Source organism: Pseudorasbora parva, chromosome 13 (assembly GCF_024679245.1).
Source record: "Pseudorasbora parva isolate DD20220531a chromosome 13, ASM2467924v1, whole genome shotgun sequence".
NCBI lineage: Eukaryota > Metazoa > Chordata > Actinopteri > Cypriniformes > Gobionidae > Pseudorasbora > Pseudorasbora parva.
In genome coordinates this window covers 44,448,578-44,520,666 of record NC_090184.1, presented here as the reverse complement: position 1 = coordinate 44,520,666, position 72,089 = coordinate 44,448,578, and the positions used below count along the sequence as shown (strand labels likewise).

The window sequence follows — 72,089 nt, the reverse complement described above, 5'->3', positions numbered from 1 at the left end:
AACGTTAGTTGTCAAATGTCAACAGAGCTCAACTGCACTGTGTTGCCAAGTCTGCGTTTTTTTCCGCGGGTTGTTTTCTATGTCCGCGGGTTGAAGCGACTATTATGTGATATATAGACCCATGAGTGCGAATTTTAGCAGCAACCTTGCCAAAATAACACACATTTTACCCCCAAACGCCATTTTTTCCCGGAGAACCCCCCGAGAAGCTGTTGTTTAGGGCTAGTAGTTGGCGGGTTTTGTTGTAAAATTTTGGAGACCCTGTCTGCACGCGCGCTGGAATAAACGATCTTTGCCAGTGTTGTAAAGAAATAAAAATAATTTAATGATACACAGAGTACTTACCCAACATGATCAGCATTACTGAGAGAAATAGTGAAGGTGATGCAGATACAAACAAGCTCTCCGTTTACGATTCGAACAAATATAACCCAAGCCCCTTTGATGACGTGATGATTACGTTACTGTTGATCATCTGTCCGTCATCGGCTAAAGCCCGCCCTGATGATCTCATTGGTCAGTTACTGTTGATCATCTTTCCGTCATCGGCTAAAGCCCGCCCTGATGATCTCATTGGTCAGTTTCTGTTGATCATCTGTCCGTCATCGGCTAAAGCCCGCCCTGATGATCTCATTGGTCAGTTTCTGTTGATCATCTGTCCGTCATCAGCTAAAGCCCGCCCTGATGATCTCATTGGTCAGTTTCTGTTGATCATCTGTCCGTCATCAGCTAAAGCCCGCCCTGATGATCTCATTGGTCAGTTACTGTTGATCATCTGTCCGTCATCAGCTAAAGCCCGCCCTGATGATCTCATTGGTCAGTTACTGTTGATCATCTGTCCGTCATCAGCTAAAGCCCGCCCTTATGATCTCATTGGTCAGTTTCTGTTGATTATCTGTCCCGTCATCAGCTAAAGCCCGCCCTGATGATCTCATTGGTCAGTTTCTGTTGATCATCTGTCCGTCATCGGCTAAAGCCCGCCCTGATGATCTCATTGGTCAGTTTCTGTTGATCATCTGTCCGTCATCGGCTAAAGCCCGCCCTGATGATCTCATTGGTCAGTTTCTGTTGATCATCTGTCCGTCATCGGCTAAAGCCCGCCCTGATGATCTCATTGGTCAGTTTCTGTTGATCATCTGTCCGTCATCGGCTAAAGCCCGCCCTGATGATCTCATTGGTCAGTTTCTGTTGATCATCTGTCCGTCATCGGCTAAAGCCCGCCCTGATGATCTCATTGGGGCTAAGTTCAGCTGGCATCCTGGCTAACACTTTTAGGGATTTTTATAGCAAACACAAATTAGGCCGTATTCTAGTTTTAAGTAAGTTATTTAAGTTATTCTGTAAGTGCGTTTAATTGCTCAAGTTTAATGCTATGTTTTTCATTAAAAAAAGCCATTGCTTTTGTGTCAGACAGTATGTCTCTAATAAAATTATAAAATGTTAAAAGTATTTTTTTAAATACATACCTGCTTTTTGTTAGTAATATACTGCTGTTAACTAGTTTTTTTTTGTATTGATATACTAATTATGAACAGCTTGTTACAGTTCCAGCTTTTCAAAGTAGCTGGTTGCAAGAAAACAGCTGGTGAACGATATTAAAACATGAAACCTCCAGCTTGATTTGTAATGAGCAGTGAAACAAATGAGTTTCAGGTTGGTTTCCTGAGTGTATCTGTCATATCTGTGGCTGATCTGAAGCACAGGGGTAGATAATGAAGCATGTGTGAGAAGCAGCGCTAATCATCACAGCAGATTTCGGCAGCATTCTGTTGCTCTCAGCGCGATGGTGAGGAGGAAGCTTGCAGAGCCCGGTCTGTTCACCTGGCACAATGGAGGCTGGTGGGAGATAGACTTTCTGTTGTGACGCTCAGATGTGGAAACAAGCCAACAGAATCTAAGTTTAGATTTGAAAGTTATATTCACGTGTGTTAATGTAATTTTAATTTTTTTCAGGGATATGTACTTTACTTGAGTATATTTTATTTGCATCTACTTTTACTCTTACTCCACTACAATATTAAAGGGGCGGTGAAATGCTGTTTCATGCATACTGAGCTTTACTCTGTTAAAGACTTGGATTCCCATCCTAAACATAGACAAAGTTTCAAAAACTAATGTTGGACGTTTGATGGAGTATTTCTGTGTCTTCCGGTTTCTCACTAGTTTCGGAGAGTTTTTTTCGAGTATGGGTCGGCTTGACGTTAATAGAGCGGAAGGTCCTTGTATGGGCCGTACGGGCTCTTCTCCCGGTAGGGTGCGCGCGCGTGACTAGAGCGAGAGAGGAAATGCACGCCCATAAACACTCTCAGCTGCAGATCCTCTCGTCCGTGAACACTTATGTGGTGCGCCGCGCTCCACTTTATTCCTATGGGTGACGTCGAGCGACTTCAACGCTTCAGCACAGCATTCTGGGAAGGCAGCGCTGCATTTGAACTGATTTGAACGCAGAAATGACGGGAAGCGTCACAACATCGCTTCAGTCGCGTCTCAAAGTGGATTTCAACGTTCACTGCTGTCAGGACTTCACCAAATCATACCAAAGAAGTGTGTTTTTGACGGAGCCGTCACAGCGATAAAGGTTCGGTCCTGCTTTGGAAGCAGCCGGTGAGTTAAACTGCTTCAAATGTCTGTGCTGTCGGCTATCGTCGCGTGAGTAAACATCAGTAAACGACACGATCGCGTGCTTCGTCATTCAAATGCGCTAACGGACTCCATTGTTGTTCTCTGTATAACGTTACACTAGTCTGACGTGCAAAACCGTTTGGCTTGCTAATGCTAAGGTTTAGTCGCATACAATAGTCCATAAACCGAATCATGTCCTCATAAACTGCGAGTAAACGCACACAAATGTTGACAGGCCACTAAATACAGTCCATACCACAGAGACGGACGTCCTGCTGTTGCTGTTTCTCCTGTTCAATTTTTTTCAGCCTCCGGATGATTCTGGATCATATATCTATTAGCTGAGATCGATAGCCATGGGTTTCTCCACGCTTGAGGACGTCACCGCTTTTCGCACTCATCATTCTTTAGCTCCGCCCACTCGATACGCCTCCAGGCACTCGTTTTTTTCCGGAAAGACTCGGTACAGCCTATATTTTTTTTATAAATATAATAAAACTAAAGACTTTTCGGAGATATGAAGGATGCAATACTACTCTATAGGTACTCAAGATTGACATGAGATTGACTGAAACTGAGTATTTCACCCCCCCTTTAAAGGCAAAGTTTACTTTTTACTCCGAAACATTTCCCCATGCCCGCTCCAAGTATTTATTACACGTGCTTTCCAAACCGGTCTGGTCGGTCATGGATGATCCAGTCGGGTATAGACTTGGAAAAGCTGACAAGTCATGTTTGCCAAACAAACGTTAGCTCAGTGTTTCCCAAAAGTTTTTATTTTGCGGCACACTATTTACTATGAAAACATCGGTAACACTTTACAATACAGGTGTACTAGTATGCATTAATTCATGCCTAACTAATGCACAGATAATCATGAGTTAATGTATTACTAATGAAGAACTAAACCATTTATTAACGATTACTGCATCAGCAACTAATGAACATACTATATAATTAATAAATTAAGTAATATATGAATTGCTATTAATTAAATATGACATCATTAATTCCCTAATAACATATTACATTAACTAATAATATGAAATCATGTATTCAAAGCCATGCATTCCGACTCTCAGTTGTATGTTTTACTTGTTGAGGCACATGACTATTAACTAATTGTTATGTAATATCTCATTGTGATTATGGCTTTTGAATGAATTTTGAATTAGTTAATAGTATCTTGCTCCTCATCTGTTTTATGGAGCTAATGTTATGGAACATGTCTATTTTAAGTTTAACCCCTATACTGCGTTAAGGTGCTTCATTGTCTCTTATTAATTGCAAATCTAACAAATTCTTAATTGCAGTATCTAATCTTATCATTTGTTCAATTAAAGCATTGCATATCAGTCCCAAAAGAATGTATCTGCTTAATTATTGATATTTACAGTTAATTTGAATATTTACTTTTTACTTTTGGTACTTGAGTACGTTTTAAATCTGATACTTTTGTACTTTTACACAAGTGATGTTTGAATGGAGGCCTTTCTACTTTTACTGGAGTCATTTTTTATTTAGGTATATATATATATATACTTTCACTTTCACCACCTCTGAAACTTGACCTATAGAAAATGTTACTGACACACACACACACACCCACACCCACACACAGCCACACACACACCCACACACAGATACTAGAGTTGCTTAAAACTCTGAACTTTCAAACATGCACAAATCTCAAAATACATTATCAACCATGCATTCCAAAAAAACAAATGATTTGGCTCAACAAAAACATTTTGCATCAGTCTTTTTGAGTTTTTGTGAAACTTGTGTTTAAATTATGTTTAAGGTACACAATGTAACTTTTTTCCCTTTAGCGTTTAAAAAAAAACAATACATGAAATTGCTTGGATGAATCTGAGCCTTCACTATAGATCATGCTTTACTCTGTAATAAAAACACCATCATCTCCGCGCCACTTTTACAACAGTTCAAATCCTTTAGTTCTCTCCATCTCCTGAAGCCGAGCTGATGTTGATTCTTGTTTTATTACGAGCTCTGTTGCATTCTCTTTTCTCCAGCAGACTCTCCTCTGTTTTGTTTAAAACGGGTGATTGTTTGGAGGTTGGAGATTTAGAGGCATTTTGTGACAACTATGTTGTGACATAATTGTGACAACTAATTCCTGCCATTCCCACACCACACACACACACACTTCCACACCAGACACATGATAAAGCAGCCAACGCATGACAAACTTTGTATATTTTAAACCCTTTAAAATAGCAGTTTTTTATATCTTCCATCCATTAGGTGGTGCTGTGCCATAATGCTGCATGTAGCCTCGGGTCATGCTTATGATGACATGACATGTTTGGCCTGAATTCGCAAAATTGGTACAGAGATATTGCCTCGAGTCCAATTTGGCATGTTCTTCGTCAAGTTTGTTTACATGTTATTCATGAACGGTTGGGTTTATTTAAAAAAAAATAGATTTTTTTTTGGGCAACATGTTCTGAAGATGATCTGGTTCGATTTTCATGAAAATTGGACGAACTGTCTAGGAGGAGTTTGAAAAGTATATATATATATATATATTTTGGCAGAATGACTGAATCATATGATGCAATCAAATTGTATTTTGGTAAAAATGACTTCACATATTGAGCCGATGAATCAGAGAAAAAAAGTTTTGTTTATAATATATTTATATTTCCCTTATATTTATGTGAATAACATTTGAACCATAAGGGCAATGGTTCAAAAGTTATTCACATAAATATAAGGGAAACTTTGAAATGTTGGTGGCGCTAGAGGGATTGAGTTCGAGACTTCAAATTTGCTGTGCTTACTTTTTGGACTGACCTCTATCATTATACCAAATTTCACAGCTTTGTACCAAACAGTTTTCAACATTATGGTAACCACACACAAAACCCCCTTCAGAAAATAAAATTCTAGTTTTGCCATTGTTTGCACAATTTTTATTTAATTTAATTCGGCATAAAAAAAACATATATTTCTTTTAGAGATGTTTTCCTGTAAATGCTTATTCCAAAAAGAACTGCAAAAAAAAATCAGGTTCAGAAAAGACCAATTCCTTCTCATGTTCAGCTTTTAGTTTTCTGAAATATTGTGTATTTTGGAATCACTCGCTCTTGTCTGGAAAGCCAAACCTCTCTCGTCTGGCAGTATCTCAGAATCATATTTCCTAAAGAATGCTCTGTGGCTGCCATGAACTGACGAGAAAAGCCAACGTTAACGTCGAAAATGAACGTCAAAGACACAAGCAAAAGGATTAAATAAATAAATGGAACGAATAATAACATTTCGCATGAAGTTCAGACTCAAAGTGTGACATTAGATCAACAGATTTGTGATAATAACTTGTGATTCTGCAACATGATTGGACAATATACTCACAATCAACACGTTCATATTAATACAGAGAAATCCAATTTATAGAGATGATTTGCATGTCCTCAGACTGGCCATCTCATCTACGGCTTATTATGTTGTGTGATATCAGATGCAGGACCATTCAAATGAGCCTCAAAATATCATATTTGAGGTAACAGCAGCAGAAAAGAGCAATCAGTGAATGCGGTGACACGAGGACTGAAGGAGCCTCTCCAGACCAGAACAATAGAGACGTGATTGTTTTCTGAGAGACTGGAAACAAACCATGACAACCGTGAGAGGAGGTGCCGAGGCTTTTCACCAATCACACTCTCCAAATATCACCTTATACCAGGGGATCCGACCTTTACAGACCCATCTATCCATGATGTCTAATGACTGTAATGCTTTGATAAACATTATTCTAGCAGACTGAACTAGTTTGTCATTTAAAGACAAACACTGTAAATACACATTCAGTCAAAGTTGTGAGTGAAATACAATCTGTTAGACTGTGACAGATTGAACTATGATCAGATTCATAGAAAACAGTGAGAAAACTGACGTAAAATCAATCCAAATTCAATCAAGAAACTTTAAAGTGTCTTTTCTCCCTCCAGTGTCAGTGTACAGTAGTTATTGTGCTGGAGAAGAAGCGTTGACCTAGATTCTCTATTGACTGCCAAGTGTTGGATTCATCCCTCCACACCGATTCCTGAAGGTCACGGGAATTTGAATTGAGAACGTAAACAGGATGTAGAATTGCATTTGATATTTAATTGTACGGAAGCAGAATATAAAAAACAAAGAAAAGCGGATGGATGGACGGACAGACAGATGGTTGGACGGATGGATGGATAAAACAACTGGACGGATGGATGGATAGATGGATGGATAAAACAATTGGACGGATGGATGGATAGATGGATGGATAAAACAATTGGACGGATGGATGGATGGATAAAACAATTGGATGGATGGATGGATGGATGGATGGATGGATAAAATCATTGGTTGGATGGATGTATGGATAAAATGGTTAGATGGATGGATGGATGGATGGATGGATGGATGGATGGATGGATGGATGGATGGATGGATGGATGGATGGATGGATGGATGGATGGATAAAACAATTGGACGGACGGATGGATGGATAGATGGATGGATGGATAAAACAATTGGACGGATGGATGGATGGATGATGGATGGATAGATAGATGGATGGATAAAACAATTGGACGGATGGATGGATGGATGGATGGATAAAATCATTGGTTGGATGGATGGATGGATGGATGGATGGATGGATGGATGGATGGATAAAATGATTAGATGGATGGATAGATGGATAAAATGATTGGATGGATGGATGGATGGATGGATGGATGGATGGATGGATGGATGGATGGATGGATAAAATGATTGGATGGATGGATGGATGGATGGATGGATAAAATGATTGGATGGATGGATGGATAAAACAATTGGACGGATGGATGGATGGATAAAATCATTGGTTGGATGGATGGATGAAATGATTGGATGGATGGATGGATGGATGGATGGATGGATAAAATGATTGGATGGATGGATGGATGGATGGATGGATGGATAAAACAATTGGACGGATGGATGGATGGATGGATGGATAGATGGATGGATGGATGGATGGGTAAAACAATTGGACGGATGGATGGATGGATGGATGGATGGATGGATGGATGGATGGATGGATGGATGGATGGATGGATGGATGGGTAAAACAATAGGATGGATGGATGGATTGATGGATGGGTAAAACAATAGGATGGATGGATGGATGGATGGATAAAATTATTGGTTGGATGAATGGATGGATAAAATGATTAGATGGATGGATGGATGGATGGATGGGTAAAACAATAGGATGGATGGATGGATGGATGGATGGATGGATGGATGGATGGATGGATGGATGGATGGATGGATGGATGGATGGATGGATGGGTAAAACAATAGGATGGATGGATGGATGGATGGGTAAAACAATAGGATGGATGGATGGATGGATGGATGGATGGATGGATGGATGGATGGATGGATGGATGGATGGATGGATGGATGGACGGATGGATGGATGGATAGATAGATAGAGATGTTTTCTGCTTATGTTTATAGTTATGTAACTGCGCAGTAATAATCACTCTAATGTTTATGAAGATGATCCACGTTTCTGCTGATGACTATAATGATCTTGTAAATCAAGGACTGTAAACGACTCTGATGACACCACTCATCCGTTCAGAGCCGGCCGCCAGAGTTCGGTCCCGTCGAACGGCGCAGAATGATTGAAATCAGCCGCTGAAATATGAAGCATATTCTGTGCAGCAGACGAGAACAGAAACGGAAAATTCCCCGTGACAAAGACTCTGTGCTGAATTAGATGATAGAACTTAGCTGACAAAAACAAACCAACTTCTGATTAAACTTTCATATTCCAGCTACAGAAGGAACAAAGACGAACACAAAGTGATTTAAGCCCACTGTTTTTCCAATGGAAAGCTAAACAGCAGTTTTATCAGCATCAAATTATAACTGTGGAAAACTTGTCCTTAATTACATTGAAACAATGCTCATGCAAATATAAATACAACCGCTGGAAATTGCATGTTTTGATTTCCATTGTCACTTTTTAAATGCAGAGATATAAAAGGAGCAAAACAAATCATGTTCTTCCTCTAATGAGCTCCGAAACTGATGAGATGTTCATCATAACTGGATGATTGATTTACAAATGTAATTAACCTTTTAAACCAATGCTTTAATTGTAAAGTTGTGTTTGACACAGAAGGACATACAATGAAGGTGATTAAACTCATGACTACATTCATTATCAAATATGATTCACTTCTTAGCTCTCCGTTGCCTTAAGGGATCGTTCACCCAAAAATAAACATTCATTTTCTTTGTTCTGTTACCAAACAGTCCCCACTGACTGACAATCCTCATATCTGAGAGTGATTAGAGAAGGATCATGTGACACTGAAGACTGGAGTAATGATGATAAATTCAGCTTTGATCACAGGAATAAATTACACTTTACTATATATTCATTTTATATATATATATATATATTAGATGTGCCGATTTTAGATAATGCGATTTATCACGATAATGAATATGCACGATATTGTTATCGTGGGCACTTTAAAATATCGTAAATAATAATTTATTAACAATTTATAATGCACTCAAGAATACTTTGCCCATTAACTGTATAAATGCTCAACACCGCTGCATTCTGCGTCAAAGAGAAGCGCGCTCAGATATAAATGAGAAGCACATGAACGAGTGAAGGAGACGAGCTGATGAAGTGCCGCTCACTGAAGGAAACCCCGGAAACAAACAAAAACGAGTGTAGTTTTTAAAACAGCCATTCGTTTTTGTAATCTCAATGTTGTTCATCACAGCACCTAATACTTAACACTTAAAGACTTAATAGGCTAATTAATTTTAAACTTAAACATTTGTATGTTTTAATCTGGACTACAACATGCCCTAATGATTAGAACTGTTCTGATTATTTGTTATTGTTCAGTAAAACTTTGAGACATACGACTTCATAATTTAACATGTTAATTCATTATTACCAAACTGACAATGAAAAATACTGATAAAGAATTAATTATTCTAAGTAATGTTAATTTCTTAGTTACTGTTTAATAACATTAAAATCAAAATCAAAATAACTTTTTTAATGGACCTAAGATTAAACTAACAATGATCAGTATTTCTTAACTAACATTAACCAAAAACATTATACTTTCTGTAACAAATATAGCTATTGCTCAATCTTAGTTAATGCATTAAATAATGAGACCTTATATTCATTTGTTACCTGTTGTTCTTTATAGCCTAATTCTTTTGCACTTTAATCTGTTTGAAAATTGTACTTTTACAGCAATGGAAAAAATCAAGAGACCACTTAACATTGATTTCTCTTCATTTTTTTTTCAGAGCTGTATATATTTTTGGTGCATTATTGTATTTAAACATTCAGTTATTTTTATTCTTACAAAAATAGTTCTTAAAGCTGTTATGCTATGACAACACTTTTTTTTTTTGCAACTTATTTAAATATCGTGATAATATCGTATACCGTGATAAAACTTGCATCGCAACATGAAAAATTGATATCGGCACATGCCTAATATATATATATATATATATATATATATATATATACATATATATATATATATATATATATATATATATATATATATATATATATATATATATATATATATATATATAAAATTCAATGCTGTTTTAGATTGCAAAAATATTGCACTATTTTTACACTGCAAAAAATGCTTTTCCAAACATCTAAAAATTCTTAAAACAAGAAATATTACTACAAAAGCAAAAATGATTGTCTTGTTTTGGGGGAAAATACTCAAAATGAAGAGAGTTTTTGCTTAAAATAAGATAAATAATCTTAAAACAACATTACTTTTCTCACCCCATTGGCAGATTATTTATCTTATTTTAAGCAAAAACTCTCTTCATTTTGAGTATTTTTCCCCAAAACAAGACAATCATTTTTACTTGTCTAGTAAATGTTTCTTAATGTAAGAATTTTTAGATATTTAGACTGGAAACACGACAAAAATACTAAGTAAGAAAAGCATTTTTTTGCAGTGTACTGTATTTCTGATCAAATAAACGCAACTTTGCAGAAGAGACTTCTTTCAAAAATATCAAAAGAACCTCCGTCACATAAAGTTGTGTTTGCATATCAACATTAGCAATATGCATGACCTTAAAAATATAAATCAAACTTAATTTAAATGTGCAGTGACCTGTAAATGTGCCCTAACAGCTCTTAAAAATGTCTAAAAAAATAAAAAGTAAGATATCTGATCTTGCCCACCCTTGTGTTTCAGATCTGCCGTTTCTCAAGGACTCAATTTCCCCTAAAGCAACAAACACGACTCCACAATGATGTGTCTAAAAGAGCAACACGAAGGCCCACGTCTGCGCAGATTCCCAGCATTAGTTTCTCCACGTTCAGACTCTTAAGGCTGAGCTTTCTGTGTCCGTCTGTGGCCGTTTACAGCAGTAATAAGCCGCATCCGTTTGTTCTCCACAGAAACTGCATGCTTCCCCGACTGCAGCGGCCCCGAGATGCATTAGAGCTGTCATTTCCACCGCAGAAATATGACGTCTGAACACTAATGATTTGCAGACCTGCGTGCGGAGATGCCTTCCATGAATCACACAAATGCATTCTCGCATTCGCATTAGCAGAGTGAGATTTATGCTGCCTTGGTTATCATGCTAATGCATTGTAAGAACACAGTAAATCACTGTATACTGCACATCTCAGCTCCGCCCGGATGATCTCCTGCATGTGCTGCTCGCCGTTCACGGCTGATGCACCAAAACACAAGTCCGACTGCCCATGAAACCACAGAGTAATGATACTGAGATTAAAAATATTAAAGGGGTGGTTCCTTGTTTTTTCTAGGCTTGGTTGTGTTTATGGGGTGCATTATAACATGTCTTAATACTTTTTTTTTTCTCCGTATTTCCGTCTATTCTCCCTTTATTCCACACCGCTGTCTCCACTGTCCTATGAACGGCTCGTTTGCTTCCTGCTTCTATGAAGCCCATCCCTCTGAAAAACGCAATGGTCTTACAGTCCCTGACAAAAGTCTTGTCGCTTATCTATTTTCTAGAAATACCTGATATTAACCTGACTTTTAATTAATTAATTGGTGTTAGAAATAGCTCATATGAAAAGCTAAAACCCTCCCAAATGATGTTTAATGCACTGAAATAAACAATGTTCACAGAAAAAATATTTATCATTTAATCAAGACAGAAAGGTCAAATTTTGGCAAGACAAAAGTTTTACAAATTTACAACAAATTTTCTGCAAATACAAAAATATGCCAGCAGATTAAGTTGTGGCGCTGTGAGATCCAAATTTAATATCTTGTATGACTTCCATGAGCTTGAAGGACTGCCTCCATGCGGTTTGGCAAGGATTCATACAATTTATTGATGAAGTCATCAGGAATAGCTAAGAAAGCAGTCTTGCATGCCTCCCAGAGTTCATCAATATTCTTTGGTTTCGTCTTCCATGCGTCCTCTTTCATCCTACCCCACATATGCTCAATGATGTTCATGTCTGGTGACTGGGCTGGCCAATCCTGGAGCATCTTGATCTTCTTCGCCTTGAGGAACTTTGATGTGGAGATGGAAGTATGCGATGGAGCACCGTCCTGCTGCAGAATTTGGCCTCTTTTATGTTTGGGAATATAAGAGGTAGCTAAGATTTCTTGGTATTTTAAACTATTGATGTTGCCTTCCACCCTGCAGATCTCTCGCACACCCCCATACTGGATGTAACCCCAGACCATGATTTTTCCGCCACCAAACTTCTCTGTTTTCTAGGTGAATCTCGGATCCATTCGGGCACCAGTAGGTCTCCTGCAATATTTGTGGCGACTGTGGTGTAATTCAACAGAAGATTCATCTGAAAAATCCACCTTCTGCCACTTTTCCAGCGTCCATCCTTTTAGCAGGATGTGGGCCTTGGCAAATGCCACACGGTTTTTCAATTGTCTTTTGTTTAGTGCTGGCTTCTGGGCACTGATTCGACCATGGAGGCCATTTCGAGACAGAATCCGACAAACTGTTCTGGTTGACACAGGGACTTCAGGTGACCAGGTCTCGTGGAGCTCTGCTGCGGTGGAAAATGGGCTGGCCTTGGATTTTCGAGCCAACAAACGGTCCTCTTGAGCAGTTGTCTTGCGGGGTCTGCCTGACCTGGGCTTGTCAAAAACGTCTCCAGTCTCTTCAAATCTTTTTTTTATCCTCTGTACTTGACGCTGAGACACATTGAAGGTGTCTGCCACATCAGCAATGGATCTGGTCTTCAGCCTCTTGATAAACAAAACTTTAGTCTCAGGGTGAATCTTAGGCATGTTTGCAGAGGTCTAGTTGCAGTTGATGTGAAGGTCTAGTGTACTGGGGTTCTTTTTATACACACTTGAGACCTAATTGATCCATTGTTAGTCACAGGTGAAGCTCATATGACAAGGTGACAACACTTATGTCTTTGCAAAAATTGACTCAATGGGCTTTACCAAGCTGTGAATATTAGAAGACTTTTTGAAAGTTTAGTTTTTCACTGAAACATTATCACAAAAGCTGGTGGGATTAAAATGAGCCATTTCTTGTAAAAAAATCTTGATTAGAAATATATTTCAGCGGCACTTTAGGTCAATTTGTACACAAGCGACAAGACTTTTGTCAGGGACTGTAGATTGGTCAGATGGCCAGATATAGTTTCCTGTATTTTTATTGGCTGAAGTGCCAAGCACAGGTTAAGGCCACGCCCCTTCCCATTACGGGCAGAAGTCACATCTGCGGAGACTAGCGAGGGTTTATGATGTCACCAACCCAGGAAGAAGCTCGTTGTAGTCCAAACAGGCCATTTTTGTAGTCAATCGCAACTTTAAAAGTAAATATCTCCGTTTGCATTAAACTTTCAGCGCTGTAACTTTGCAGATACTGTTTATGCTCAAGCAGCAACATTACACACTAACTAAAGTTAAACAAGTCAATTCGCATGCAAACACCCCTTTAATCCTATTAAGACTTCATAGTTGATGTACAGATTTCTAAGGCCTCTAAATGATCAACATGATCTGAAAAACCTGTCGCATACAATCTCCTCCAGTCCTGTCGTCTGATTAATAGTTTAGACTCTTTTATCAAGTAAAAGTCGTTTAGTGTAACTGCACACGTCCTACAGCTCATAATTCACGTGTTTCTCTGCTGTTAAATCAGCACTGATTTATATCATTAAACATCAAAATAACTGAAATTGTTAGTAATATTTTAGCTGGACCGAAGCAGGTTTACTTGATAATCCATACATCATTTTTTATTTATTAAAAAGAGATGATCATCAGGCTTTTGAGGAAGAATTATTAGTTGATATGTCATGATTGTATTGCATTGTATGTTTAAAAACTACAGAGCTTTAAATCATCAAACTAAGCATTTAAATATCATCTTACTTAGACATATTATTGATAGATATTGATACTTATAAGCATTTTATGTAAGTATCTGCTATACTGATATAAAGATCATACAATAATCATAATTTAACCCTACTTTTTGTCAATATAAATATTAGCATATGCTCCAAAATGCATATTTTTCCAATTTGGGGCCTCTGAATTAAATTCAGCTGTTTTTCCCCCTCCATATTTTGAATATTGGATGGATGGATGAAACAATTGGATGGATGGATTGATGGATAGGTAAGATTGGATGGATGGATGGATGGATGGATGGATGGGTGGGTGGGTAAAACAATTGGATAGATGCATGGATGGATGGATGGATGGATGGATGGATGGATGGATGGGTAAAACAATTGGATGGATGGATGGATGGATGGATGGATGGATGGATGGATGGATGGGTAAAACAATTGGATGGATGGATGGATGGATGGATGGATGGATGGATGGATGGATGGATGGATGGATAGGTAAAACAGATGGATGGATGGATGGATGGATGGATAGGTAAAACAGATGGATGGATGGATGGATGGATGGATGGATGGATGGATGGATGGATGGATGGATGGATGGATGGGTAAAACAATTGGATAGATGAATGGATGGATTGGTGGATGGATGGATGGATGGATGGATGGAAGGATGGATGAATGGATGATGGATGGATGGATGGATGGATGGATGGATGGATGGATAGATGGATGGATGGATAAAACAATTGGATAGATGAATGGATGGATAGGTAAAACAGATGGATTGGTGGATGGATGGATGGATAAAACAATTGGATGGATGGATGGATGGATGGATGGATTAAACAATTGGATGGATGGATGGATGGATGGATGGATGGATGGATGGATGGATGGATGGATGGCGGGTAAAACAATTGGATGGATGGATGGATGGATGGATGGATGGATGGATGGATGGATGGATGGATGGATGGATGGATGGATGGATGGATGGATTGATGGATGGGTAAAACAATTGGATGGATGGATGGATGGTAAAACAATTGGATGGATGGATGGATGGATGGATGGATGGATATGTAAAACGGATGGATAGATGGATGGCGGGTAAAACAATTGGATGGATGGAAGGATAGATGGATGGGTAAAACAATTGGATGGATGGATGAATGGGTAAAACAATTGGATGGATGGATGGATGGATGGATGGATGGATGGATGGATGGATATGTAAAACTGATGGATAGATGGATGGATGGATGGATGGATGGATATGTAAAACTGATGGATAGATGGATGGATGGATGGATGGATGGATGGATGGATGGATGGATGGATGGATGGATGGACGGATGGACAGACGGACGGACGGACGGATGGATGGATGGATGGATGGAAAAACAATTGGATGGATGGATGGATGGATGGATGGATGGATGGAAAAACAATTGGATGGATGGATGGATGGATGGATGGATGGATGGAAAAACAATTGGATGGATGGATGGATGGATGGATGGATGGATGGATGGATGGATGGATGGATGGATGGATGGATGGATGGATGGATGGATATGTAAAACGGATGGATGGATGGATGGATGGATATGTAAAACGGATGGATGGATGGATGGGTGGGTGGATGGATAAAACGGATGGATGATGGATGGATAAAATGGATGGATGATGGATGGATAGCTAAAACGGATGGATGATGGATGGATAAAAGGATGGATGATAGATGGATAAAACGGATGGATAGCTAAAACGGATGGATGATGGATAGATAAAAAGTCTGTATCTGCTATACCGTTATAAAGATCTCAAGCATCAGAATTTAATCTTACTTTTAGTCCATATAAATACAAGCATCTACACCATTGAACAGTTTTGCTCATTTTGAGCCTCAAGCTGTTTTTCCCCCTCCATATTCTTAATATATCAAACTATATGAGCCATTAAAGCCTGACGTATCAAATATGATCCTCAATGGGGAAAAACATATGCAAACTTCTTTTTTATATTCTGTCTAACGGTTCGATAAACTGCGCCCTTTCAAATAACTGGAGCATTGTTCCTTATATCAGACTTTTCATTCATTTTTTATAAAATTACATGCATTTTATTTTAATTTCTTTCTTTTTTTCAATTAAACATGGTTAATTGCATGATTATGGGCTCATCATGTCAGAAAACAAGCAAGATTGGTCCTAGAAAATCTCAGGCATTTGTGTTTCCGTCTCCAAATCCATGCATCCCGAGCGCTGATCCTGATGAATCTCAAGAGGGGCTTTTTGTCACAATGCATCCACAGAGCAAAGTAACCTAGCAACAAATAACCGCAATTACTATCTTGGAAGTCATTTTGTTCCCCCCGACGTCCAACACTCTTAAAAATAAAGGATCTTTGTTGGCGTTGATGGCTCCATGAAGAAACTCCAGCATGCATATTGAACAAAGGTTCATTACAGTGACGTTTTTTACACTATGAAAAAATGGTTCTTTTAGGATCTGTTCACTGAAAGGTTCTTTGGGGTCGCAAAAATGATGGCATCACTCCCAAAATCCCCAGTATTTTTGAGAGTAAACCAACAGGTTAACCACAGATAGAGCAAAGCAAGTCTGTTTTATGAGTGTTTCTTTATTTTGTCGTTCTAAACACATTTGTGTCTTTGTGCCTGCTCTTTTCCATACGACGACGCATGCTGCACTGATAAAAATGTATAACAGACATTTAAGGTGAAGTTCATAACATCTACAGGCTCATTTTAATTAAATGAGATGGTAATATGTTTCCAACCTCATATCATTCAACATGTGGCAGGAATGAGACGGCATGGCGGTCTAAATCGGCCAGTATAGGAAAGAGGAAATCCAGATGTTTGGCTTCCTCACATGAATATATGTATCTGCCATACTGTTTAAATTCAGCACAAGAGCCAAAGCGAACACAAAGAGAGAGTAATAATGAGCCGAGAATCTGATACGCAGCAGTTTCATCTCAGAGCAGCTAAAAGCTTCAGAATTAACACAGTGTGAATTTGAGAGCTCACACATTATGTGGAAATCAGATTAAGGCAAAGTATTATAATCATTTGTACTTCTACTGGTTAGTTTAACACCTTGTCTTTTTCTCACACTGGACTGACCAATCAGCTTTGTCCGTACAGACGCCCCTAGTGGTTGATGTTAGTAACACATACTGGCAAAAGTTTTGGGACGCCTGCCTTTACATGCACATGAGTTTTAATGCCATCCCATTCTCAATCCGTAGGGTTTAATATGGAGTTGGCTCACCCTTTGCAGCTCTAACAGCTCAGGACTCTGTGCAGGCCATTCAAGTTCCTCCACACCAAACTCCTCATCCATGTCTTTATGGACCGACGCTTTGTTCACTGGTGCACAGTCATCTTGGGACAGGAAGGGCCCGTCCCCAAACTGTTCCCACAAAGTTGAGAGCATGAAATTGTCCAAAATGTCTTGGTATGCTGAAGCATTAAGAGTTCCTTTCACTGGAACTAAGGGGCCAAGCCCAACCCCTGAAAAACAACCCCACCCCATAATCCCCCTTCTACTAAACTTTACACTTGGCACAATGCAGTCAGGCAAGTCCCGTTCTGGGGACCCGTCCCGTTTGGCAACCGCCAAACCCAATCATGGGATTGTCAGACTGAAGCGTGATTGGTCCCTCAGAGAACACGTCTCACTGCTCTAGAGTCCAGTGGCGACTGCTTGACTCCACTTCATCCCACGCTTTGCATTGCTCTTGGTGATGTAAGGCTTGGATGAGCTGCTCGACCATGGAAACCCATTCCATAAAGATCTCTACACTGTTCTCGAGCTCATCTGAAGGCCACAAAAATTTGGAGGTCTGGAGCTGTTGACTCTGCAGAAAGTTGGTGACTTCTGCACACTGTGACCCTAAGCATGCGCTGACCCCGCTCTGGAATTTTACGTAGCCTAACACTTCATGGCTGAGTTGCTGTTGTTCCCAATTTTACACACCAGTGGCCATGAAATTATTGAACACCTGAATTCAATGATTTGGAGGGGCCCCTCAATACTTTTGGCAATGTACATCTTTAAAAATAAATCTTAAAAAAAGTGGATTTGCCATGGAGGACCATTTTTTTTGTTCCCCAAAGAACCTGTCAGTGATCAGTTCTAAAAAATAATCTTTTTTAGTGTGAAGAACGCTCAAAAAGTCTAAAGAACATTTTTTCCACTATCCACCTTATTCCTGACGAGCCTACTAAGTTTTGAATTATGGGTGGCACTTCCAGTTTGGTTTTTCTACTCAAATCCTTATGTCTCTTTCCGGTTTTGTTTTTTTCACAAATAAATACAATTCTGTTAAAAATGACAGAAATCACTTTGAAATAGTATCAGGTGATGCTCAAGTTAATGAACATTTTTGATGAAGGCAACATATGTAGGGCTGGGCGATATGGCCAAAAAAAAAATCCCCGATTTTTTGCCAAAAAATTCGATTTACGATTTTAATCGATTTTTTTTTTTTTTTTTTTTTTTCTCCTACTTAAAATCAATCTGCATGACAAAGAAATTGTTAAAAACAAGTTTTAACTTTATTTTGTTTAGGTAAAATATTTGCGGCTTGGTAGAGTGCCTACCTGGGGTGCAAAACTTTCAGCATGGGAATAACCCCCGACTATTCCACAGTATACATTTTTTGCAATATACAGTATACATATCAAAGGTTTATTAATTGATATGCAGATCAAATTAACTTTTATTAACAACAGTAATGTGCAAAAAAGTATAGGGAAAATTTTAATGTTATGCTATTTAATAATATGCTAATGTTATTATTAAATATAGATTACCATTGTTTTTCAATATTCTCACACTGAACTGACCGATAGCTTCAGTTATTATAAAATGAGCTCTTTACTTGCTTTCTGTGTAATTTAGTTTTTTCATGAGACTTTGTGACTTCATACTTTTCTCCATATATAAGGGAGTGGAAAGGCTAATAAGTGCTCTTCTCCTGCTGGTTATAGTGGTGGGCACTGCATATCTTTTTTTAATAAAAAATGCTTGTTGCCACAAAATGGATTAAATATTTTTTAAAAAATAACTAAAATACTATTCCTTTCACAAAACTCCTTTAAACTTTTAGTTTTACAAACCATCACATTAAAAAATAGCATATTTCAGATATTTAGAGCTTTGAAGTGCTGGAAATAAGTGCAGACAGTACGTGTACAAATAAGTGTAGCCTACGAAACCATTGGAAAGTGCTTGAATTTCAATCTCAAAAGGTTGTACGAATCCTAAGATAAATAATGACAACAACAATAAATCCATGTGGTTTTACTACAGTAAATCATGGTGAATGTTGGTGATTTGTGACTGAAACCCCTGACCTTCGCTCATGTTGTCTCCATGTCAGCTCTGTTTGATCTGATATCTGATAACATAATTCTGCGCCGAACGCTTCCACTAGATCACAGTAGCGCTGTTATTAATTCTGTGGTGAATTTAAACGCTCTCTCACTGGATCTCCAGCGCTGTGTATCGTGTCTGTCACGAGATCTGCCCGTGTATGAGCTCGCGCTGCGTTCGTTGTCCGCGCAGCTCAAATAAGCGCAGCTCCGTTCAGACTTCAAACACACTTTGCAGCGGGGTATTGTTAATAGTTCTGTGAAAAACAATGACACTGTATGTTGTTGTCCTTGTTGTTTGCGTATCTCTGTGGCACTGGCAAACGCGCGGGGGAGGGCTCAGCCATTACGGGAGCCCAGAGGGAGCGTCGGCGGATTTTAAAGAAAAAAACAGATTTTCATTCACAAAAATCGACATGAAACTACAAACTCGAATTAATCCATAAAATCGATTTATCGCCCAGCCCTAAACATATGCTACATTATACAGATATTACTGCAGTAATATTTAACCCATCTGTTATTGCCGCGGAAAGAATCGCGCTTTTAGAGTTATTCATGGTCTGTTGGAAGTATCTTGTTGATGCTTTAAATGTCCGATAGTTGAAGGCACGAGTAGAATATGCCATCTCATTGTAGGCTACCCAAAACGTATTATGCAATTCATAGAGCGAGCTTTTCACTGATTGTTTACAGCTTAACAGAAGTTACACCCATAATTTGCATAATTTGGCATAGGAATAAGATGGATAAAGAAATTTTGCCCATTTGAACGGTTCTATGGATGTTAAAGGTGCTTCATGAAACCCTCAACCTTTACTTTTAAGAGTCTTATCTCTCAGGTATGGAGTGCCTCAGGGCTCAGTGCTGGGACCGCTTCTCTCCTCCATCTACATGTCATCCATAAGATCTGTCATTCAGAAACATGGCTTTTCCTATAACTGCTATGCTGATGACTCCCAAATCTACCTCTCATTCCAGCCGAATGATCCGATGGTAGCTACTCGGCCTGCCTGACAGACATTTCTTGCTGGATCAAGGACCACTTTCAACTCAACCTTGCGAAGACAAAACTGCTTATAGCCTCAGTCAACCCAACACTTCACATCACAACTTCTCCATCCAGCTAGGATCGTCAACCATAACTCTTTCCAGGAAAGCCAGGAACCTTGGAGTTGTGATTGATGATCAGTTAAACTTCACAGACCACATTGCTAGAACTGCCCGGTCCAGCAGATTTGCCTTATACAACATTATCCAGATCAGGCCCTTCCTATCGGATCGTGCTACACAACTCCTTGTCCAAGCTCTTGTTCTATCCAATGCTCTCTTGGCAGGCCTTCCAGCATGCTCTGTCAAACCTCTGCAATTGATCCCAAATGTTACAAGAGTGGTCTTTATTGAGCCGAAGGGCGTGCACGTCACACCTCTCCTCATCAATTTGCACTGGCTGCCGAAAGCCGCTCGCATCAAATTCAAGCCACTGATGTTTGCCTACAGAACAACATCTGGCTCTGCACCCCATACCTAAACTCACTACTCCAGACTTGTGTGCCCTCCAGACGCTTGCGTTTGAACAGGACCTTGTGTTGCCATCCCAAAGAGACACAAGATTACTTAGACTGGTGAAATGACCTGCCTAACTCAAGTAAATAGGACTAGTCAAAGCACTTGCATATTGTTGCCCCATTGTTTGTTTGATTGCTTCTACTGCTCTCCTCATTTGCAAGTTGCTTTGGATAAAAGTGTCTGCTAAATTATGTAGGGCCTTATCATACACGCAGCATGATGCATGTTTTTGCTAGTTTCAGCCCGATGCAGTTCTCATGTTCACGTCCAGCTCCGTGTTGTTTAAATATCAAATGTACTGGCGCATCTGTTCACCCATGGGCGTCTGGTCTGAAGGGAATGGGAGATGAGACTCTGATTGATTTATTGCACGTTACTTCTAAAACACACCCCTGACTCATTAAGAGATTAGGGGAAAACGTGGATTTAGATCCGCCCTAAGAGCTCCTGCGTTGTGCGCTTCAGACCATGCGCTCAAATTAGGGATCCTCATATTGACCGTTTACAGATAGTACGAAGTTTGACCGATTTATACTATCAGTTGAACAGTTTAAAGCTTTTTTCCCGCTTTTGTTTGTTGAATGGTTAAAGAAAAATATGCTGTATTTGTTAACTCCCAGCAGGGTGCGTCGACACTTGCAACCACAAGTGCCTACACAGACATATTTCACAAAATGAAGCAATGGGAAAGAAGAAGCCTACTGTTTGGGACCATTTCGACAGAAAGAGTGACGAAGTTACTTGCAAAATATGCTACGCGGTATGCACAGCAGTAGTACAAGCTCTTGACTGGTGGAAAGCAAATGAAAGGCGCTTCCCGAGGCTGGCTGCTTCAAGCGAGGCGTTATCTCTGTATTCCCCAGCCATCAGTGCCATCTGAAGCCATGTTTAAGGCTTTTCGTACACTCTAAAAACGCCAATTAATAAAATGTTGGAAGAGCAAAAAAATATATGTTGAACTAATTTTCTTACCTGGGCTTTTTAAGAAGACATATTATATTAAGTTTGTAGAAATATATTTTAAAAAAACATTAAATTAATTGATATTTTCAAATCCAGTTAACATTTAGAATTGCAAATGTTGACTGGACTAAAAAAAGCAAATCCAGTCAATGTTTTATAAAAGTAGGCTATTAAGGCCAACACAATATTTTGTAAATAGATTTTTGTTTGTGCTGTTGAAATGGGCTGTTAGAAACATTTGATAATAGCCTATATCAACATTTAACAACAATAACAACATTTGTGAAATTAGATGCCCAGCTATTTTCAATGTTTTCTTTGAATTCGTTTGAATTCGCGGAAGGATCTGTATAGCTCGTTTGAATTCGCGGAAGGATCTGTATAGCTCGTTTGAATTCACGGAAGGATCTGTATAGCTTGTTTGAATTCGCGGAAGGATCTGTATAGCTCGTTTGAATTCGCGGAAGGATCTGTATAGCTCGTTTGAATTCGCGGAAGGATCTGTATAGCTCGTTTGAATTCGCGGAAGGATCTGTATAGCTCGTTTGAATTCGCGGAAGGATCTGTATAGCTCGTTTGAATTCGCGGAAGGATTGTTACATATCAAAAGATTTTGCGCAGTTCGCGGGTTTCACCAGCAGGAGACAGCAGCAGCACAGCAGTAGTAATGTTAATGATTAAATTGCAGACAAGTGTGTCGAACTTATGTGGTCTCTAACCAGTTTAAGTAATAAAACTTAATTTAGTGTTTAACTATAATACTATAATGTATTTTAGATTTAATCTCTGCGTACTGTGTGTGCTATTTTTGTGTTATGACTTTTCTCTCATATAGCCTAGGCCAAGGTCATTGGTGCTGATTTTTATACGAGCAAATTTACTGAAACATGTCAAATGTGTAATGTAAGCCCAATAAGTTACGCTATTTAGGGTTATGTGGTTGTGTTGAATGTGATTTTTCGTGTTCCAGCTTTTAAAATTGTCCCATAAGAACGACATAACCACAAATACTATGATAAAATGGCGCTCGTTTTCAAGCGGGATGAATTCTAAACAGCGTAAGAGAAAGAAAGCCATGTACAACCCCAAATCAGAAAAAGTTGGGACAGTTTGGAAAACGCAAATAAAAAAAGAAAGTAGTGATTTCTAAATTTACTTTGACTTGTATTTCATTGCAGACAATATGAACACAAATTATTTCATGTTTTGTCTGGTCAACTTCATGTCATTTGTAAATATGCATCCTTTCCTGTCATTCAGACCTGCAACACATTTCAAAAAAAGTTGGGACAGGAGCAATTTAGTGCTAGTAATGAGGTAAAAGGGTTAAATAATGATGTGATTTGAAACAGGTGATGTCAACAGGTGATTGAAATTATGATTTGGTACAAAAGCAGCATCCAAGAAAGATCTAATCCTTTAGGAGCAAAGATGGGCCGAGGATCGCCAGTTTGCCAACAAATACGTGAGAAAATTATTGAAATGTTTAAAAACAATGTTCCTCAAAGAAAGAAAGGAAGAGATTTGGATATTTCACATTCAGCAGTGCATAACATAATTACAAGATTCAAGGAATCTGGAGGAATTTCAGTGCGTAAAGGACAAGGCCGCAAGCCTAAGCTGAACAACCGTGATCTCTGATACCTCAGGCGGCACTGCATCAAGAATCGTCATTCATCTAGAAGCGATATCACCACATGGGCTCAGGACTACTTTGGCAAACCTTTGTCAAGTACGTAGTTACATCCACAAATGCCAGTTAAAACTGTACTGTGCCAAAAGGAAGCCTTATGTTAACAGTGTCCAGAAGCGCCGTCGACTTCTCTGGGCTCGGAGGCATCTGGGATGGACCATCACAGTGGAAATGTGTACTGTGGTCAGATGAATCAGTATTTTTTTGGGAGGAATGGACGCCGTGTGCTCCGGACCAAAGAAGAAAAGGATCATCCAGACTGTTACCAGCAACAAGTCCAAAAGCCAGGGTCTGTCATGGTATGGGGTTGTGTCAGTGCCCTTGGCAAAGGTAACTTGCACTTCTGTGAAGGCACCATTAATGCTGAAAAGTACATAGAGATTTTGGAGCATAATATGCTGCCTTCAAGAATATATCTTTTCCAGGGACGTCCATGCATATTTCAACAAGACAATGCAAAACCACATTCTGCACACATTACAAAGTCCTGGCTGCGGAGGAAGAGGGTACGGGTACTTGACTGGCCTGCCTGCAGTCCCGACCGGTCTCCAATAGAGAATGTGTGGCGCATTTTGAAGCGCAAAATGCGACAACGAAGACCCCGTACTGTTGCCCACCTTAAGACTTGTTTGCAGGAAGAATGGGACAAAATTACACCTGAAACACTTCATCACTTGGTGTCTTCAGTCCCTAAACGTCTTTTAAGTGTTGTGAAAAGGAATGGCAACATTACAAAGTGGTAAATGCTTTACTGTCCCAACTTTTTTTGAAATGTGTTGCAGGTCTGAATGACAGGAAAGGATGTATATTTAGAAATGACATGAAGTTGACCAGACAAAACATGAAATATTTTGTGTTCATATTGTCTGCAATGAACTACAAGTCAAAGTAATTTTAGAAATCACTTCTTTTTTATTTTATTTGCACATTCCATACTGTCCCAACTTTTTCTGATTTGGGGTTGTGTTACAATATAGGGTAAAAAACTACTTTAGTTTGCAACTTTAGTTTAGTCACACATGCAAGTAATTTCTTAATTATTGATAAAATGTTTAAAGAGCATAATTAGATTTTTTGACATTCATTTTTCCCTTTCTTTCTCCAACAGGGCGTGGCCAAGATATCCATTGATGCTTTGTCGTCGTTGCAAATGTTTTCATCTAGTAGCAAGAACGCTCCACTGTATCTACTCTGTGTGTCTAGTTTCAAAACTGCAGGTGTATTAAAGACATTAAAGGTGCATTAAAGAAAAGCTACAAGGGCTTTGGTCTTTTTTTTATATTATTATTTTAAAGAAATTTGAAATTAATTTTGTTGTAATAAAAATGTATTTTTGTATGACAAATGTTATAAATGCAGATGATACAATGTGTTTTAATTTTTTGTTATCCTTGCTAATAACATTTTATAACTAGTTCCACAGCAATTTAAAACTGAAACCCCTAATTAAAACGTTTTAGTTGAATTAATTATAAAACAGGTTGAGTAAACATATATTTTAAAGTTGAAGTCAAGTTTGAGCCAACTAAAAAGTATTAATTCAATTAACTTTAAAAATAATTGAGCAAACGTACATAATGTTGAAGTCAAGTTTGAGCTGAATTGAAAATTATTAATTCAGGTAACGAAATTGAGTGAACATAAAAAATCTGTGGAACTAGTTACTAAATAATAATAAGTTGAAAGCACGTGAAATTTTTTACAGTGTAGTGTGGTTTTGGTCAAATGTACTAAATTACTTTTTGTCTTAATTTGGTAATTATTTAAATGAAAATATTTAGTGTAGGCCTACTTATTTTATGTTTTTTATTCATATGATTTTATTCAGTTTTTCTTAGTTTTTCTGTGTTTCTTTGAGTCCAGGTTCTGTTGTTGAGCGGTTTTGTATATCCTGCTGTTTGAACAGTAAAATTAACCTGTGAAAAAAGCCCTTTTAACAGGTCACAGACACTCGTCAATTGTATTTTTATTGATTGCCAATTCAATATTATAATCTTATCAGTAAACGGTTAATAAATGATAAATGAGCATCGGTTGTTGGTCGGGAAAATGAACCGAGATAAGCATCCCTAGCTCAAATCGTTAAAATAGGGACCTTGACAGATGTACGGTACAACGGGGCTAAAGGCTCCACGGGGTAAAAGGCTCCTTCGATTTGATTTTCCTCTAAATCACTAGATGGTGCAAAAACTTTTCACAGCACTTTCCAAAAACATTCGCTTTTCCAAATGCACGTGGAAATTTTTCTGATCCTTGACTGGATCATGTCAAAGTTGAATCTGTGCTAATTTGATCTAATATTGGGTGATTTTAAAAAATATTGTAGATTTAAGTAGCAAATAAGAATCGCTAAAATAGATAAAAATATATTTTGAGGTCTTTTTTAATGCTTGTTCATGGTAATTAAAGCAACAGTTTTTCAATTGTAAAATGTTATATTAATCATATATAATAAAATACTATTTATTGTTACATCAATGCTTTCAGAATCTTTTTTTAAATTATTTTGTTTCTGTATTTTTAAAATATATTTCTATATTAACATATTTAATGACACCATATTTATTGAACAAATATTATTTTTAATTTTTTTTCAAAATAAACAGAAAATAGTTGCTAAAGTGATTGTTTCGAATAAGTATTGAGTTATACATTATTAAAACATTATTTTAGCTAAAGTATTTACATTTAAAACATTTTAAAACATAAACTGTTACGATTTATTTTCACACAAAATCTGTTACTCTATGAATGTTCAATACAAACATGTATATTTTTCTGCAATCATACACTATGGCACATTTTTTTTCAGGTGTGCCTTTAGCCCCGTTGTACCTTAAATGTAAGATTGTACTTTTTGTTGACCTCATGCTTTCAATTGTTGGGGTTTTCCAGGACGTTTGACGCTCTAGGATTTGAGCTTCTGATAGAAAGTGGCTGATTAGACATATACTTTTCTTACATTTAGCACAAGGACACACACACACACACACACAATACTGTGCAATTCTGAGCTTTAAGGTGATAAATATTGAGGCGAGGGAGGTCTTGATAGATCCGCTGATGGAGTGAAGCTCAAAGTGAACAGGACAGACCAGTGAAGAGGAAATGGATACATGACAGGAAACTGGCGATCTGAGACACGAGAGGCAGCGGTCAGGACTAGACGGAAATCAATACGAGAACAGCAACCATTTAAGACCGCCAGAGAAAGACATGGGCTTTACATTATTCATGCAAAGACGATTGTTTAATCCATTTTCTGGGCGTAATTATATCTAATTGTGCTGCGGACAGAGCCGAGCTGAAACGAATGGCTGTAGGTTTATTGAGCTTCGCTTGAAGTGTAAACACTGTCAGATTTAATTCTGAAGGTGTATATTTGTCTTGTTTTCCACTAAAAACTTCTACACATCCTTAAAACAAAATAAATTGACCTGAAAATCAAAAAGGCACACAGAAGCTTGCTTTCAAAGAATATCAATATACTGTATAAATGCATTTTGTTTCCTGACTCCTCTGCCAGTGCAAAAGACAAATTACGGGTGAATTTATCTTGTCTTAAGGATGTTAAGATATTGATTCAGATGTGCTTTTTGCAGCGAATATAGCAATAGCTGAGAAAACAATTTGAAATGTAATTATTCTTCACATTCTTTTTATATATTTGCTCCATGTTGTCACTGAGCTATTTAAATTTCAAGCCCTGTCAAACGAGAACTTCCCTTGTCAAAGCAGTCTGGTCATGTGACACTCCCGCAGGTGACCTCTGACCCCTCAGTGCTTTTAAATTAACTCCATGTTACCTAGCTGTCATTCTGCTACTGTCAAAAACCTGGGCAGATGGAAGGAAAATATATAATTTATCACAGTAAATCCCTTTGTCATCACGCTGCAAAACGCAAACATGCTTTAAATACAAAATGCATTAAAGGGTGGTTGATTATGATTTCATTCTTTTAACTTTAGTGAGTGTGTGATGTTGCTTTTTGAGCACAAACATCTGCAAAGTTACGGTGCTCAAAGTTCAAACCAAAGGGAGATATTTTCTTGAAAAGAAGATCCTTTTTAAGGACTACAACAAACGACTGGTAGGGACTACAACGAGTTTGTGACATCACTAACCCTGACATTTGCATAAACTCCGCCCACAGGAACACACAACAAAGGGGGTGAGATTATCATGACAGAATATGATAATCAATGGCTTGAAGATCGTTAACTTATAAATTCATCCTCTATCCCTTCTAGGCATGTGCCGATATCAATTTTTCATGTTGCGATTAATTGCTGAAGTTTTATCACGGTATACAATATTATCACGATATTGAAATAAGTTGCAAAAGAAAGTGTTGTCATAGCATAACAGCTTTAAGAACTATTTTTGTAATAACAAAAATAACTGAATGTTTAAATACAATAATGCACCAAAAATATATACAGCTCTGGAAAAAATTAAGAGAATGTTAAGTGATCTCTTAATTTTTTCCATTGCTGTAAAAGTACAATTTTCAAACAGATTAAAGTGCAAAAGAATTAGGCTATAGAGAACAACAGGTAACAATTGAATCTAAGGTCACATTATTTAATGCATTAACTAAGATTGAGCAATAGCTATATTTGGTACAGAAAGTATAATGTTTTTGGTAATGTTAGTTAAGAAATACTGATCATTGTTAGTTTAATCTTTGGTCCTTATCTTAAATAAAAGTTATTTTGTTATTAAACAGTAACTAAGAAATTAGCATTACTTAGAATAATTAATTCTTTATCAGTATTTTTCATTGTCACTTTGGTAATAATGAATTAACATGTTAACTAATGAAGTCGTATGTCTTTTGGACAAATAATCCAAAAAATTCTATTTATTAGGGCATGTTGTAGTCCAGATTAAAACAATGTTTAAGTTTTAAATTAATTAGCCTATTAAGTCTTTAAGTATTAAGTATTAGGTGCTGTGATGAACAACATTGAGATTACAAAAACGAATGGCTGTTTTAAAAACTTCTTCACTAGCGCTGATGCTTTTGTTTGCGGGGTTTCCGGGGTAAGCGCTGCATTCTGCAGTTCATCAGCGCCCTCTGCTGTCACTGAGCGGCACTTCAGCAGCGCGTCTCCTTCACTCGTTCAGTCATGTGCAAACGCACGTTGGGCTTGTTTACACCTGAGCGCGAGTCCCTTTGACGCAGAATAGCGGTGTTGAGCATTTATACGGTTGATGGGCAAAGTATTCTTGAGTGCATTATAAAAAATGTAATAATTGTTAATAAATTATTATTTACGATATTTTGAAGTGCCCACGATAACAATATATCGTGCATATTCATTGTTGTGATATATCGAATTACTGAAAATCGGCACATGCCTAATCCCTTCATAAATGTCCTGTCTCATTCTACATGACGTCTCTTCTTCTTGAGTCTCTCCATTACTGTCTGACTCCGGTTTGATCATAAAAGGCTGAACAGTTTCACTGCCTGTCTGCATGAGGTCATCAGAGCTGCTAACATGAGCTCTTGAAGCTCCGCCCCATGAGCAGCAGCTCATTTGCATTTACATTTACATTTATGCATTTGGCAGACGCTTTTATCCAAAGCGACTTACATTGCATTTTAAGGTACACATTTTTACATTTTCGTCAGTTCTTGCTTTCCCTGGGAATCGAACCCATGACCTTGGCGTTGCTAGCGCCACGCTCTACAGTTTGAGCTACAGGAAAGCCTATTTAAAGGAACACACACAAAAACATATCTTCACATACACACCCTAGAGACATCAGAGACTTATTTTACATCTTGTAAAAAAGGGGGAAACAAGCACGCCTTTAAAAAGACAACTCACCATCATGTGTTTCCAAACCTATTTTTGTTTCCATAAAAAAGAAAGTGGGTGAAACTAAATCACCATAAAAGAAACATAAAGACATATGTTCATAACATATCAAGTCCAGTCCTTTTTAGTTTTTGCTTTTACAATTCAGATTGTTTTGAAGATTTATGGCTAGAAAGGTATTTACAAAAATGTCTTGCAAAATAAGGTTTTCAGCGAAGCAAGTCGATGTAAAGTTTATTCCTTAAAATTGTTGGCATGTGCTCTGATTCAACCCCATTTTGATTATGCCAAATCCTTTTGGTATAGTAGTTGTTCCCAGGGTATGAAAATAAGATCAAAACAAGTTAGTTAGAATAATTTTAAAAGTTCATCTCGAATGCATTTGCGTAGTGAATCTTTTAAGGAGCTGGGCTTGTTGGCTGTGAAAATAAATAAATTATATATATATATATATATATATATATATATATATATATATATATATATATATATATATATATATATATATATATATATATATATATATATATACAGTCTTGTTCAAAATAATAGCAGTACAATGTGACTAATCAGAATAATCAAGGTTTTTCGTATATTTTTTTATTGCTACGTGGCAAACAAGTTACCAGTAGGTTCAGTAGATTCTCAGAAAATAAACGAGACCCAGCATTCATGATATGCACGCTCTTAAGGCTGTGCAATTGGGCAATTCGTTGAATTAGTTGAAAGGGGTGTGTTCAAAAAAATAGCAGTTTGGCATTCAATCACTGAGGTCATCAATTTTGTGAAGAAACAGGTGTGAATCAGGTGGCCCCTATTTAAGGATGAAGCCAACACTTGTTGAACATGCATTTGAAAGCTGAGGAAAATGGGTCGTTCAAGACATTGTTCAGAAGAACAGCGTACTTTGATTAAAAAGTTGATTAGAGAGGGGAAAACCTATAAAGAGGTGCAAAAAATGATAGGCTATTCAGCTAAAATGATCTCCAATGCCTTAAAATGGAGAGCAAAACCAGAGAGACGTGGAAGAAAACGGAAGACAACCATCAAAATGGATAGAAGAATAACCAGAATGGCAAAGGCTCAGCCAATGATCACCTCCAGGATGATCAAAGACAGTCTGGAGTTACCTGTAAGTACTGTGACAGTTAGAAGACGTCTGTGTGAAGCTAATCTATTTTCAAGAATCCCCCGCAAAGTCCCTCTGTTAAAAAAAAGGCATGTGCAGAAGAGGTTACAATTTGCCAAAGAACACATCAACTGGCCTAAAGAGAAATGGAGGAACATTTTGTGGACTGATGAGAGTAAAATTGTTCTTTTTGGGTCCAAGGGCCACAGGCAGTTTGTGAGACGACCCCCAAACTCTGAATTCAAGCCACAGTACACAGTGAAGACAGTGAAGCATGGAGGTGCAAGCATCATGATATGGGCATGTTTCTCCTACTATGGTGTTGGGCCTATTTATCGCATACCAGGGATCATGGATCAGTTTGCATATGTTAAAATACTTGAAGAGGTCATGTTGCCCTATGCTGAAGAGGACATGCCCTTGAAACGGTTGTTTCAACAAGACAATGACCCAAAACACACTAGTAAACGGGCAAAGTCTTGGTTCCAAACCAACAAAATTAATGTTATGGAGTGGCCAGCCCAATCTCCAGACCTTAATCCAATTGAGAACTTGTGGGGTGATATCAAAAATGCTGTTTCTGAAGCAAAACCAAGAAATGTGAATGAATTGTGGAATGTTGTTAAAGAATCATGGAGTGGAATAACAGCTGAGAGGTGCCACAAGTTGGTTGACTCCATGCCACACAGATGTCAAGCAGTTTTAAAAAACTGTGGTCATACAACTAAATATTAGTTTAGTGATTCACAGGATTGCTAAATCCCAGAAAAAAAAAAATGTTTGTACAAAATAGTTTTGAGTTTGTACAGTCAAAGGTAGACACTGCTATTTTTTTGAACACACCCCTTTCAACTAATTGCCCAATTGCACAGCCTTAAGAGCGTGCATATCATGAATGCTGGGTCTTGTTTGTTTTCTGACAATCTACTGAACCTACTGGTAACTTGTTTGCCACGTAGCAATAAAAAATATACTAAAAACCTTGATTATTCTGGTTAGTCACATTGTACTGCTATTATTTTGAACAAGACTGTATATATATATATATATTAGGGATGCCACAATACTCAATATAATATTGAACCGTTCGGTACGGCATTCACGGTTCAATACGCGCTGGTAAATATTGGGGCCATTTTTGGGATTTCCGTCTGGATTTGGCCTACCCAAATTGAAAAGCCTCCCATACACACACACAGTGGTCTAAGTTCAACATTTTGGTGTGATTTTACAGGAAACCCTTTGAAGTTACATAAAACACTGCTAAAAGTCAGTCAAGCTGTAATAACCCACCAAAAAATTAGGCGCTTTTTTTGAGTGTGTAACTCAGGCCCTGTGTGCTCTAGGAACCTGCAGACAGCTTGGGCTGTTTACCCAAAAAATCTAGAAAATTGTGGAAAAAAATAAGTTTGTCTGTGTCATGTTGTATGCAAGATTTATTCAAATGGGTCTGAAGGGAGGACCCCCCCCCATCTGTCTCTTGTTTGGGGGTGAAGGGGTTAATTACAGCTCAGACAACATATACTTACATGTTTATCACTTTTAGCAGTGTTTTATGTAACTGCAAAGGGTTTCCTGTAAAATGACACCAGCATGTTGAACTTAGACCACTGTATGTGTGTATGGGAAACTTTTCAATTTGGGTAGGCGGAAATGGCAGAGTAATTTAGTGTAAATACATTACTTTGTGTAAAACAAATGCCAAAGTGATGCATATCTCCAGAAAGGAGAAACTCTAAGCTTTCTAATGGTACCACATAGGACGTCAGAGCTCCTCCACAGACATTTAAAATTGAAAGTATATACATGAAGATGTCATTTCAGACAGAGTCCACAGAATTGAAATGGTTAAAGGTTATAATGAAAGCTTGAATATATAACCAGGGCGACAGTCAGCTGATGTTGGTGACATTGCCATCAGGAGTTAATTGTGCCTCTTATACAATTAGCTAATTGCAGCCAGTCTAATTGTTCAACGGAGGATGCGATTGTGTTGTTCCATCAGTAAGGAAGTCTGAAGCCCAGGAGGCTGTGTGATCAGCGGCGCAGATCTAACAATGCTGCGGGAAACAAACACAAGAGCTGTCAGCGCATCTGTCATTGTGCTCTTACATCTGAGGGTCAAGCATTTACAAGCAACAGCATTTAAACCATAGACTGTAAATAAATATGAACGTAAGTGTCCGTGACGTCGCCGAGTCGTTCTGAAGCATAAATTAAATGGAAAACGGGCCAAGAGGCGGGACGTGGGCGGAGCTTAGGTGATGTGATGACTAAAAGACAGCAGAAAAACGGCTATCTACCTGTCACTCAAAGTGGCCACGTCCTTAATTATGCAGAACTTTAAGGCTTTATATAATGTAAATGAACGAGTTATATAAAAAAAAAAAATCACCCCCCTCACAGTCATCATGAAGGGAAAAATTAGCCGTATAGACCAATTTGAACGAGGCTGTAAGCTTGTTTTATTCTGCTGTAAAGTTGGGCATTTTAACATGAGCTCAATGAGATTCTACTCCTTCTGGAGCCGCTCTAGTGGCCAGTCGAGGAATTGTAGTTTAAGTCACTTCCGTATTGGCTTCAACAGAAACTGGGGGAGGTTGCCGCTTGATTTAAACACGGTCATGTGACCGAACCTGACCTCAGATACCCCCAGGTAACCAAACCCTACGGTGATATTAAATAAGACGAGTTTGAGCGTCTATTTAGCCCGTCACGGGTTCACCCTTCAACTCATCAAATAGATGATGCATCAACTCTTGAGTGATCCGTGACAGAATTGAATTGAGAGCTTTCCACCTCATTTACCGAGGTCGAATCCAGATGAGGCAAACTCCGGCGCTCGCGTCTCGTTCTCTGAATTCTGATGCGCACATCACCCTTCAAATGAACTCACAGCGAGTTTACAAAAGTGATCAGGGAATGAATCAATGTTGTCAGGGGCCGAGATGTGTTTGTTTGTGCGTGGCTGTTTTTTATAAGCTCCTTTTACCTCAGAGGCCAAGACTTAAATTAAGAGTGCTTTGATTGAAGACGCCTGTCTGGGACGGAGATGAGGAAAGTCTGAGGAAACAGAGAGGAAAACTTTGAAAGATAAAAGCAGAGTTGACCTTAAAGATGAAGTTTCAAGTGGCACCAGACACAACACAGGAAATCCTTAGATTTGCATTTCAGATGAGTGTTGTTATGAACTAAAACTATTAAAAATTAATTTCAGTGTGCACTCTCATAAAAAAAAGTACAAAAGCTGTCACTGGGGCAGTACCATTCAGGTTGAAAAGGTACTGCCCCGGTGACAGCATTTGTACCTTTATTTATGTGTGTGTGTGTGTGTGTGTGTGTTACTGTGTATATGCATGTGTGCGTGTATGTGTATGAGACAGAGAGTGTGTGTGTGTGTCTGTCAGTGTCCTTGTTTTATTACATTGTGGGGACCAAATGTCCCGACAGTGTATTATAAACCTGAGATCAGCAGCCAGCGGTCCCCACAATGTAAATGGATTTATAAACATACTAAATGATGGTTTTTTGAAAATGTAAAAATGCAGAATGTTTCCTGTGATGGGTAGGTTTAGGGGCAGGGTGTGTGTGTGTGTGTGTGTGTGTGTGTGTGTGTGTGTGTGTGTGTGTGTGTGTGTGTGTGTGTGTGTGTGTGTGTGTGTGTGTGTGTGTGTGTGTGTGTGAGAGAGAGAGAGAGAGAGAGAGAGAGAGAGAGAGAGAGAGTGTGTGTGTGTTTTAGAGTGTGTGTTTGCAGTTGTGTTTGTGTTTGTATGTATGTGAGAGAGAGAGAGAGAGAGAGAGAGAGAGAGAGTTTGAGAGTATGTGTTTGCGTGTATGTTTGTGTGTGTATGTATGTGAGAGAGAGAGAGAGAGAGAGAGTGAGAGAGTGAGAGAGAAAGTGTGTGTGTGTGTGTGTGTGTGTGTGTGTGTGTGTGTGTGTGTGTGTGTGTGTGTGTGTGTGTGTGTGTGTGTGTGTGTGTGTGTGTGTGTGTGTGTGTATGAATAAAATAAAAACACTAAAAATGTAAAAAAATAAAATAAAATAAAAGCTCACTTAAGATAATAATAAATACAATAATAGTAAATGAATAACACAGAAATAACAAAATACTCCAGTCAGCAAAAGACCAGTGATCAGTCGAACAGATTCTCCTGCCAAAACTCAAACAAACGATCACAGTTTCTCACAGAGAACATGAGACCGACACACCAGAAGCAGATCTGCACATCTTCAGCTGCTGAAGCGGAGAACCATAACAAACACCCCTGAGAACCAGAACACGTGTGTTTGGATGATAGAGCTAAATCAACTCACTTGCTGCCAACACAGAGAATCAAATTAACTTTAAAATAAACCAAAGAATTAAGAAACTAACAAAAAGTGTACGTGTGTATGACAGAAAACCCCAGGTGGTCTTTTGTTAGCCTGGATGCCAGCCGAACTCAGCCCCGCCCACAACATTTGAGCTCGGGTTCGGTCTGGACTTGATCCATAGAGGAGTAATTATGCAGAACAGAAACTGACCAATGAGCTCATTAGGGCGGGCTTTAGCCGATGATGGACAGATGATCAACAGAGACTGACCAATGAGATAATTAGGGCGGGCTTTAGCCGATAATGGACAGATTATCAACAGAAACTGACCAATGAGATCATCAGGGTGGGCTTTAGCCGATGACGGACAGATGATCAACAGAAACTGACCAATGAGATCATCAGGGCGGGCTTCAGCCGATGATGGACAGATGATCAACAGAAACTGACCAATGAGATCATCAGGGTGGGCTTTAGCCGATGACGGACAGATGATCAACAGAAACTGACCAATGAGATCATCAGGGCGGGCTTTAGCCGATGATGGACAGATGATCAACAGAAACTGACCAATGAGATCATCAGGGCGGGCTTCAGCCGATGATGGACAGATGATCAACAGAAACTGACCAATGAGATCATCAGGGCGGGCTTTAGCCGATGACGGACAGATGACCAACAGTAACTGACCAATGAGATCATCAGGGCGGGCTTTAGCCGATGACGGACAGATGGTGGGCTTTAGACGATGATCTGGCGTTTGGGGGTAAAATGTGTGTTATTTTGGCAAGGATACTGCTAAAATTCGCACTCATGTGTCTATAAACCACATTATTGATGTCGCTTCGACCCGTGGGAAAAAACACGTACTTGGCAACACAGTGCAGTTGAGCTCTGTTGACATTTGACAACAAATGTTATGCGTCGCTCCGCTGCTCTGATTGGTTGTTGGTCTGTCCAATCGAGGTCTTTCCTGGTTGGGTTGAAACACGCCTCATAATCACAGCCCAATGAGCATCAGACTCAGATTCTGACTAGAATTGGCAAAAGACAGGCTAGTCTTTTGCAGCATTTATTATGAATATCGCACTGTTTTCAGAAGCTGTCCTGAAGGGAAGCACGCATTCGGCTCTTGGCGAGCATCCCCGGGACGGGACACGAGGAGCAGGTGTCCCAGCGGCCGCCATTCGAGGGCCTGACCCCGGAGCGGATGACACTCCACTGATGGATGGAAGATTTGGCAGGACAGATGCTGGTGTCATGATAAATCCTGTTCTCCTGTGAAATCGTGTCCGCTTTGGACCCCAGAGCGATTCTATTGGCTGAAAGAACTTTTCATGGGTAATCTGTTCAGAGCCTGATTACAATTCTATCAAAATCACGTTTTGATTTTTGCAGTTTAAATTGTGTTAAAATAGTCTTTAATGTCTTGCAAACAATGTTTAATTTACTAGTATATAACTGAAGCTATAAGTTATGAAATCAAGCATATCTCAATGTTTTTTTTTAAGTTAGCATACGTTCTAGCATAGCATACAGCTACCCGATTAGCGTAGTTTAAACACCACAGTTAGACTTACCTTAAACACCCTTTGATCAGGCATTTAAAACAGCTACCACGTTGGGTCCTTCACTGTAAAAAATAAGGCAAATTTTGAACTTTTTCAGTACAATCGACTTGGATATTTAAGTTATTTCAACTTAAATGATGTTAAACTGACTTTAAATAAATGAGATACGTCTTGTATAACTAATAAATTTGTTTTAACATTTCTTAACTTATTTTGATGAGTTAAAATGATGTAAAAACATATGTTGTCATAACTTATTGAACATATAATTTCACTTTTTTTTATTGGACACGATTTCACAGGCGGACAGGATTTGCCATGACACCGGGAATAGGCACGTCCCTGACCTCGCTTTCACACCATTCGCCTGCCGCAGAGCATTATGGGCAAGAGAGTGACAGACACACCCGGGTTTGTGGTTGGCATAATGCTGGCAGTTCTTGTTTTTTAATGAAACATTGCAGTGTTCATTATAAATGATTTATCCGTGTACATTATCATTGTGTAAAATTCCTGTTCCTGGTAATCTTGAATCAGAATAACAGCGACATCTCTTCTCTGATGATGAGACGCAACGACCCAGTGTTCGGGTAGTTTTTGTGTTACTCAGATCCTGGGTCAGACGTGACAACCCAGTGTTTGGGTAGTTTTTGTGTTACTCAGATCCTGGGTCAGACGTGACAACCCAGTGTTTGGGTAGTTTTTGTGTCACTCAGATCCTGGGTCAGACGTGACAACCCAGTGTTTGGGTAGTTTTTGTGTTACTCAGATCCTGGGTCAGACGTAACAACCCAGTGTTTGGGTAGTTTTTGTGTTACTCAGATCCTGGGTCAGACGTGACAACCCAGTGTTCGGGTAGTTTTTGTGTTACTCAGATCCTGGGTCAGACGTGACAACCCAGTGTTTGGGTAGTTTTTGTGTTACTCAGATCCTGGGTCAGACGTGACAACCCAGTGTTTGGGTAGTTTTTGTGTCACTCAGATCCTGGGTCAGACGTGACAACCCAGTGTTTGGGTAGTTTTTGTGTTACTCAGATCCTGGGTCAGACGTAACAACCCAGTGTTTGGGTAGTTTTTGTGTTACTCAGATCCTGGGTCAGACGTGACAACCCAGTGTTTGGGTAGTTTTTGTGTTACTCAGATCCTGGGTCAGACGTGACAACCCAGTGTTTGGGTAGTTTTTGTGTTACTCAGATCCTGGGTCAGACGTGACAACCCAGTGTTTGGGTAGTTTTTGTGTCACTCAGATCCTGGGTCAGACGTGACAACCCAGTGTTTGGGTAGTTTTTGTGTTACTCAGATCCTGGATCAGACGTGACAACCCAGTGTTTGGGTAGTTTTTGTGTCACTCAGATCCTGGGTCAGACGTGACAACCCAGTGTTTGGGTAGTTTTTGTGTTACTCAGATCCTGGGTCAGACGTAACAACCCAGTGTTTGGGTAGTTTTTGTGTCACTCAGATCCTGGATCAGATGTGACAACCCAGTGTTCGGGTAGTTTTTGTGTTACTCAGATCCTGGGTCAGATGTGACAACCCAGTGTTTGGGTAGTTTTTGTGTTACTCAGATCCTGGATCAGACGTGACAACCCAGTGTTTGGGTAGTTTTTGTGTTACTCAGATCCTGGGTCAGACGTGACAACCCAGTGTTTAGGTAGTTTTTGTGTTACTCAGACCCTGGATCAGACGTGACAACCCAGTGTTTGGGTAGTTTTTGTGTTACTCAGATCCTGGGTCAGACGTGACAACCCAGTGTTTGGGTAGTTTTTGTGTTACTCAGATCCTGGGTCAGACGTGACAACCCAGTGTTTGGGTAGTTTTTGTGTTACTCAGACCCTGGATCAGACGTGACAACCCAGTGTTTGGGTAGTTTTTGTGTTACTCAGATTCTGGGTCAGACGTGACAACCCAGTGTTTGGGTAGTTTTTGTGTTACTCAGATCCTGGGTCAGACGTGACAACCCAGTGTTTGGGTAGTTTTTGTGTTACTCAGATCCTGGGTCAGACGTAACAACCCAGTGTTTGGGTAGTTTTTGTGTTACTCAGATCCTGGGTCTGACGTGACAACCCAGTGTTTGGGTAGTTTTTGTGTTACTCAGATCCTGGGTCAGACATAACAACCCAGTGTTTAGGTAGTTTTTGTGTTACTCAGACCCTGGGTCAGACGTAATAACCCAGTGTTTGGGTAGTTTTTGTGTTACTCAGATCCTGGGTCTGACGTGACAACCCAGTGTTTGGGTAGTTTTTGTGTTACTCAGATCCTGGGTCAGACGTGACAACCCAGTGTTTGGGTAGTTTTTGTGTTACTCAGATCCTGGGTCTGACGTGACAACCCAGTGTTTGGGTAGTTTTTGTGTTACTCAGATCCTGGGTCAGACGCGACAACCCAGTGTTTGGGTAGTTTTTGTGTCACTCAGATCCTGGGTCAGACGTCACAACCCAGTGTTTGGGTCGTTTTTGTGTTACTCAGATCCTGGGTCAGACGTCACAACCCAGTGTTTGGGTAGTTTTTGTGTTACTCAGATCCTGGGTCAGACGTAACAACCCAGTGTTTGGGTAGTTTTTGTGTTACTCAGATCCTGGGTCAGACGTGACAACCCAGTGTTTGGGTAGTTTTTGTGTTACTCAGATCCTGGGTCAGACGTGACAACCCAGTGTTTGGGTAGTTTTTGTGTTACTCAGATCCTGGGTCAGACGTGACAACCCAGTGTTTGGGTAGTTTTTGTGTCACTCAGATCCTGGGTCAGACGTGACAACCCAGTGTTTGGGTAGTTTTTGTGTTACTCAGATCCTGGATCAGACGTGACAACCCAGTGTTTGGGTAGTTTTTGTGTCACTCAGATCCTGGGTCAGACGTGACAACCCAGTGTTTGGGTAGTTTTTGTGTTACTCAGATCCTGGGTCAGACGTAACAACCCAGTGTTTGGGTAGTTTTTGTGTCACTCAGATCCTGGATCAGATGTGACAACCCAGTGTTCGGGTAGTTTTTGTGTTACTCAGATCCTGGGTCAGATGTGACAACCCAGTGTTTGGGTAGTTTTTGTGTTACTCAGATCCTGGATCAGACGTGACAACCCAGTGTTTGGGTAGTTTTTGTGTTACTCAGATCCTGGGTCAGACGTGACAACCCAGTGTTTAGGTAGTTTTTGTGTTACTCAGACCCTGGATCAGACGTGACAACCCAGTGTTTGGGTAGTTTTTGTGTTACTCAGATCCTGGGTCAGACGTGACAACCCAGTGTTTGTGTAGTTTTTGTGTTACTCAGATCCTGGGTCAGACGTGACAACCCAGTGTTTGGGTAGTTTTTGTGTTACTCAGACCCTGGATCAGACGTGACAACCCAGTGTTTGGGTAGTTTTTGTGTTACTCAGATTCTGGGTCAGACGTGACAACCCAGTGTTTGGGTAGTTTTTGTGTTACTCAGATCCTGGGTCAGACGTGACAACCCAGTGTTTGGGTAGTTTTTGTGTTACTCAGATCCTGGGTCAGACGTAACAACCCAGTGTTTGGGTAGTTTTTGTGTTACTCAGATCCTGGGTCTGACGTGACAACCCAGTGTTTGGGTAGTTTTTGTGTTACTCAGATCCTGGGTCAGACATAACAACCCAGTGTTTAGGTAGTTTTTGTGTTACTCAGACCCTGGGTCAGACGTAATAACCCAGTGTTTGGGTAGTTTTTGTGTTACTCAGATCCTGGGTCTGACGTGACAACCCAGTGTTTGGGTAGTTTTTGTGTTACTCAGATCCTGGGTCAGACGTGACAACCCAGTGTTTGGGTAGTTTTTGTGTTACTCAGATCCTGGGTCTGACGTGACAACCCAGTGTTTGGGTAGTTTTTGTGTTACTCAGATCCTGGGTCAGACGCGACAACCCAGTGTTTGGGTAGTTTTTGTGTCACTCAGATCCTGGGTCAGACGTCACAACCCAGTGTTTGGGTCGTTTTTGTGTTACTCAGATCCTGGGTCAGACGTCACAACCCAGTGTTTGGGTAGTTTTTGTGTTACTCAGATCCTGGGTCAGACGTGACAACCCAGTGTTTGGGTAGTTTTTGTGTTACTCAGATCCTGGATCAGACGTGACAACCCAGTGTTTGGGTAGTTTTTGTGTCACTCAGATCCTGGGTCAGACGTGACAACCCAGTGTTTGGGTAGTTTTTGTGTCACTCAGATCCTGGGTCAGACGTGACAACCCAGTGTTTGGGTAGTTTTTGTGTTACTCAGATCCTGGGTCAGACGTGACAACCCAGTGTTTGGGTAGTTTTTGTGTTACTCAGATCCTGGATCAGACGTGACAACCCAGTGTTTGGGTAGTTTTTGTGTCACTCAGATCCTGGGTCAGACGTGACAACCCAGTGTTTGGGTAGTTTTTGTGTCACTCAGATCCTGGGTCAGACGTGACAACCCAGTGTTTGAGTAGTTTTTGTGTTACTCAGATCCTGGGTCAGACGTGACAACCCAGTGTTTGGGTAGTTTTTGTGTTACTCAGATCCTGGGTCAGACGTGACAACCCAGTGTTTGGGTAGTTTTTGTGTTACTCAGATCCTGGGTCAGACGTAATAACCCAGTGTTTGGGTAGTTTTTGTGTTACTCAGATCCTGGATCAGACGTGACAACCCAGTGTTTGGGTAGCTTTTGTGTTACTCAGATCCTGGATCAGACGTGACAACCCAGTGTTTGGGTATTTTTTGTGTCACTCAGATCCTGGGTCAGACGTGACAACCCAGTGTTTGGGTAGTTTTTGTGTCACTCAGATCCTGGGTCAGACGTGACAACCCAGTGTTTGGGTAGTTTTTGTGTCACTCAGATCCTGGGTCAGACGTGACAACCCAGTGTTTGGGTAGTTTTTGTGTTACTCAGATCCTGGGTCAGACGTGACAACCCAGTGTTTGGGTAGTTTTTGTGTCACTCAGATCCTGGGTCAGACGTGACGACCCAGTGTTTGGGTAGTTTTTGTGTTACTCAGATCCTGAGTTAGACGTGACAACCCAGTGTTTGGGTAGTTTTTGTGTTACTCAGACCCCGGGTCAGACGTAACAACCCAGTGTTTGGGTAGTTTTTGTGTCACTCAGATCCTGGGTCAGACGTGACGACCCAGTGTTTGGGTAGTTTTTGTGTTACTCAGATCCTGAGTTAGACGTGACAACCCAGTGTTTGGGTAGTTTTTGTGTTACTCAGACCCCGGGTCAGACGTAACAACCCAGTGTTTGGGTAGTTTTTGTGTTACTCAGACCCCGGGTCAGACGTGACAACCCAGTGTTTGGGTAGTTTTTGTGTTACTCAGATCCTGGGTCAGACGTGACAACCCAGTGTTTGGGTAGTTTTTGTGTTACTCAGATCCTGGGTCAGACGTGACAACCCAGTGTTTGGGTAGTTTTTGTGTTACTCAGATCCTGGGTCAGACGTGACAACCCAGTGTTTGGGTAGTTTTTGTGTCACTCAGATCCTGGGTCAGACGTGACAACCCAGTGTTTGGGTAGTTTTTGTGTTACTCAGATCCTGGGTCAGACGTGACAACCCAGTGTTTGGGTAGTTTTTGTGTCACTCAGATCCTGGGTCAGACGTGACGACCCAGTGTTTGGGTAGTTTTTGTGTTACTCAGATCCTGAGTTAGACGTGACAACCCAGTGTTTGGGTAGTTTTTGTGTTACTCAGACCCCGGGTCAGACGTAACAACCCAGTGTTTGGGTAGTTTTTGTGTTACTCAGATCCTGGGTCAGACGTAACAACCCAGTGTTTTTTAGAGTGCAAAAATTCAATCAATCCCCGCCCTACATTTGTTCTTGTTCCAGAAGCTTTTCCCTCGGATATGCTTCACAATAGGGGAAAAAGACGAGCACAACTTAAGTTTAATGCTGACTCTAATGAAATGAGTTTACACCAGTTCTCTCCAAGTGAACTCTAACCAACTGAGAATCACATTACCTATCAGCATCCACTAACCACAAATGTTTTAATCTCAATACATCTCAACCTCAACATAAAAAAAACGCTCTGCAAATATTTAAACTTTATTAATTGAAAAGGTGCTTTTTGATCTCATTATTCCAGTTCATTTCCCTGAACTCCATGAAACGAGGAAGAAAAACTTCCTACTAATTTTTATATTGTGTTTTTACGGTGCTTTTTGAAGCTTGAAACCTGTCATAGAAAAGAGCAGCGTGAACATTCTGCCTCTTTCTGTGAAATATGAAAAAAATATCAGGTTTGGAAGTATTAGCAACTGATAACAGAATGTTTGTTTGCATATGTGCTATTCCTGAAAGGTTATAAAGGAGTTAAACGAGAATATATAAACAGTCTGATGTCAGTGAACAAACAAACTTGTCAGAAGCTTTGCATCGCTTTTCAAGAGTGCTTTTGGAGTCTTTCAAATACATGCCATTTTCTTTGACATTTTGTTATCTGATGCAATGAAAAAATGTAGTATTTCTTGGGGCACTGTATGCTTCAATGCATTTCATAACTAAAAGTGTACTCATAAATTACAAAAATAAACAAAAAGTAAGTGTTGGTCAAATGTTTCTCATTGTCTTTGCTGTCATGCGTCTGATGATATCTTTGTCTCGGTCAAAGCTGCTCATTTGCTGCTCTCCCTCCTGTGGCGTCTGTGAGGAGACATAGAAGATTGAATCTCACCTTGCAAAACTCTTCTAAGGCACGTTACATCACCACACCGGGATGTTTTGGCTTTCTGCTAATTTCACATGGAGCACAACATGCTGCGGCCATATGCTGCTCCAGGTGGATGAGGTATCCAGGCAACGGCGCCAAAGCAGCAGGACCGTTTCCTCACAAATTAGAGCATCTCTCCAGCCGAAGGTTCAAGCAGAACAAAACACCATCAGCACACTCCTCTCTGAAACAAAGCAAAGCGGCGATTAGTTACCTCCTCTAACAATGAGAAAGAACAGAGCAGCCTAAAGTAAAGCGAGTGTTTCCGTTCATTTCCCCATTCATAACACAAACTACATGACCCCGAGATCACAGTAATGATTCTAGTTGATTTCTGCTACATTAGCTGAATATTAGGTCATGCAAAGGAACAGACTAGTCATGTTTCTGGAAGTGGACATCAAGACAAATATTAGTCCTTGATTTCCATGCATCTAATAATTTCTGGACAGTAGCCCAGACAGAAACACGTGGATTTGTACACACTCCCCAATAAAAGCCAAAGCTCCAATCTGGCCCTGTGTCTTTGCATTTATTCACAAAATTATAGCCATTTTATATATTTTAGTCTAATGACATTTATTGATGATTTGGAAGCACTGATCCCATAATTTGCATTCAGACAGACAGAATCATACGAAACTGTCATTACGGCACTTAAACGTGTAAACGATCAACTTAATTCGCATTATAAAATTGCAAATATGGTATATTTTATACATCATTAGCGCTCTTATAAATGTCAGTTCTCTCAAGAATATTTCACTAGATAAATGCCAAGTTTTCCATGTTTATGGCAGCATGTTTAACATTTCAAGCACAGAAAATCTCTGTCGAGTTTCACACGGCCATAAAATTGGTGGTATAGTTGGTAGCATCCAAATATATTAAAGTAGCATATTTGATCATTTTTTCAGTCTCTCATTACTAATATATAATGAACAGTTAACATTAGTGTAGCAGCTTATTTCCACCATGGAATATATAAAAAAGGTCATTGTGAATTGCAAGAAAATTGACATTATTGAAATTCTGAATTTACATCTTGCAATTCTCACAAAGTCAGAAATGCAAGATTTAAAGTCAGAATTCTGAAAAAAAAGACAGAATTGTGAAAGAAGAAAAATCAGAGAGAAAAACTCAGGAGTCCCAAGATACAGTGGGGCAAAAAAGTATTTAGTCAGCCACTAATTGTGCAAGTTCTCCCACTTAAAAAGATGAGAGAGGCCTGTCATTTTCGTCATAGGTACACTTTAACTATGAGAGACAGAATGAGGTGGAAAAATCCAGAAAAATAACACTGATTTTTAAAGATTTTATTTGCAAATTATGGTGGAAAATAAGTATTTGGTCACCTACAAAAAAGTAAGATTTCTGGCTCTCACAGAACACTTTATTAGGAGGCTCCTCTGACCTCCACTCGTTACCTGTATTAATGGCTCCAGTTTGAACTCGTTTTCAGTATAAAAGACACATCTGTCCACAACCTCAAACAGTCAGACTCCAAACTCCACCCTGGTCAAGACCAAAAAGCTATCAAAGGACACCAGAAAAGTGTAGACCTGCACCAGGCTGGTATGACTGAATCTGCAATCGGTAAGCAGCTTGGTGTTAAGAAATCAACTGTGGGAGCAATTATTAGAAAATGGAAGACATACAAGACCACTGATAATCTCCCTCGATCTGGGGCTCCACGCAAGATCTCACCCCGTGGGGTCAAGATCATCACAAGAACGGTGAGCAAAAATCCTAGAACCACACGGGGGGACCTAGTGAATGACCTGCAGAGAGCTGGGACCAAAGTAACAAAGGCTAACATCAGTAACACATTACGCCGCCTGGGACTCAAATCCTGCAGTGCTAGACGTGTCCCCCTGCTTAAGCCAGTACATGTCCGGGCCCGTCTAAAGTTTGCTACAGAGCATTTGGATGATCCAGAAGCGGATTGGGAGAATGTCATATGGTCAGATGAAACCAAAATATAACTTTTTGGTAAAAACTCAACTTGTTGTGTTTGAAGGAGAAAGAATGCTGAGTTGCACCAATCCTACTGTGAAGCATTGGGGGGGAAACATCATGCTTTGGGACTGTTTTTCTGCAAAGGGACCAGGATGACTCATCCGTGTATTGTGAGATTGAGTAAAAACATTCTTCCATCAGCAAGGGCATTGAAGATGAAACGTGGCTGGGTCTTTCAGCATGACAATGATCCCAAACACACCGCCCGGGCAACGAAGGAGTGGCTTCGTAAGAAGCATGTCAAGGTCCTGGAGTGGCCTAACCAGTCTCCAGATCTCAACCCCATAGAAAATCTTTGGAGGGAGTTGAAAATCTGTGTTGCCCAGCCACAGCCCCAAATCATCACTGCTCTAGTGGAAATCTGTGGAGGAATCGGCCAAACTACCAGCAACAGCGTGTAAAAACCTTGTGGCGACTTACAGAAAACGTTTGACCTCTGTCTTTGCCAACAAAGGGTATAATTAAATATTAAGACCAAATACTTATTTTCCACCATAATTTGCAAATAAAAATGTGATTTTCTGGATTTTTCCCCCTCATTCTGTCTCTCACCCCTCATTTACACTGAACACGTGTGCGGCTGCGACACGGCTACCGGAGCTGATCGCGCCCATTCTAGTCAATGCTTGTGTTTACACCGGCCGCGGCGCGGCGCATTTCAGAAGCTACCCAGAAGCAGCTCTACGCGCCGCTTCGCTAAATATAGGTATCTAGTCTATTTTTGACGGACGTGCGTCCAAGTCGCACAGGAAATACAAAATAAAAGTAAAAAATCCCTGTCAATTTCAAAATAAACACCCTGTGCAGACTCCCAAACGTATTGCATGTATATTGGCAATATAGCCTGGGTAGGAGACAAGAAATGGACGTCGGACAGGCAAATCACGTGGTCTCACGCATCCAGTCGCTCCATTTCTGATATGCTCCCGGTGTGAGTTAGCACCGCGTGGAGGACGGCATAAAACCTTGTTGCAGCCGTAATGCGCCGCACACGTGTTCAGTGTAAATGAGGGGTCATAGTTTAAGTGTACCTATGATGAAAATTACAGGCCTCTCTCCTCTTTTTAAGTGGGAGAACATGCACAATTGGTGGCTGACTAAATACTTTTTTGCCCCACTGTATAAAATTAGAGTTAAAAAAAAAATCATCAGAATTGTGAAATGGAAACTCAGAATTAAGAGAAAAAAGTCCAAATGAACAGATGTAAACAAAATTCTGAGAAAAAAGCAAAGCAGCAATTACCTTTTTTATTCCACAGCGGAAACAAGCTCCCATAAAACAGAGCTCAACCGCTTGATCTTACAGCGGAGGAAATAACAAGCCCTTTTAGCATTCTGCTGGAAAAATGTTTCATGACACCTACTTAATACAATGGATTTTCCCCCCATCTGCAGGATCTGTGTCCAATTTTTTAGTGCAATTGAAAAATGGCACAGGAAGTCTTTAAGAAGTGCACTATGACTACCGAGCCACAAATATGCGGTGAGCTGCTTTTAGGATCGACTCTCTGCTGCAGGACGGAATGCACACGGATCTAAATATGGAAAGAGCACAAATAATGAAGTGCAGCTGGGGTTCAGCTCCCATGTGACGAGGTGCTATTGTTGCTGGGACGTTTTTGAGGCATTTATTCTGAGAAACACATCAAAACGGGCACCTTCATTAGCGCAGGCCGCCGTTCCGTATCTGTGGAGAAACCGGATCTCCAGACGGCCTTATCCAACACTGAGGATGACGAGAGGCTTGACTTCTGCGGGAGGAAGGACATCTGTGTGGGCTTCAATGTGGCCCATGATTAATAGAGTAAAGGTGAAGGGAGGCAACACCTTTGGCTCGGTGGATCTTAATGCCGAACATGAGCTATTCCCATCGGACCCACCACAAAGACACACTACATCTAATGAGGGCAAGGCTGGAGTTCAGGTTCAGGCTGTGAGGTAATTCTGACTCCATCAAAACCTTCTGTAGAGCTTCTATGGTGCAAATTGACCATAGAAACCGCGGCTGGGTGAACATTTTTGAACAGTGAGTGAAATAAAAAGGGAAACACAGAGTCATGCCATCCCAAGCTCCTCTATAACATCATTCACTTAAACAGATGTAGCACAAGCTACAAAATTACTGGGAAATGTTTGTCTGGCTATCACCAGACCAAGCTCAATTTAAGATTGAACATTAATCTGGGGAGTCTGCTCTGTATTTTCTACTGCACAAGAGGCGTGATCAACATGCATAGTTTATATTAGGTCTGTGCAATATATCGAAATATCGCAATATGCATATCGCAATATGCATATCGCAATGGCTCACAATATCTGAATGATTTTGATAGGCTACTTCAACATTGTGAAAAGTGTTTAGGTCACACATTGGGCAGAGAATAGACTGTTACTTATGTGACTTGCTGGAAGTTAAAAAGATTTATTAAATGCAATAATTTGCGAAAAACAATAACTGTGACACGCACCGAACCGTGAACAATTTGTGACACTAATGTTTGCTAAAACGCTACTGGTCACTTTCAGAAGTTGTAGCGATGCTTTCTTTTACCAGAAAGAATGTGAAACACAAATGGTTTCATTCTCAGTTTTTAAATATTTTTTTAAAATATAATTGAAATAGATTTTACACACTAATTTCAATATCGTATCGCATATCGAATATCGAATTATTTAACAAGATATCGCAAATCGCATTTTCCTTCAATATCGCACAGCCCTAGTTTAAATGACGCCGTACGCAATTGGATAGTCCTTCAACCAATCAGACCACAAGAGGCGTGATCAACGGGCCACGACCCATCGTTTCTCTATCCATCATCATGTCAATCCAGCCAATAGCGTGCCAGGTGGATAAGTCAGTCTGTGATTGGTTCCCGCAAAAGTGTAACAGAAGCAGTAGAAATTAATGTACCGTTTCCAGACTGAGTGCAAAATCAAATCGCCGGCAGATCAGGCGGGGTTTACCCAGTCAAGGGAAATGTTGCATCCTGATTTAAGTGTATTTTGTCTTATTAGACTGCCAGATTTTTCCCTTTTTCTCAACTTTTACTGACATATAAGATAAAAACAATCTATTAAATCAACAGGTATGTAGTGTTGCGTTATTAAGTCTCATTTCAATGATTTTTTACCTATTTTAAAAGTACATTTGATTAAAACACTAAAATATAATCCCAAAAATAGGATTTTTCTTAGTGCATTCCTAAGAGAGCTCTATTTAAGCTCTATTTCCCCAAATGAATCCCTAATTTCCCGATTATTTGTGCATCCGAGCATATGCTCCTATAAAAAAGGCCTGTATCTTTACCTTATCCTCTGTAAGCCCCAGGAAATGGCTTTTGTGCTTCAACAGACAAGACAGAGATCCTGCAGCCCAGCATCTGTTGACAAGCTTGACTTGCTTCCATTACTGGCCCAGAGCTTAACGGAGAAACTCAATCTAACTTGGCAGAGAGTCAGGAAGCTTTTCCTGCTCAATTCTTTCCCACAGAACAATGCGCTCTTAATTAAAGAGGCTAACAAGTAAGATACAGGAAGAGAGAGGGCCGTCTCTGCACATTACGCTCTCAGAGAGATCTTTCATCGCATGCATCCGTCCATCATACTTCTGAATACTAAAGCAGAAGAGATGCACTTGTTTAAAACACTCAGCACATTCGCTGCATGGTTGAGGGAAGGGATTGTGGGTAATCGGTGGCCCGCTGGGACAGGACAGGAAAAACAGAGGAGAGAGGTTTTTATATTCTTGGGTCCATTGTCAACATACATATTAATGAAGACTCGGGTCATTGGCCAAGACATCTGCAATGCCCTGCGGAGCCGGCAGCTAAAAATAACCAGAAATGTGAAGCCTGTAAGATATGAAGGATTTATTCATTTGCCGTTTGACATATTTAGTTTGTGTTGTTCTGGAAATCTGTGGCATTTATGTTACCCTGCTGGAATGACAATGGAAGAATCACAAGACCCACAGGGAAATCAAATGCAGTTCAGCAGCCACAGGGTCATGTTTTCATCACGGTTCATCTCGTGTCGAGCGCCGCTGATGAGAATCATTCATTTAAAGGTGCGCTATGCAAGATTTTTAGTTACGGTTGGAAAACATTAGGGATGCCACAATTCTCAATATAATGAACCGTTCGGTACGGCATTCACGGTTCAATACGCGCTGGTGAATTGCGTTTTAGTGAATTATTTCTATTTCTCTTTGTTTTAAATTTTTTCTCAGTTTATTTCGGCTCTGTTTGAGTGAGCCTGTGAGTCTACGCTCTGATATGAGCAAATATTCAATCATATTAGGGCTGAACGATATTCTGTTTTAACATCGACATCGCGATGTGCGCTTGTGCGATAGTCACATCGCCGAAACATGCGATGTGAAGGGTAGTAGTATTTTTTTACGGTCTATGGTAGTAGCCCATGGTGTATTAAGGAAGCACACAGTAAACACGAGTGTGTTGCTGGAGTGACATGCCCGTTCCTCATGCCTGCACAGTGATTGGTTCGCTGTGCCGCTGCTCACCGCTCACGGCCAAACATTCACTGCTAAAATGCGCGACGAAGAGGATCCGAAGAGCAAAAAAAAAGGTTCGTACCAGAAATCATCTTTTTGGGACTATTTCGGCTACAAAGAGGAGGATGTTGAACAAAAAGAGGTACTTTGCATGGAGTGTCTTGTGGCCACAAAACAAGAAAACACCACCAATTTGTCTGATCACTTAAAACGGTACCACAAAGATTTTACGACGAATACAAAGCAGGGCTCGCCATTAACGCTTGTCCAGGACATGTGGGTGTTTTGAAGGGACAAGTGAAAGAGAATTTTACTTGACTGACGGACAAGACAAGAGCCTGATTAAAACAAAAAATAACTAGCGAATCACCAAAATGCAAGAATGTTTGTGCATTCATTTAGTGTAAGTGGCGATCGATTGTGGATAATATATAATGAACTGATGATAATAAGGTCGCACTGTTGACGCTCGTGCAGCCTCTCGAGGAGAAATCACAACACTAGAGTGTTTTCCTGAATACCATCACGACTGAAAATGACACTGATTTCATATGACAGCTCCATAAACAACAAATTAACAATCACTTAGTCACTTACATTTTAGATGCAATATTTAGTGTTTTTGTTCTATTTCAGCAGTGAAAATCGTTCACAGCAGACCCGTAACACGTCTCACTCATAGCAACAAGTGTGAACGATTCAGCGTTCGAATGAATCGTTTGAATGAACGACTCAGTGACTCACTTCTTAAGACGGTCACCTGCTGCCACCTACTGGAGGTTTAGTTTCATGTTTGCACATACTTTCCAACATTTCTTTTTGTCACTTGTAATGAAGCTTGCTTATTAGTGAAAATATTAATATCACGGAATGGTAATTATTGACTTTAGCCTGGATTGATGGCTCTCAATATCGCAATATATATCGTTGGGGGAAAAAATATCGCGATGTAATTTTTTTCCAATATCGTGCAGGCCTGCACTAAAGTTAGGGGGTGTTTACTCGCATTTTAAAGCTTTGCCGGTAAAACATTTCATTCGTTCTACATGCGCTGAGCAAACACGTGATTACTGGAATAAGCAGTCTTATAGGGGTGGGAATCTTTTACCATCTCACGATTCAATTCGATTCCGATTATTGAGGCCACGATTCGATTCATAATCGATTTTCGATTCAAAAAGATTTTCAATTCAAAACGATTCAATTTTGAAAATATCAAAATTAAATCCGCACCCGCCCAGACCCGTTAATATTTGGCCCGTTACCCGACCCGTGCCCGCGATAAATCACGCTAAAATCATTCAAATTAAAATGCTTTATTTTTTATCTTGCACCTCTCTCAACATCAACAGCGTCATGAATGGGCTAATGAAACAGGCTCTGCCTTTAAAGACTCGTTGTCAACTTCAATTTCATAAACTCCACTCACCAACTTCACTTTTACTTCATCCATTGCTACTCCTGCAACGCCCGCTCCATCTGGGCTACGAGAGGCAAAAGTTGCAATGTTGCAGTGGTGGTGACGTGATGGGTCAAATGGCATATCTTTGTTGTGTGTGTGTGTGTAATGGTAATTTGGACATAGAAATTGTAATACAGTATGTTCGAGGTTGGAAGGAGGCGGGACATTTAAAAGACTTTAACCAAACCAAACGAAAGTAACGTGGGCAGCCCCTCACGGACATCTGCCACGCGCACACATAATAAACCATAAACACAACTCAACGTCAAATCCAGGTCTGGTGATCTCTCGTCCTTATGTGCCTCGAGCTCCCTCAGGACTCGAGACTCGTGTGGCTCGCAGGTGACGCTCAATCTCGCTCGCTCTCTCTCGCTCGTCCACCTCGCCACAGAAATATTGCACATATTTTTCATCCGCGCTACTGCACAGAGCCTGCCACTTTTATGCCGTTGCAGAACTCTACGTCGCGTATAGGCTAGTTCTTAGACATTTCAGATTGATTCTGAATCGTTGCAAATGAGAATCTAGATTCTTCTGTGAATCGATTTTTTGGCACACCCCTAAAATCTTACTGCGCTAATACTGTCAAATACACACAAGGTTAACATATATAAACACAGTCGGTTATGTCTAACGTGAAAGTAAAATTGTGTCCTTAAGGGGACAGTTCACCTCTAAAATTATGTTAATAAAACAACTAAAAACAAAGAGAGAAAAAAAAAATCACTCACTGCTTATGAATAAAGTATATACAGTAGTTGCCAATCAATGTATATTGTATATTGAAGAATATGTAGTTTAATTTTAATCTACATTTATTTATTCAATTTCATACTTAAATGATACTGTACATCTCTGAGCTGCCACTGTAACTCTTTATATATTTATAATTATTTTATATTATACAATACACCAGAAATATGTACAAGGTTTTAAAAAAAAAAGTGAAGTTAAGTTTAAGTAAGGTTTTTCAAGTCTTTTAAGTAAAGTAAAGAAAGAGTATTACAATAAAAAAAATTCTTCTTAACCTCTTTCGGGTGTCTGTCACCTAAGAATAGAAAAGGAAAAAACCGAACCGAACCGAAACCCGTGGTTAAAAAACCGAGGTATGTATTGAACCGTGGACTAACTATTGTTGCATCTCTAGTAAACACAACATTCAAACATGGGGTCCGTTCTTCATGTCGCTAACTCAGCCGGATTTGATTGTTGACTATTTGGCTTGATCTCGGATTGTTTGGTTCTTCGACGCTCATCCTGGACATCCTGGACCGTAAACTTAAACCTTATTTCATATAAACAGGATTAGATTGCATCTTTTTAAGTGGCGTTGATACTTAAAATTTGTCCCAACCACTGCTACTTTATTACAAGAGTTCATTATATAAACAGGAGCAATACTCATTTTAAATAATAACAATAAGAATAATATAAAAATGTATTTGAAAATAACATTATAGGCTAATGTTGTGTATAATACTATAGACACAGCCACTTGATTAAGAGATTTATTTTTGATCGAATAATTACTTTATAATTTTATTGGAGTCTTACACACATGCTGTACAGTTAATCTGAGCCGTGCATTAATTTGAGTGATGATGGATATTATGGGATGGCTTGATCTGGACACTTTAATGAATGCTGTCACGTAATAAATCTGCATCAAATTGAATTAAAAATTAAACTAATTGCCAACTAGAACATTGAAATAAAAATGTAAAAGGGTGTACGAATACTATAATATCGTGAAAATAAATCATTGGGAATCATGCTGGAAAAAAACAGTGCAAATTTTATTTCTCTATAACTTTTTTGTTGGTTTGGTTGCTTGGCCGTTTCTTTATAAAGGTCCAGAGATTTGTATTTTTTTCTAATTTGTCTTCTTTTTTTTGCCAGGTGTCTTTAAAAAAAAAAAAAAATTATATGATGTCATTACGTTGCTGTCTTGATGCCAGCCAATCGCTGCATTGCTGATCGTGGTTAAGAATCGATGCATCTGCCCTCTTCAGTGAACACAAGAACACTCAGTAATCTCGGATAACTTAATCCAGATATTTTAATCCAACCTGCAAATTTGTGTAAAGAACTCAATGAGCCAGAGATCAGATCATGACTGGAAGATCAGGGATCTGTCTAAAGATGTATTAAGTGAGGTACGAAGAACAGACCCCAGGCCCCTCCGTTCAGGCAGAACAACAGTTGCACTCGCAGCCTAACCCACCGAAGAAGTTATTGTGCAAAAAAAAATGCATCTCTCTCATGCATAAATATAGCCTAGAAATCTAGACGTACCCTAGCGGCAGCCAATCTAATTTGCAGCCAGGACGTCTAGCAATTCTCCGTTGGCTTGTAGGGCTGTCTACGAATATTCTAAATTTGAATATATATTCGAATGGTTTTTAAAAAACGAATTTCGAAGGTGAAAATTAATATTCAAAAAAATAAATAAAAGGAAAATAAAAGGAAAAAAACCCCGCCATGGTAGTAGAGGCGTGGCTGTCTGCTTTGAGAGTGAGCCCGCGCGCGCATGGGGGTTCAGGGACAGGTCACAGCAGGAGTCACTGCTGAAAGTTGACGCGTCTCGCAGTGAAGATGGCAGAAAGTGCAGAGCCCAACTCGACCGCGGCAGAGAAAGAGATTTTAACTCCAAAATCAAAAAAGCCATGTCTGGAAGTGCTTTGGATTTTGGTCGGTAGGAGGTAAAATTGTTGAGCCGCGAGATAAAGTTAGATGCAAGCTATGTAAGATACATAGGCATGCCTCATTTTATTTAACATTAAACAGAAACATTACTAAAGTCTAGGCTACTGTACTGACTGAATAAGCTCTAGGGATGGGACGATACACTTAAACTCACGATACGATGCACCTCGATATGCCAGGGTTACGATACGATACGTCACGATACGATATCAAATTTTATGTTTATTTTTTTCAAATCTGTGATTTACCACCAAAGTAATGTACTTAAACGAACGGTAGGATTTTTCTCTTTTTTTGCATTTTGGTTCTATGTTGTTTAAAAAAAAAGAAGAATTTTTAGAAGTCCGCGACCACATCTTAAACAGGGGTGCCAATAATTGTGGAGGGCACTGTAGGGCTGTCAATCGATTAAAATATTGAATCGCGATTAACTGCATGATTGTCATGAGTTAACTCGATTTTAAATTGCACCTTTTTAGCAATTGTAAATGTATCTTAAATTAAGTTTAAATTAAGTTTTTAATACTCTAATCAACATAGGTATGGACAAATATGGATGCTTTATGCAAATGTACATTTATTATTAGTGAAACCATATTCAATAATAATCAATACAGTATGAAGACTAGACATATCAAAGGTCATAGATATGTTTATCTAAGAAATTGTTCTCTTAAGCCTAAACTTAAAAATAATGAGTAAGTAACTGTTAGTGATTTCTCTCATTTTAAGAATATAAAGGGAGTTTTTACACTGGCAGTTTAATTCAGAACAGGGCAAAGTTCGTATGAAAAATTGTTAATGTGTACCAGTGAGCGAACCAGAACCACACCATACCTGGAGGAGGTCCATATTACACGAGTAGGAATATAGTGCGGCCCCTTTAAGAGATCCGCATTTCCTGTTGAACTGCCGGTATTTTGCGCGTGCGCGCCGAACTGGGCCGCGATTCACGTGGACAGTGTGAAGAACACGGACTCGGGAGCGCGCTTGTTCAGGAAAGTAACCTGTGCATTCGTTTTAGCCGATTGTAATGTATTTAGTTCAATAAAACACGTGTACTGTAAGCGGGGTGATGGTGTTAATGATTTACCTCAGACATGAGCGAGAGTGAGCTGCAGTGCATCGCGCTCAGACTGCAGAGAATGTGCTCAGTGAAAAAACGCCCTTTTCTTTCTTGAGTCTAATAAAAGTTAAACAGAAAATATGGTAGTTTATGTAGGCAATAACTGCATTTTTGGTTTAGAATATTAATGCTAATGTCAACTCTTTTCTTTCCCTATTAATGTTTGCTGTTGCACCCCAACCTCATTCTACGCAAATCATGCAGCAGTGCCATCTATCTTTATTTCGCGATACATTTTTTTCGACCTCGATGCGTTTCGTCACGTTTTGTATCGCGATATTTTGTCAAACGATATTTCGTCCCATCCCTAATAAGCTCCATGTTTAGCACAGCACAGCTCGCTCGGAGCGCTCAATATGCTGTAAAACTTCAATTAATATTAATAATATTTATTTCAATCACTGAATGAAGCCTGCTATATTTGGGACAAGAGTCGCAAGTCTCACAACCTTAAATTGCTTGCACAAAACTCTTGATCAGCACTCAAAGTTTGATCAGAGTGTGAGGGTGAGAGAGAGAGAGAGAGAGAGAGAGAGAGAGAGAGAGAGAGAGAGAGAGAGAGAGAGAGAGAGAGAGAGAGAGAGAGAGAGAGAGAGAGAGTGAAAAAGAGAGAGAGTGAGAGAGTGAAAAAGAGAGAGAGTGAGAGAGAGAAAAAGAGAGAGAGTGAGAGAGTGAAAAGAGAGAGAGTGAGAGTGTGAGAGAGAGTGTGAGAGAGAGTGTGAGAGAGAGAGAGAGAGAGGTCTGCGCTCTTGGCAATTTGTTTTTGTGTAAGTATTGTAATACGTTGTCAAATATGTATAAACCTAAATAGACTACCTATACAAGTAGTTATGTCTCTTTGTATTAATTTGTCCTGTTATTGACGTAATGCGCGTCATTTACAAAATGCACACCCAGATGTTCGAATATTCGTGTCTGTTTTAGAGGGAATATTCAAACGTCATTGTTGAGCAATTCTGACAGCCCTATTGACTTGCGAGCTGGAAAAACCCAACTCCGGTCAGACCAATCCCATCGTGCATAGAGTCGGTGGGTGGGCTTAAAGGGATACTCCACCGTTTTTTCATATTAGACTACATTATTCCCTTAACTTAGATGAGTTGATACATCCCTTTCTCGTCTCAGTGTGTGCTCTTAATCTCTCTGACGCGCGGTGACTATCTGATAGCATTTAGCTTAGCCCACTAAGCCCAGTTCATTCACTATGGTACCAAACAGAGATCAAGTTAGAAGCCACCAAACCCCTCCACGCTTTCCCTATTTAAATACAGTTACACCAATAGAATAATACGATAATACCAAATAAAACGTCTAAGCGGGTTAAAAAGGATAACTATAATGTATGGCGGAATAGCACTTTTGAGAGTATTTCGACTTGGCGCAGTAAAAAGTCACGCCTGAAAAATCCTCCCTCAAATCCCCCCCTCACTCTCTCATTTCTGTCAATAGGAGGAGTGTTATCATAGGAGTGCTATCATAGTTACAGATAGTAGTCAACAAGGTGATAGCAACATTAGTGAACTGTTTCATATAGCAGAACTTCCCAAACTTCAGGCACAGATGATCAGGTTTTGCCTTGTTCTGCACCGAACATTGTTATTGGCCAGAGCAACACACCCGATGACCAAAGCACAAGAATTCAAGAAGAAACTAAAGCTGCAAGCAGCGATGAAAGGGCCCTCGTGGCCTCAGGAAAACAGCAATTAGAAATCCATTTCAGCGGGTAAATATAGGAGAAATATGGCAAAGTCATTTCGATGTGCCACTCTTCCTGCTGCCAGTAGGTGGCGCTTTGACTATAAATGAATATTGCCACATAGATGTCTTCAGGTCAGGACTCTTATCAAAGATGTGAAGTTTAATGGCAGATTGGACATTGTATGCCTGAGTTACAACAACCTCCTGTTTCATGGCAAAACATTAGACCTTGTCAGGCCGTCACGGACACGCCCTTTAGCGAAAACTCAAGATCTTCACAATTTAACATCACACAGGTTTTAGATTACCAAATTTGATGATGATCCGATTAAAACTGTGGGAGGAGTTTGTTAAAGTATGAGGCTTGGAAATGTCAAAAACTGCAAACATTTTGCAGATAAAATATAAATATCTCAGTTCCTATTGATTTTCAGATTTTGCTTCCAGGGACTTCTTTGTAGGTCTTGGGCTGTTACATGTGTCTACCGAATTTCATATTTATACGTGAAACGTAGTGCAAACGGCACTTAATTGAAATTTTGTTGGTGGCGCTATGGACCATTTTTGCACACCTAATTCTGAAACCATACAAGATGTACATTTTCACCACTTCTGACGCGTGTGCAAAGTTTCATGAGTTTTTGAGCATGTTAAAAAAATTCATTTCGGAGAAGAATAATAATAGACTGAGCAATTCCTCACCCCATCGGTGTTCGGGCCCTAAATATGAAAATACAGACACAGGTCAGTCTCCCTGTAGACATAAACAGCACCACACACTTTTAGTGGACCTTAAGTAATGATTGAGAGGCATTATTTTTGTATTTACCAATACATCCTGCATAGTGCCCCTCTAAATCTAACCATGCATCCCTAATATAGATCCACCAAGTATTTACTTAAAGTACAGTAAACAACAGTAAACAACACCAAGGTCACAGGTTCAATTCCTAGGGAATGCATGAAGTGATAAATTGTATGCCTTCAATGCAAAGAAAGTAAAAAACACAACATTAAACATTAATGCAAAATGCACACATGCAAACAGAAACAGTGACTAAAGCATAAAACCTACAGTACCGGCCAAAAGTTTGGACACGTTACTATTTGTAATGTTTTTGAAAGAAGTTTCTTCTGCTCATCAGTCCTGCATTTATTTGATCAAAAATACAACAAAAAAAATGTAATATTGTGATATATTATTACTATTTAAAATATTTGGTTTTCAATTTATTATACTTTAAATTATCATTTATTTCTGTGACCAAAGCTGAATGTTCAGGATGGTTCCTCCAGTCTTCAGTGATCATGATCCTTCAGAAATCATTCTCATATGCGGATTCATTTACAAAGTTTGAAACAGTTCTGCTGCCTAATATTTTTTCATAACCTGAGATACTTTTTTATAATACGTGGATGAATAAAAAGTAAAAATAGAAAAAAAGTTTTAAAAATAGAAATCTTTTGTAACAACAATATACACTACTGGTCAGTCATTTTTTTTCTTTCTTTTTTTTAAATAAATCAATAATTTTATTCAGCAAGGATGTGTTAAATTGATAAAAATGGATAGTAAAGGAGATTTATATTATTTGAAAATATGTTTTCATTTTTAATAAATGTAGTTCTTTTGAACCTTTTATTCATCAAATATATTAATCAGCAGAACGGTTTCCAACACTCATAATAAATCAGAATATGAGAATGATTTCTGAAGGATCATGATCACTGAAGACTGGAGGAACCATCCTGAACATTCAGCTTTGGTCACAGAAATAAATGATCATTTAAAGTTCCCGTTCTTCGCGTGTTTTCGAAGCTTTGATTATGTTTCCAGTGTCCAATATAACATGAGTTCATGTTTCACGTGTAAAAAAAAACAGTATTTTTCACACAGTTGACTTATCTGTACAGCGCTGTTTCCTCTGTCCTAAAAACGGCCTGATGATTTCCTTGTTCTATGAAGTCCCTCCTTCAGAAACACATCACGAGTTCTGATTGGGCCAGCGCTTCCCGTGTTGTGATTGGACAGCAGCTTAGCGCACTTTGCCCGGAAAGGTCCCGCCTCTTACCATAACGGGGCGATGCAAGCGCTGAATGCGCGCTCTTCTCCACGTGGGAGAGCAACGAGACCACGCCCCCTATTTTGCGTGTTCTTGTGGGCGGAGTCAACAGACGGTTCTAGTGACGTCGTCACAGCAGGAAGTGCAGCGGTGTAGTCCAAACCGGCCGTTCGCTGTAGGCTTTGAAAGGGAACTTCTGTTAAATAAAATATCTCGCTTGGCATTGAACTTTGAGCTTTATAATTTTGCAGGTATTATTTATGCTCTAACAGCAACATTACACACTAACTAAAGTTTGAAAGATGGAATCGCGAAGAACGGGACCTTTAAAGTATAATAAATTGAAAACCAATTATTTTAAATTGTAATAATATATCACAATATTACATTTTTTTCCTGTATTTTTGATCAAATAAATGCAGGCTTGATGAGCAGAAGAAACTTCTTTCAAAAAAATTACAAATAGTTGTGTCCAAACTTTTGGCCTGTACTGTATCAACACTAACGTTAAAATGGAGATTCATGCATTTCTGGAGCTCTTATACAACAGCTTGTGCATCTAATCAAACACATGCGGTGAGCTCTGAATCGGCTCCATCCAGCACAAAAACTCCCATGTGCCTTCGGGAGCGGCTCATTGGCTGACCAAAACCACACTCCAGCAGACCTGATCTAAACACAACAGATCTGGCCGTATGCACGATCGTGAGCGCGTCCCAAAACTCTGGGAGCTAAAACTGCTGCGAAAAATCCTGATTTCCACACTGGGCTGGAGAAACACTGAGAAACTGTGTGTTTGTGTCCTTGAACCTGTTTTAAAGGATCACGCTTATCTGTTTAATAATGAGCGGATTACTGTGTGCAATTTGAGAGCCTTCCATGTTCATCAGCTACTTTTGTGTGTCAACAGAAGATTTAGCACAATGTCATCATTATACTGAAGAATCTGACAGAAAATGTGCTTTTTCTTCTTCACCAAAAGCCTGAATAATGAGTCCAAGCATGCATGATTTTATGATAAATATAATTAACGCTTATTAAACTCGGTTTCTCCTTGGCCGCTTAATCATGCATTTAAAAGGTCATGCAAACAGAAAAATTAAAGCTCTTTAACTGCACCAAATTCTCTCTAGTTACACTGTAAAAGGTTGTAAAGATTATTGGAGTGTGTTTACAAGAAAACACTATAAATGGTTTGCTCAATTCAACGTTACTTGCCATTTCTTTGTATTTATTTCCTCAGTGTTTCTGTCTGGTTTTCCAGCACAAATATCTAAACATTTTTAAATCAAGACGCATTTACTGGAGACGCAAAGTGACTGAAGATATTAAATCTTGTTCAATGAAATTTGTGTTAAACATTATATGCACTTATGCACCGATTGCCAACAAAACACACACATTTGCTGCAGTTTCACTCACCAACTGCGATTTCCACTCATGACCGGGAACACACACACACACACACACACACACACACACACACACACACACACACACACACACACACACACACACACAAACACACACACAAACTGCATCCACTGTTCCCTTAACACTGGGTTATTTGGGAAGCTGAACAAGGTGATCTTTGAAAAATAATCTGGATTTCTCTTTGAATTAAAGCGGCAGTCCGTAATTTTTTGCATACGTCTCGCGGAAGAACATTACAGCCGGATCTACTTCTCTCAGTTTATGTCTATGGCGAGTCACGCAGGATCTGTGCTCCTCCGCAGTGGTGCTAACCAGTCTGGCCTGAAATAGTCCCAATATAAACACTTATTAAAAGTGTACCATAATGATTCAGGGTAAGACAAAAACACGGTTTGGAAAATGGATTCTCTGTGTTGTACATACTCATTAGGCTATATAATTTCTTGTAAATGTTGAACACTAAAGAAGTTACGGGCAGCAGCTTTAAGTTAAAATTTATGACAACCTTGGTACAACTTAAAGGTTTTTTTTTTTTTTTAAAGATTTAAGCATTTCAATTAAGCTTAACAGTAAAACAGATTAATTGATTAAGGATTGTTCAATTATTCAATTAAAATGGCATAATTCAATTTGATGGAATTTTACTATTAATATAAATACATACATCTTAAAAAAAAGCTTCCTTTTTTTATTTGTCCTTAATATTTAAAATATTATTGCTTCTCATCTTATCTCAAGTAAACATATCTTGATTTAAGAATGTTTAGATATTTATTGAGTTAAATTATATATATTTCAAAGTAAACCCATCATTTTTTTTTTAGTCTGTTGTATCTCCAGCATTTTTTCCCGTGCTCATTTTGAAAGTGTTGACCAGTTCAAAAGATGTTTTTCTCTTAAACCACCGCCTAACAGTAAGATTTCGGCCTCTGTTTCTCTATAACGTCACATTTAAGCACAAAACACTGATACTGAGAGTTAAACCACGAGGGCTGAGGGATGAGCTTTACACCGCGATAACGGCAGACAGGACACAGGCCTCTCCATCCATCACACCGAGAGAGTTTGACCTCTGTGACCCGCTGGCCTGATCACTATAAACATCACCGCATGAGCACCAGACAAATGTGAACGGGAAGCAGGAGAAAAACAACTAAAGAAATATGTTATTTCAAGACATTCAGGGGTCCTGCTGTTCCTCAGGCTAAAAACATAAACTGATTCATTATTCTAAGATCAGATTTGTTGCTTTTGACCACTGAGAGACTCAAATATATGCTGTGGTTGGTAACTTGCTCTTTCCAAGTCAAGGACATTATTTTGAGCCACTCAACAAAGCACACCTGTTGATTCTGGCACGAGTATTTGTTAATAAAAGTTTCTCTTTAGCTCACCTTATATCTTTCCAGTGGATAGCCTGATCAATCCGGGTTACGTGTTTCCAATGGATGATCCAACCGTTTGAACATAAACAACACGGATGATGTTAAAAAGCACATTTTCAGAGCATCTCAGTGCCCCCTAGAGGAGGGGAGATGTGTGCGCCCTACACTCTTAGCTTCTACATAACTAGAACTTTTCAGTAAGAATGGAGACAATTCCTCCTATAACCCTAAAAGATGTCTTCTTCTTTAAGTGTGATCTAAAATCATCCTTCTCTGATATTGTAAATGTTGTATTATTGATGTAAATATCATATCCACACTTGTAAATGTAAAAAGAAATGTAAGCCCTCATTTAATATTTTTCTATGTGAGTTTGCTAAAATGTTCAAGTTTTAAATTAGAAAACTTGAGTTTCAAATGCTTTAAGAAACATAATCGAAAGTCTGAAACACTATGTGTTTCTTTGTTGAAATATTTATTCTTTTAGTATTTTTTTTAAATGTTTATTTCGTCAACTTTTATGTCTCGACCCTTGCTCCTTGTGACCTTTTTTTCCTCTTTTCTTTTCTTTTTTTTCTTTATGGTTTTCTTCGCAAATGTAAACTCTGTTTGTGTCCCAATGGAAGTGTCTTGCATTGTTGGTTGTTCCCTGTCTTGTTATGTATATATTGCAATAAATAAAATAAAAATAAATAAATAAATAAAAATATATATATATATACACTGTACAAACAATTTGGTTGTTTTTTGTTGGTTTAACTTAAAAGAGTAAGTAACCTGGTTGTCTTAAAATTTTGAGTTTATTGAAATAAAAAATTTGAGTTGATACAATGAAGGAAATTTGTTTAATAAATAGAAACTCAAAATATTTTTGTCTCTGAACCACATAAAAAATTTGATAAATCATGAAAATAGCACTATTTGGCATGTTTCACTGCGTCATCAGAAATAAAACACACACAATTACCAAATATGCTTAAAAAAATCTTTTAATAATATTTTAATAAAGGTTGTCGAATCTCAAAAAATGTTCATTGTTTTAACTCAAAATTTCAATTTCAATGAACTCAAAATTTTAAGGCAACCAGGTAACTTTTTTCTAAATAATTTTTTACAGTGTATATATATATATATATATATATATATATATATATATATATATATATATATATATATATATATATATATATATATATATATATAAATAACTTTAAAAGGTTCAATCAGCGCTACGTATTTGGAACCCCTAAAGGTTTCTATATTTTTAAGAGCCAAAAGGGTTCTTTCTTGTCATAATAGAACCTTTTATGCTAAAAAGGTTTTATAATGACAAGAAAATACCCTTTTAGCACTTAAAAAGGGTTCTATACACTGTAAAAAATATTCCGAAAAAAGTAGCCTGGTTGCCTTAAAATTTTGAGTTCATTGAAATTAAAATTTTGAATTAATACAACGAATTTTTTTTTAGATTCGACAACCTTTATTAAAATATTATTAAAAGATTTTGTAAGCATATTGGGTAATTGTGTGTTTTATTTGTGATGACGCAGCCAAATTGTGCTATTTTCATGATTTATCACATTTTTTATGTGGTTCAGATACAATAATATTTTGAGTTTCTATTTATTAAACAAATTTTCTTCATTGTATCAACTCAAAATCTTAATTTCAATAAACTCAAAGTTTAAAGCCTTACTTTTTTTTAAGTTAAACCAACAAAAATCAAAAAAATGTACAGTGTATAGAAACTTTTAGGGGTTTTAAATATGTAGCACAAATAGAAACTTTTCCTTTACTTAGGGCGGACTTTAGATGTTAGTAGTTTTCATATACTGACATAAATCCATAACTTTTCATCCTTGAAGATCGATGACACGCTAATATATAAGTTCACGGGCTCATAAGCCGAAGATGATGTGTCCGGTCAAGTGTGTTGAGATCTACTACTGCATTGTAATATCATATTTCTGTACTGTATGACAGCCAAGATTTCTCAGCCAAAATATTTCCCGTTCTGTACGGAGAGAGGAAACATGTTGGAGCTTATAAATCTGAGTTGACATGCTACAAAATAATACCTTTTGTTTCAAACCAGGGAGATAAGAACAATCGAATCGACTAACACTGTCACAGAGGTGAATTATGTTTCATAAAATCCCTCTCGGTCTCAAACGTCTGAAGTACATTTGATACTGCCACAGCAACTGCTTAGAAAACATGGTTTTGGTGAGACATCAGATAAAAACACAGTCGCACAGCTGCGGGGGGGAAGGAGTTAGCGGTCGGTAAGGTATGTCTGATAGAAACGATAGCAGCAAATGTAATTTCATATACCGCTGATGGATTGGGGCTACATCAGGGGATAAAGGGCCATGTAGAACAGTTAATAAGCCACTAAATGCTAAGAGCTTTGAAACTTTTTGGCCCCATGAACAAATTAAAGTGTGTCTAATGGAATAATGAGTGACTGGGATGGACCAGTGCAAAGCAACAGAAAGCAAACGCTACATTAAACCAGTACAAGTCACTGTAAAGACTATAGGGTAGAACACATGTTGAGATAATTTTACCCAAAAAAATGAGTGGTTTGATTTATTTTTACTATATAGTACTATCTTATTATTTTACTTCATGTTTACGGATTAACTTAAATTCTCAAAAAGTTGTATCATATTTTACAGTACACTGTAAAAAGTAATAAGTTGACTTTACTTGGAAAAGCTGTGGAAACTGATTGCCTCAAAATTTTCAAGCAAATTAGGTCATCATTTTTGACTTGAAAATACTTACTACTACTTTGTAGAGTTATCTTGTGTATTTGTAGAGGTTACCATAAAACCTGAGTACAAGTAACTCAAATTCAAAAGTTCAGCCAACTTACATATATAAGTTGGGGTTTGTAAGCAGAACTCAAACAAAATAGTTATTTTAACTAGTTCTTTTAATGTCTGCTTGTTCATTTTACTAGAAGAATGTGTGGAAACTGATTGCCTTAAAATTCTCAAGTAAGCTGAACTTAACACTCAGTTAAGTAAGCTTAATTGCATCAAGTTGATCTTACTTAAACCCTTCAAGTTGACATAATTCTATCTGTGAGCTGAGGAAGTGTACTCCCAGAATGCATTGCAGCATGAATAAATTAATCACAGGGCAATCGTAACTCTGTTTTATTATTTTTGGCTTTATTTTACCATTTAATTTGCTGTCTTTTGTCAGTATAACCCCAATAATGACAGCAAATGAACTTGTAATGGACTTATTAAGTGTAAAAAAAAAAAAAATGTTACCATTGTTGTGTTTTGCACGCTGAATGTTGAAGTCTGTGTATGACTCAAGCATGGTAAATTGTTGGATATTGTCACAAATATAGAGGCATTATATCAACACAATTAAAAATTTGTCAGAAGTGTTAGCAATAAAATGTTAAAATATCATTAATTGGTATCACATATATATATTTGTGTGTGTGTGTGTATATATATATATTATATATATATATATATATATATATATATATATATATATATATATATGTGTGTATATATATATATATATATATGTGTGTATATATATATATATGTGTGTGTATATATATATATATATGTGTGTATATATATATATATGTGTGTATATATATATATATATGTGTGTATATATATATATATATATATGTGTGTATATATATATATATATGTGTGTATATATATATATATGTGTGTATATATATATATATGTGTGTATATATATATATATGTGTGTGTATATATATATATATATATATATATATATATATATATATATATATATATATATATATATATATATATATATATATATATACTTATTACTTCCCTTCCTTTGAAATCTGTGATTTCGTGTTGCATTGCTGCATCAATAGGAAGAGATTTATAGTAATATAAATTAAGTTCCAAGTGCCCAACCAAAGGGACACTGATCACCATAATGGTGAGAAATTTTAGGAAATCAACATAAATTTATGAAGTCAGCTTATGTGATGCTTTCCCAAAGTATTTAGTTGTATTTTTAATAACATTCAAGATGACTGTAAAATGAGTGAATGCAACTAAGAAGAACGATGACTGCAGAAGTGGAGGAAATGAGTGAAAAGTCTATTAAGAATTGCCCCGCCTCAATCTTTTGCCCGCCCACCTGTTTTTTGTGTGTGTTTTTTTCCTTTGGCAAAATGGTACTCAAACCAGTCAAGTAATGTTTACTTGGATTTTCGAAGTAACAAAGGCATAGCATGCAAACAGTTCAGATTACTAAATAGTTTTAAGTAAATTCTAATTATTGTACATTAAGTAAGTTTACTAAAAAGTCTTAGTAAGAACAGCTGTTGGATTTAACAGTGTGAACATGCATTTAGTACAACACACTCAACATTCTTAAGTACAATGTACTAAACTTGCATAGTTTAGCTATCGCATCCACCTAAAAGTTCACAATACTCAGTGTATTCAAGTTAAATCAACAAATTTTCCAAAATCAGTTAATTTTACAAGTTTTTCTTTAGTAGATTCAACAATTACTTTTTACAGTGTATATGATAAAAACAGCCTAGTGGTTTTTGGATATTTTACTGCAAAAATACTACATAGTGCACCTTTAAGTTTAATCCCAAAAGTGTGTTATATAACTAGTATCTAAAACTCATATTTAAGCATTTCCTAAAGTTTTTACAGCTGTCAAACAAACAGCCTCAAACCGCAAAATGAAACGTCCACATTAAACAAATGTGTTATTATTAAAGCGCTGGAAATGAGTTTGTTTTTCACTGTGGCATGAAGAACTAATAATGATAAAATGAAGGAGTCGAGCCAAAAGTTTATCAGCTCTTACAGCAGTCCCGGCCGCTCTGTGTTCCTGCCAAAACACACTTCTTTCTTATATTAAGCCGGAGCGGCTACAAACGCTTACAATCAAGACTAATGCTAAAGGCCTTAATGAACATAATGTGTCTTTACATTACTTTACAGTGACCTTTGTTTCCGCCGTTGTCTTTAGTAAGATGTTGTCTCTCGGTGAGTCTCTCACAATAACAATAATAATACGTTTTATTTATATAGCGCTCACACACATGGAGAAGCACCTGTCAGACACAGCTCACAGTGTTTGGAAAAGTTCGAGCTCATTTCCGAATGGATATATATGGAGACTGATCAAGCATTTCTGAATAATGACCCTGAAAACAAAACGCAAGAAAAAATGGAAACAGTGCATTTGTTACTATTCAGCAGGTCATATCTGACTCCAAAATAAAATGGAAAAATATATAGGAAATTATATTTTGGTTAAAGAAAATTCTATATGCTTTAGACACACACACACACACACACACACACACACACACACACACGTTGCAATTTTGTGAATTGTGGGGACTTTCCATAGGCATAATGGATTTTATACGGTACATTCTATCCCCCTACACATCACACACACACACACACACACACACACAGCCCGCTGCCCCTAAACCTACCCAACACACACACACACACACACACACACACACACACACACACACACACACACACACACACACACACACACACACACACACACACACACACACACACACACACACAGCCCACTGCCCCTTAACCTACCCAACACACACACACACACACACACACACACACACACACACAGCCCACTGCCCCTTAACCTACCCAACACACACACACACACACACACACACACACACACACACACACACACAGTGCGCTGCCCCTTAACCTACCCAACACACACACACACACACACACACACACACACAGCCCGCTGCCCCTTAACCTACCCAACACAACACACACACACACACACACACACACAGCCCGCTGCCCCTAAACCTACCCTACCCAACACACACACACACACACACACACACACACACACACACACACACACACAAACAGCCCGCTGCCCCTTAACCTACCCAACACACACACACACACACACACAGCCCGCTGCCCCTAAACCTACCCAACACACACACACACACACACACACTCTAAAAATTGAGTTTGCATTTGAAGCAAGTGTTAAATTAAACTACAGTAAAGGCAGGAGAATTAGGACCTTAAATCGAAACCAAACGTATTAATCTATAACAAATAGGCATGTTTAAATGATAAAAAAAACAATTTCAAATCTAAGCCATAAAAAAGAATAAAGGGAATTTATCAACCAAAGAGCCAAGAAAGAAAAGCTTTTGTTTGAATGAATTTTATTTGTTTTGGGGTTTATACATTTCAAGTAAAAGCTTGATTATAGTTGATCATATTGTATTTTTCTCCCTCTTTTTGTTAAAAGTTTGACATTTGGTTTATCATTGTCATTTATATTCTAACCCATTAACTTTGAGGACAAAATGTTCACTTGCTGCCTAATATATCCCACCCACTAACAGGAGATGAAGAGATCATCAGTGTTATTCACCGGTCATAATGTTATGCCTGATCGGTGTATATTTGCATGACAATTAAACACATTTCCCCTCATATACTCATTACTGTGACGCATTCTGACATTTAATTCTCACTCTCAGAGGTGATTTTCATTCGACTCCCTAAACTAATACAATGACCTTTTGTAATTTAATCAGCATACATTAAAGCAAATATTAACTAGAATTATAATATGAGAAATGTGTTAAAAATTTTAATTAGTTGAATATTTTTTCGCATAATTTATGAAAACACTGTTGCCGTGCAAAAAAAAAAAAAGGGTCTAATTATAAATATAATTTGATAAAATGTAATAACCTAAACTTTATTTATAATTTTTTTTGGTTGAAGTGCATGTGTGAGATTCATCTTTTCTTTTTCTATTTCTGTTAATCTTGTACATCAGTGATCGGCTCTGTTTTAAAGGATCTTGAAGGGAAATATTGCTCCAGGACTTCGAGTGCAGCGAGTCTGCATTAGTCAAGCATCCTGAATCATTCAGCTAACAGCATTACACATCCAAACGTGTGTGTGTGGCCGGATTAATGCTTTTATTTGAGCTCAAATCAGCATGTTTGAGGGTTATGAAAAGCAGGTCTAATGCTGTTTTATTCATTCTGAATGGCCTATTAATGGCTTTTAGTGTGCATGTGTTTATGGCGATGTCTTCACGCAGTGGACTCGTCCTCCATGAATCAGTGCTGTGGCCAATTTCTCCTTACATTTAGCGTGAGGATGCTCCTTTAAGACACCAAATTAGAGCTCTAATGTCCTCCTATTGATTTTCTCTCCTTTAATTTGTTTCTTATTTATGGCCTGTGTTTCTTTGCAGTGAGAAAACGAGAAAGGCAGACAGAGGGAGGAACATGAACTGAAAGAACTGTGAGTGCTCAGCTTTACAGAGATCTGCGTTTTTCCACAGAAGGATTTAAAAACACTGCTCAACAAATAGATCAAATCCATGAACAAAACCAAGCAAAAGATGAATCACAGTTTGATCTGAAGCCAAAACCAAATGCAATTCAAATAATTGAATCCGATTATGTTTATTTAATGCATTTTCTTATCAGAAAACACCAACAACACATGTGAACTCTATAAAGCTACTGTATCACGGTATTATAAGCCAGTTTCTAGGCCTCTAAATGATCAACATTACCTGCAAAACCTGTCACACAATCTACTTCATGCCTTCAGTCGTCTGATTGATATCAAGTAAAAGGATCTACCCAAACACTGGGTTGTCACGTCTGACCCGGGAACTGAGTAGCACAAAAACTACCCAAACACTGGGTTGTTACGTCTGACCCAGGATCTGAATAACACAAAAACTACCCAAACACTGGGTTGTTACGTCTGACCCAGGATCTGAGTAACACAAAAACTACCCAAACACTGGGTTGTCACGTCTGACCCGGGAACTGAGTAGCACAAAAACTACCCAAACACTGGGTTGTTACGTCTGACCCAGGATCTGAATAACACAAAAACTACCCAAACACTGGGTTGTTACGTCTGACCCAGGATCTGAGTAACACAAAAACTACCCAAACACTGGGTTGTTACGTCTGACCCAGGATCTGAGTAACACAAAAACTACCCAAACACTGGGTTGTTACGTCTGACCCGGGAACTGAGTAGCACAAAAACTACCCAAACACTGGGTTGTTACGTCTGACCCAGGATCTGAATAACACAAAAACTACCCAAACACTGGGTTGTTACGTCTGACCCAGGATCTGAGTAACACAAAAACTACCCAAACACTGGGTTGTTACGTCTGACCCAGGATCTGAGTAACACAAAAACTACCCAAACACTGGGTCGTTACGTCTGACCGAGGACCTGAGTAACACAAAAACTACCCAAACACTGGGTTATTACGTCTGACCCAGGATCTGAGTAACACAAAAACTACCCAAACACTGGGTTATTACGTCTGACCCGGGATCTGAGTAACACAAAAACTACCCAAACACTGGGTTGTTACGTCTGACCCGGGAACTGAGTAGCACAAAAACTACCCAAACACTGGGTTGTTACGTCTGACCCGGGAACTGAGTAGCACAAAAACTACCCAAACACTGGGTTGTTACGTCTGACCCAGGATCTGAGTAACACAAAAACTACCCAAACACTGGGTTGTTACGTCTGACCCGGGATCTGAGTAACACAAAAACTACCCAAACACTGGGTTGTTACGTCTGACCCAGGATCTGAGTAACACAAAAACTACCCAAACACTGGGTTGTCACGTCTGACCCAGGATCTGAGTAACACAAAAACTACCCAAACACTGGGTTGTCACGTCTGACCCAGGATCTGAGTAACACAAAAACTACCCAAACACTGGGTTGTCACGTCTGACCCAGGATCTGAGTGACACAAAAACTACCCAAACACTGGGTTGTCACGTCTGACCCAGGATCTGAGTAACACAAAAACTACCCAAACACTGGGTTGTCACGTCTGACCCAGGATCTGAGTGACACAAAAACTACCCAAACACTGGGTTGTCACGTCTGACCCAGGATCTGAGTGACACAAAAACTACCCAAACACTGGGTTGTCACGTCTGACCCAGGATCTGAGTGACACAAAAACTACCCAAACACTGGGTTGTTACGTCTGACCCGGGAACTGAGTAGCACAAAAACTACCCAAACACTGGGTTGTTACGTCTGACCCAGGATCTGAATAACACAAAAACTACCCAAACACTGGGTTGTTACGTCTGACCCAGGATCTGAGTAATACAAAAACTACCCAAACACTGGGTTGTTACGTCTGATCCAGGATCTGAGTGACACAAAAACTACCCAAACACTGGGTTGTTACGTCTGACCCAGGATCTGAGTAACACAAAAACTACCCGAACACTGGGTTGTTACGTCTGACCCAGGATCTGAGTAACACAAAAACTACCCAAACACTGGGTTGTTACGTCTGACCCAGGATCTGAGTAACACAAAAACTACCCGAACACTGGGTTGTTACGTCTGACCCAGGATCTTAGTAACACAAAAACTACCCAAACACTGGGTTGTTACGTCTGACCCAGGATCTGAGTAACACAAAAACTACCCAAACACTGGGTTGTCACGTCTGACCCAGAATCTGAGTAACACAAAAACTACCCAAACACTGAGTTGTTACGTCTGACCCAGGATCTGAGTAACACAAAAACTACCCAAACACTGGGTTGCCACGTCTGACCCAGGATCTGAGTAACACAAAAACTACCCAAACACTGGGTTGTCACGTCTGACCCAGGATCTGAGTAACACAAAAACTACCCAAACACTGGGTTGTCACGTCTGACCCAGGATCTGAGTAACACAAAAACTACCCAAACACTGGGTTGCCACGTCTGACCCAGGATCTGAGTAACACAAAAACTACCCAAACACTGGGTTGTTACGTCTGACCCAGGATATGAGTAACACAGAAACTACCCAAACACTGGGTTGTTACGTCTGACCCAGGATCTGAGTAACACAAAAACTACCCAAACACTGGGTTGTCACGTCTGACCCAGGATATGAGTAACACAGAAACTACCCAAACACTGGGTTGTTACGTCTGACCCAGGATCTGAGTAACACAAAAACTACCCAAACACTGGGTTGTCATGTCTGACCCAGGATCTGAGTAACACAAAAACTACTCAAACACTGGGTTGTTACGTCTGACCCAGGATCTGAGTAACACAAAAACTACCCAAACACTAGGTTGTCACGTCTGACCCAGGATCTGAGTAGAAGAGTGGAGTGGAGGTTTATTTATCATCAGTCATTTGTTTTGCATTTCTTTATATGTTTTAAAACTACAGAGCTTTACTCATAAAACTAAGCATTTAAATATCATCTTACTAAGACACGTTGTTGGCAGATATTGATGTATGCATTTATGTAAGTATACTGTTATAAAGATCTTATTGATTTACATTACGAGCCATATGAAAATCTTACTTTTAGTCCACATAAATATCAGCATCTGCACTAAGTTGTATATTTTTGCT

The 72,089-nt window shown here is 38.9% G+C and overlaps 1 long non-coding RNA gene across 1 annotated transcript; it reads right to left on the bottom strand.

The window, feature by feature from the left end:
• Window positions 1-32,344: 32,344 nt before the first annotated feature.
• LOC137038329 (uncharacterized) lies at window positions 32,345-61,728 on the bottom strand. The gene is made up of 5 exons (XR_010897458.1): window positions 61,608-61,728; window positions 43,154-43,373; window positions 36,534-36,586; window positions 33,631-33,701; window positions 32,345-32,698 (listed from the first exon to the last, which is right to left on the bottom strand). It is a non-coding gene; the product is annotated as an uncharacterized lncRNA (long non-coding RNA).
• Between the last annotated feature and the right edge of the window lie 10,361 nt (window positions 61,729-72,089).